This window comes from Coenobita brevimanus, chromosome 94 (assembly GCF_032717465.1).
Source record: "Coenobita brevimanus isolate Jiangsu-jjx chromosome 94, ASM3271746v2, whole genome shotgun sequence".
NCBI lineage: Eukaryota > Metazoa > Arthropoda > Malacostraca > Decapoda > Coenobitidae > Coenobita > Coenobita brevimanus.
This window is the reverse complement of record NC_137047.1, coordinates 23,750,936-23,823,024: the sequence shown is the minus strand read 5'-3', so window position 1 is coordinate 23,823,024 and position 72,089 is coordinate 23,750,936. Positions and strand designations below refer to the sequence as shown.

At 41.4% G+C, this 72,089-nt stretch overlaps 1 protein-coding gene across 1 annotated transcript; it reads right to left on the bottom strand.

Moving 5' to 3' along the window:
• Nucleotides 1–13,491: 13,491 nt before the first annotated feature.
• Nucleotides 13,492–61,126, bottom strand: LOC145412859 (glucose dehydrogenase [FAD, quinone]-like). Its single transcript, XM_080282659.1, has 14 exons — nt 60,970–61,126; nt 55,916–56,124; nt 54,954–55,045; nt 52,532–52,629; nt 45,905–46,036; nt 45,204–45,328; nt 44,873–44,926; nt 43,695–43,808; nt 38,990–39,146; nt 32,771–32,928; nt 31,737–31,914; nt 30,974–31,047; nt 19,578–19,729; nt 13,492–13,627 (listed from the first exon to the last, which is right to left on the bottom strand). The coding sequence occupies exons 1-14, from the start codon at nt 61,124–61,126 to the stop codon at nt 13,492–13,494; spliced, it is 1,836 nt and encodes a 611-aa protein (XP_080138785.1).
• Nucleotides 61,127–72,089: the final 10,963 nt, after the last annotated feature.

Genomic DNA, 72,089 nt, shown 5'->3' with positions numbered 1-72,089 from the left:
TCCTCACTCAAATCTACGAATTTATAGACTTCATTCTTCACGAACAAAATTTTGTACGTCACGAACTTATGTCAAACAGTAATGACTTGTCAGATGTCACTGGTACATGTTTGTTAGGTGTGGTATTAGTATGACTCCCATGAGATAGGCTTGCTACACAATATATTATTATCACTGTGGTTTAATAGAAGATATTATAGCGCTAGAACTGCACTTGTCCCCAGTGTTATAAGATGATATGCAATACACTGATCCAGAAGCAAATCGTGCATCAAACTACCATCTTCCACCGTGTTTCGCTGTAGGCAGGAATGGCACGAATATCACAGACCTCTGACACTGGGATGAGGGCGATGGCAGGAACAGGTGATGCAAGGGATTGGGTGGGGAGAGGACGAGGGAAGGTGCTCAAAAGTGAAAGTGGAGAGGTGGAAGAAACGGTTGATTTTATGCATGAGAGAGAGAGAGAGAGAGAGAGAGAGAGAGAGAGAGAGAGAGAGAGAGAGAGAGAGAGAGAGAATGAATTATACACACACACACACACACTCATATATCCATCTATATATATATATATATATATATATATATGTGTGTGTGTGTGTGTGTGTGTGTGTGTGTGTGTGTGTTGCAACTCATATCAAAGGAAACAGCAGAGTAATTATGGGAGAGTGGAAAAGGGGGTGCGTGAGAAGGAAAATTACCGTTGAGAGAGGGAGAGGGTGGGAGAAGAGAGAGTAGCAGAGGGAAGACATTTATGAGACAGGTGACAGGATAAGAACGATGGATAGATGTACAGTCGACATCAAAAGTCTTGTCGCCTCTCTTCCATTTCTTTCCACGGACTTAGAGAATTAGTTTGGTGAATCCGTAATAGTCGACACTGATAACAATGATCTTTGGCCTAATATATGTCATCAGGATCAGTTGTTGTGGATTCACTGGAAAGTCCCTGGAGCGAGATGCAAATGGGGTGGCAGAACTTTTGATGCGAGTGTAGAGTAAGTGTGAGAGGAGGTGAGGGAAGGATGAGAGAAGGCGCAAGAATGATGAGCAGCAACAACAGAAGTTAGAGAGAGCGAGAGAGAGAGAGAGAGAGAGAGAGAGAGAGAGAACCTTAATGTGAAAGGATACAAGTGTGAAGGACAGAGAGAGTAGAATCATAGCATATTTCAGTGGCATAGCAAGGGCAGTATATCTGGCATAGTCGTGTGTTTCCCTAATGTGGCTCTAACCTAAAACCAGTCCTGGACATGCGTGTAACCCCCTTTAGGCAGAGAGCGTTGTATTTATTCCTGCTGCTACAAGACGAATTTACACAGCTTAGGAAGAGTCCCAGGATGGTAAAGGGGTTGATGAGGTCTCCATCTAACCCCTCCAGATCGAACAGTCTCTCCTAAGGTGAATAAAATCGCCTGGAATACCAAGAATGATAAAATAAATGCGTCATCAGATTCAAATGTTTCAAATTGCCCATCATAAGGGTGCAGTTCTATTGGCTAATGTTCAGCCGGTCAAGGGAGTTCCGTGGTGGGGTAATTCTCACCTTGGGCTGTTGGATATTATGTTCCCACTGGCAATATAATCTCCCTACCCATTTGTTTTTTCGGTATTCGCGTAACTAAATGAAACCTAGGAACGTTGGACATGATAGTGGTCAATAGCGATGGTGCAGGAAGTAGGATTTTCAGATACAGTGATACGTAAAAGCAACACAAAGGAGAAAATAGGAAGAAAGTGGCAAGCTAAATCCTCCTGGGCGTCGGGTCGTGGCCAACTAGCTGGGCCGGCACCACACTCACGTGCACACACACACACACACACACACACACACACACACACACACACACACACACATGCACGCACTCACGCACGCACGTGCCGTACGCGCGCGCGCGCACACACACACACACACACACACACACACACACACACACACACACACACACACACACACACACACACACACACACACACACACACACACACACAAGGTCAGCAGGGTGAGGTGGGTAGGTGGCAATGAAAGAGAGGTGGTGCTGCTCGTGAAGGGAAAACAGGAACGTATAATTAAAAGCGAAAGTGTCAAGGTGTACACAGACCCCGATTTAATTTTTTCACTGATATTACTGAAACACGTAACAGTGATACAACATGCCTGGCCTTCTGCACCGCTGCTAACTGTACTTTGTAATGTGGGATACAGGTTGATGACATCTAGGAGTTACAGGTGCTTCACAGACGACCATTAGATAGAAGGGTGTTTGCTTATACTTTTGAGGATCTTTTTCTATATTAATACTGCCCTATAGCGAGTTCGTTTTCCTTTCCTCATTCCTTATGTCCGTCAGCTGTGGACCCGTTTCTGTTACACTGCCAGGATCAGATGGTATCAACTCGTGTGTCCTATTTCAGCTTCCCTCTGTGTCAAGTGGAGTTACTTCGTCCCGCATTTTCTTGTTCATGCTTTCTTTTCCTGTTCTGTACACTTCTGCTTTGTCTTCAGGGACATCGATCCCCAGTGTCGGGACTTGTATTGAAAGGTAAATACTTGACGGAAATGGGCCACTCCAGCGATGAGTCTTAAGTCATAGGGTAGGAATGAGTTCTTGAGTACAATAGTCGGCTTGCTTTTACTTGACAAATCTAGGCCACTCACACAACTTGAACACTAAATCGTGGTTGCATGAGATCCTGTGAACTTTTGTTGTACAGTAAAAATGATTTTTTTTTAGTAACTGGTGAAATCGACCCCTTAATTAGTAAAGTTGACCATGAACTGCCTAAAGGGATCAGGGATTTTCACCAGGTTAGGGAAAGTCCCGCTATAGTAAACATGTTGAAAATAAGCAAGACTTTGGTGAATGATGGTGATGATACAGAAATAAAGCTGAATACGGTTAGGAATCTTCGTCAGACAAAAGAAAAAAAGAGAGAAAGAAAGAAAGAAAACGCACTAGTAAGCATGTTGAAGATAAGGAAGACTGTGGTGAATGGCGGTGATGACAATGCAGGAAATAAAGTGGAGTGACTGAACTTGCGGTAACTCACATAGAGGACGTACTCTGAGGAGGCCGGAAGTAGAGCGAGGAAGTCTCCAGGAGCGCCAAAATTACTGTTCTGTATCACGACATTGCGTAGTTCTTCCAGCGTGTAATAAATGTCTCTGCAACGTACACTTCTTTACTGAGATTACCAACGAGTCTCACATATTTAACCACCGCTGGTAGGGGAGAGACAGGGAAAAAATAAGGGTAAAATCATCAGTGCAGTTTATGTCCTCTCTGCTGCCACGAATCCAAGGAGAAGAGGTTTCGATTCCACTTCATCCTTAGAAAAAATAAAAAAGCAGCAAACAGATATTCAAATACGTTTCAGTCCTTCATCCCGGGAACGCGTCTTTCATTTCATTCTCACTGCCTACAGACGATTTGATTCACTTTTCGAGGAGTTAGATCTAGCGTTCGTAGATTCATCCCTACTGGGTATCATACCTAACTTGGCAATACCGTCTGGAGGGTGTAAGGGTAAAATGGAGAAATACGTCATTGGACTGAAGGGTTTAAGGCAAGCTTGTTACTACTAAGGAACAAAACTGACTGCGAGAGCGGTAACTGATTACTACGAATGGAGGGAGTAACTGATAACCACATGGGGGGGGTGGAGGAGTAGATGATTATCATGATCAAGGAGTAACTGATTACCATTATGGAGTATCTGATTACCACGGGTATGAGTAATTAATCATTACCACGGGGGAATAACCAATTACCAAGAGGGGCTGAAGTAACTGATTACCACGAGGAGTAACTGAATATCACGGGGAGTAACTGACTGCCACGGGAAGGGAGTAACAGATTACCTCGTGGGAGTAGCTGATTGCCACGGAAGGAAGGAGTAACTGATTAGGCTACTACAGAGGAATAGATAACTGATTACTATGGGAAGTGACTGACACAAGGGGCTAAATGATTAACATGGGGTTAAGGAGTAACTTATTACCATGGAGGGAGTAACTGATCACAACGGGAGAGAATTGCTTACTACGAGCGAATAACTTGGAGAGTAACTAATTACCACAGATGAATAACTAATAACCATTGGGAGTAACTCTACCATGTGTTAGTGAACTGGTGAGTAACTGGTTTCCACGGGCATAACTGATTACCACGGAGAGGTGTAACTTATTACCACGGGGAGAAGTGACTTACCACCACGCGGGAGTAACTGGCTGCCACGGGTAAGTATCACGGGTGAGTAACTGATTACTACGCAAGAGTAACTAATTACGAGAGGAAGTAACTGGTTATGACAGGGAGTAACTAGTTACCACAGGGAAGTAATTGATTACCACAACGAAATAACTCTTTACCACGGGGTAGTATCACAGACCACTGGAAGCAATTTATTTACCACGAGGGAGTAACACACACCCCTGGAGAGTAACACAGAACAAAGGGGAGTCAGTGATTACCACGAGGAAGTAACACACACCACGGAAGAGTAACAGTGCACAGGGAAGTAAATGGTTGCTACGGGAGAGCAAACATCACAGCCCACGTGGGAGAGAGTAAGGCACAGCACGTGGATGCAACACAGGCACAGCGAGAATTGAAGTAACACTGACTGACCTTAGCTCGAGCGTGGCATATATATTCCAGGCCAGGGAAGGAGAGAGGGAGGAGTGAGGCAAGGAGAGAACTCAGTGGTGATCCCTGGAGGTAGACGGTGAGGCAGGTCGTGTGAAGGTGGGCAGAGGGAAGGAATATATATGAGGAGGCGAGGCAGGGTGAGGTGGAACTATGAGTAGGACAAGCAGGGTAAGCGATAACTAAGATGTAGGTAAAGAGGGGAAGCAGGGTGAGGCAAGACGTGTGAATAGGACAAGCAGGCTGATGCAGGACGTGTGAGGAGGTCAGGGAGGTTTAGTCAGGACGTGTAAGGAGGATAGGCAGGACGTGTGAATAGGAAAGGCAGGGTGAGAAAGGACGTGTGAAGAAGAAAGGCAGGATGAGAGAGGACGTGTGTGGAGGAGAGGCAGAGCGTATACTGAATGTAGACAGAGTGAGGCGCGGGAAAAGTAGGAAAAGTTAGGTAGGACTTGTGAGGACTGGGAGGAGAGGCAGAGTGGAGGCAGAGTGAGACACGAGGAAGGTAGGCAAGTGTGCAAGTGTGGGGATGCAGGTGCTGAAGGTATGAGGAATCCCCAGGAACTACCACAGTCTCTGCTTTGCCTGGGACGCACACCCACAGTTTATATACAGTAAAGCATAACCTTGATTTTTACCTCTGGATCTCGCCACGCTAACGTTGCTATGCTGGGGAAGAGCAAGGACGTTAACTCAAAGAACCAATGGACTTGCTCATATATCTCTTATCTTATTCTTGCTTCCCCTAGGCGATATTATCCAACTTGGTAAGGCTGTATCAAGGACGGGTTTAATACGGACTATACCTTACCCAGCAGTTTGAAGTCTTCCGGATACTGAATAAAATCGTCTGGCGTGTTGATAATAAAGCAAAAGCAGCGTCATCGGAGAGATAATGTTTAGAAAGGAAAGACTAATTACGAGCAGCGTTAGATAGAAAAAGGGGAGGGGGAGCAGTCATATACATTACTGGCTGACTTGTACTTTGGTTGGCATTATGAAAAAAAAAAAAAAGTTTGCACAGTGATATGGAAAACTCATACAGTTCTTAGTGGCCTTTAAAACTCACCCGGGATGGTGGATAATATTTTCCACAAGACTTACAAAAAAGTTTAAAGTTTATTATGGCGCGTCTCGTGTGCGCGCTCGAGATGGTTTGGTAATTAATAAACTGATGTCGTAAATTTCATAGGTGCTTGTAGAACGCAGATGATATATGACGACAATTAAATATATTAATAGAATATGTTCTTACCGTATGGATGCTAATTCATGAGGCAGGTAAGCTGTCACACCAATAATTCGTGCGGCACATTGCTGCTATTAAGATAAAAATGTATGAGTCATTTTCAGATTAATTGATTGTTAACATAAGTCTTATTGTACACACACACACACACACACACACACACACACACACACACACATTATATATATATATATATATACACACACACACACACACACACATATATATATATATATATATATATATATATATATATATATATATATATATTTTTTTTTTTTTTTTTTTACCCATTGGAGCCCAGTGTCCAGAGTACTCGACAGAACTGGGATTTTTCAAGTCTTTATAAAGTAGAGAACCCCGGGTAGGGACCTATGAGCTTTGCGATTATGAGCCAGTAGGCGGACGGCGGTACTCTTAGTACCCTCCCAGTGCAATGCCTCGCCCAGCACCCCTGGGATCCAATGGGATATATATATATATATATATATATATATATATATATATATATATATATATATATATATATAATTGGAAAGGAACTCTTCTAAAATCTGCTTCCTAGAGATTAGATGCAAGGCCGACTCCATGCCTTCTTTACGCCTGCGCAGCTGTTGACTTTATATAGAGATTTTATTCACCCCTGTGTGGAGTACAACCCTCATGTGTGGAGAGGTTCCCCACATACAACTCTTCTCAGCAAGGTGGAATCAAAGGCTTTGCGCTTCAACCTCTATCTCATCGCTACACTGTTGCATCTTTAACTCTTTTCTGTCGCTACTTCAGTGGACACTGCTCCCCTGACCTGTCTGATTGCATCCCTTCATTACGGTGGGCGCTTAGCACCCGTCTAGCTGCAAACTCTCATACTTTTTCTATTCAAGTCTCTAATGCAAGAGTTAGCTGTTACTCCCAGCCCTTCTTGTATGCAGCAGGTCAACGTCTCCAGTCTTTCAAATGCAGTGTGTCCAGGCGTCTCAGAATGAACGGATCTTGAAAATGGCTCTTGGTTATCTTGTTTTTATTTTTTCATGGAGGGAATAATCTGGTGGGGTCCTTGCTTTTGATTCCTTCTTCCATGCGTTAAATATATATATATATATATATATATATATATATATATATATATATATATATATATATATATATATATATATAATGTCATAAAATGCTACTAAAAAGAGCAAGGTCTGGGGAGTGATGGCTGATTATACTCTCACCCCCCCTTTTGAATTGACTTTTTTTTTTTTTTTTTTTTTTTTTTTTTAATTGTCTGACTCTGGGCATAGGCTTCGCAGCCTGCTCCCAAGGCCCAGTAGTCCTCCTACATACCACACACTTCGGTATGCCAAAGAGCCTTGCTGTTGATATTACAACCCCATATGATCACATGAAATTACTTTTCCTAATAATGATGATGATGGGCATGCATAATATCGTCTAGCAAAGGTCATAATAATATACAGAGATAGGGTTAATGGCTGATCGTTGTTGTGGCCCGGGGTGGCCCACTACTATAACTCATCACGCTGGTTGCGGTGTGGCGTGAGGTGTGGCGGTAGCGTCAGACATTACAGACAGTGACAACAGCACAATGCAACCTACTGCGAGCCCGTATAATATGAAGACCAAAGACCGATAATATGATCGTTTGCTGAACCTTCTGAGAACACAGCAAACGAAAGACAGCCTTCAGCAAGTGACCTACATCTGACCCTCCCATGGCTGCCACTCCCTTCACTGACCGACGATTGAGATAGACATAAAACCGGTACAGTGTGGAATGTCCTTAAAAGCATAACACAGGAACGATATATGGTGGAATGTTAGTGAACAGATCAACTTCCTCAAGAACAAGAGGGGATATCTCGAGGGCATACCATAAAAAGAGAAACCCGAAAGCTCCAGCAAGCACTTCACAGCGGGAGATCGCCAGTGAATAATCCCGTCTTGGTTAAATTTTAAGCACACTACTGCCACTTTGTAATTAATATGGAGAATTTGTCAACAATGCTACACGAACGCAATATTTTTAGTGGAGAGGACCTCATCGATGACACAATCCTGCACACCACATAGTCATGTATAACTATTGACCCAGTCTTTGCCGAAAGTGCCTTGCGTCAGCGACCTTTTTTTTTCTTTCTTTCTTTTTCCAGGAAACCAGAACACACACGCCACTTTCTTGGTGTGGTTGCAATGAAAAAAGGAGAAAAGAAGAAATCAGAATAGACTAAATCACAATGATTATATGCCTTTCGTCGGTGTCTTCCATAGCTACTTTGACGGATTTGGTGCTACCCAAAGGGCTGGGTAGCCCTTCGACTTTCTGATCTTCTTAGATCGAAAGGGGAACCTATGTTCTCCTGTCAATAACTCTCTCTGAAACATTACAGTCAACCCAGGGAGCACAAACCCCATTTGCTGTCAACTTTCATCCTCATCTTGGCCAATGGTGTTTACTCTCCCCGTTGTCCTCGCACAGGGCGTCCCAAACTCGTAACAGTTGACTAGAAAAGCAAAATAGAATCCATACTGCCTATTAAGAGTCCTCTTGAACCTGTTAATAAAGATAGTTACCTATACGCATTGCGTTGAGTATTTATACATATACCCGTTATATATATATATATATATATATATATATATATATATATATATATATTTATTTATTTATTTATTTATTTATAAATAACATGTAGGTTTAAGGAAGGGAAGAGGTTATGTAGATCAGATATTCATTCGTAGGTCTTTAGTGGAAAACATTCTAGAGAATGGAAAGAAGTTGTATGCAACCTTCATAGATTTGGAGGATGCATATGGCAGGGTGGATAGACAAGGAATGTGGAAAGTATTAAGGATATATAGAGTAAAGGGGAAGTTGTTGAATGCCGTGAACAGTATGTATGAGGGTGTTAGGGGTGCAGTGCGTGTAGATAGTGAAATGAGTTAATTTTTCTAACTGAATGTTGGATTGAAACAGGGATGTGTCTTGTCTCCATGGTTGTTCAATCTGTATATGGATGGGGTTATAAAAGAGATACCAGGTAGGGCAATGGATGTTGGAGCGACCCTAATAAGAAATGGCAGTGTTTGGAAACTCCCTGTACAGTACTGTTGTTTACATTTAATACTGTGTTGTTAAGTGAAAACGAAAGGAACTGGAAGATTTAGTGAATGAGTTTGGGAGTGTGTGTAAGAAACGGAATCTAAATGTGAATGTAGGGAAGAGTAAAGTTGTGGTTTTTGAGAGAAGTGAAGTCACTGGAAAAAAATATATATATATATATATATATATATATATATATATATATATATATGAAGGAAAACTGAACACTGATAAACGTCTTGGACGAAACTTTTTCAGGTGTAACCTCCGGGGGTCTAGCAGCTGACATTTTGAGTTTGGTGCAAATTGAAGCCGTCTGTGTGGGTATTTTGACTTTATTGGTGAAATGTGGGTGGAGGAGCGTAAAGTTTATTTGTCAGTGTGCATGTGCAATAACTGTGCAAAAGTATGTGTCAGAGAAACCAGATTGATGTCCCTTAAGGAGGTTTTCTTGCCACTTTCATGCTTCTGTGACGCCATCACAGGTGACTTCATGTTCCCAATACAGCAAATGCCTGTGGCGTTTGTATTGAACGGTCATGTTCGTACCCTTTCCACCTACTTTCTCACAAATCTCGGACGATCACTGAAAGACGTCCGCGAATTTTCGAGTCTGTCGCGTTCGCTGTTATTTGCGTACAGCAGATTATGGCCATGCCCATAAATACGGTTCTGTATTAAAAGATACAGTTAGGTATTCATATTTGTGTATTTTCGGTTGGCACAAAGTGTCTTTACAGTTCCAGTCATACAGTGTGACACGACTGACTAATGCAATAATTCTCTTTGATCAAATTTATACTGGTAGCCCTGCTTATGGGAAAATATGAGTATGACGCAGAGTCAATTTCTTTTAAGTACTTTTATGTTACAGTAGGTACTGCTGTCCCATTTTCAGCATTATTAGTTTTGTAAAACAACATGCATCATTTTCATGTTGATACTTTATAGGCAGGAAATGTTTGGGTGTAATTAGAGTTCCGTGAAGCGCAAATGTATGATATAAGTGTAACCGTTCACTAAACAGACGAGATGCCCATGCACCTGAAGTTACCAGACACGTCAGCCGTGTTCTGAAAGCATATACTTAATATTTTAATTCATATAACATAATTTTATAAATTCTCAGTTTAAGCGTCGTAGCCAAGTAAGCATTACAAATAGTGGTAGTAGTAATAGTACTGTTGTTGTTCATATTATTATTGTTATTATTCTCTTCTTGTACAGGAAAGTGCCACCCAGGGATACATCATACTTATTAGCATTTGATGTAAATCAGTGCTTAAAATACCAGCTCCGGTGTCATGTCTCGTTCGGTTAGGTTTGGGTGTTGTTCCCGTATATATATATATATATATATATATATATATATATATATATATATATATATATATATATATATATAGTATTTTCTTGATCACCGCTACCTGGGTATGCTTTATTGGCGTTAAAGTCGGAGTTATATTTTAAGTCAATCATTACAATTCCAGAGTAAGCAAGACAGTGACTGGCCACAAGACTTTTGAAGAAAATATTAAGAAATGCTCCTCGAATTCAGGCTTGCTAATCCCATGAGAGCTATACAGGTAGCGCTCATTTTGAAACTGATCGAACGCAGCAATAGAAATACGTTATTGATAATGTACCTGTCCTTTACTGGATTAGTTATACTTCCGTTACTAGCGCCCCCACCTACCGCTAGTACGTGTAGCAGGCTGGGACGCTCACCATCCACTTGATGTTGTGCAACCTTAGGGTGACTCGACACTGAGTAGCAAGCCAATTGGATTATCTTAATCCAGGAAACCATTTACTACGCTAGGTTGTAACCAGATAATCAAATGACGCCAGGTGATCTATTGAGATTTGGAGCTCCAACCATACTTATTCCAAGTGATTGTTGAGGCCCATTGCCCGCGTAATAACACTCAGAGGATCATGAAGTTGGCCACTTTCAACATAAATATCTGGACTGATTAACCTAACCCAGGGTCCTTACTCTCCTGACGGGGCAAAAAATACTTGGGTGATGGATGGATATATCTTCATCCCGTGGACGATGGAAAATCAAGAAGTTGTGAAAAGTGGCATGGTGGTGAGGCTGCAGCTGTAGCTAACGATGAGAGAGAGAGAGAGAGAGAGGGGGGGGAGGAGGCTGTTAGTGGTGACGGAGCTGTACAGGTTTCGTCAAAGCAAATAATACTGTACTTTGATACAGAATAAGAGGCACAAGAATGCAAAATTAAGAGGTAGCCAATTATTTCAAACTAAATGACCAGCTGCGGTCAGTAATCCCTTTGCATCGTCTTTAATCTGTGGTAGACTCTAATTAGATATTCCTCGATTACCCACTAATAATCAGGCGGGTTGGAAGGGTTGGAATCTCGCGTCATCAATTCGGAAGTCCGGATGTGTGTAAGGATTATGAACCACAGTTGTACATGAACTGTTGTGAAAAGGCGACAGCGTACCACACAGAAACTAAACTACCTCATGCAGTGTAGAGCAAGAGGACTACTTTTTTATTCCATTCTGTTAGCTTTGGTCCGAAGATGATCATAAGGTTATACAGTTTAGTGGAGAAACACAAAACATCGATCACAGACTCAAGGAACGTAGTGTAGGGACGTAGCCAGGATTCTGCTATAGGGAATATTTTATATTATTTGTGGATCTAAGCATGAACGACATTGGTTAAAAACTGGCAACATCTGAACGTGCATCTGTACATACAACAAAGGCTTACATTATAACAGGCAGCCTGGAGAACTCTTTGATTTTTTTTTTTTTAATGGGAAATGATAGATTTGGATTAACTTTGAACATAAGATATTAATGACAAGATTCTGTAAAGTATTTTGAGAATCTAGGTTCTCTTGGAATAGCACGTAGCAAAAAATAACAGTGATATCATTGATTTCCACTGCCGTGTCTCTTTTGGCAGACAGCTGCTCATTCGACACTGTACTAAAGAACTTTCGAGACATTTCAAGGAAACTAAAGATCCTCTCAGTAGAACAAATGACTGAAACAGGATGTTGGGATACAGAATGGTAACATGCTGAAAAGCAAATCTGGATGTAACGGGATCGATTAAATGACCTAAACGGTGCTGAAGAGAGTTGGATAACCCAGAACTGCGCTAGAGTTCAGTGGTGCCTAATCGATCGATCGATAGATATATAGGTAGATATACAGACAGATATGGGCTCCCTCAAAGAGCTTACATTTGATCTGTCGTTTCCCTTTCCCTTACCCCCCAGTTTGTAAAGGTATACTGAATATTTTCAGGTCACAGATAATTTATCATGGAGTCAGTAAAATAATGAATCTGACATTCTGCACATATACTCGTATATAATTAATATGTATGAGTAAGGTGTCAGCTTCATGGATAATTATCCATATACAGCCATCTATTGTGCATAATAAAAACGAGCATATTCATAATTATTACAGGCAGGAACTCAACACTGAAATGGATGACACTGTTTTTTCGGCCGTGCAGTTCATCATCCCAGCCATTTTTCTACCTTCACATGGGGTGGAGAAGTCCTCACTGCTCTTTAATGTCACGGAGGACATAAAGTGGATGGGAAACTCACTTATACAAACTCCCTGCCCCTTCCTCTTGTGCCATGGAAAATAAGAGCTACTTGCAACACAGATACTGGGCAGTTGGGTCATAGTATCACAGCACCAGTATAAAAAGGCGAGTTTCCAGTCATCCACTTTCACCTCTCGTAATGTTGTGTGACTTGCTGGTATTACGTGGGTCCAATTCCTTCCCTTCTATCCATCTGCATTGAAACTCAGTAACGTGGCAGATATCAGCAACACCGTGGAAGCATTTGCAATGGCTCCTCTGTCAGTCATGTTTTCCTATCTTTGTCATTATCCTCCACCCACAAAACATTTCCTCATCATCTCATTCTTCTTGTGGGTCTCCTTTCTTCCAGTCTATTAGCAAGCCGTACAAAATTTAGCTGTTTTCTTTGTTATGTATGAGCGATGACCTCACTCTCAGGGGAAACATTCATAAAGAATAACGCAAGTTGATATTAGTTGTGTTATCGAAATTTAAAGTTTATTTTAAAATGCACGTGTAACTTGAGATCTGGCTGTTCTCTGCATATATCTGTATTACATGAGATAAGTATTGATGACATAGTAAACACTTACTTTGATATTTCTTAAACACCCTTGAATAAATGATTATGAGGAGCTGTGGCATAAGAAAATAATAAGTATCTAATGGCACCGACTTTGGCAGGAATGAAATCATACAGTTTGATCTTGGAGAGGAGTAAATAAACGCTCTGCAGTCATTTGCTGGTTTTAATCATTAACAGGTATACGATTAAAGAAATAAGCTTGCGCAACGACTGGCATTTATACAGTATCAATGCCTGTATAAGATGCAAATGACCGGTGATGGTGACATAGATGACTGGTGATGGTTGGGGTGGTGTGTGGGGAGTGTGGCGCTATGACCTCCACTCCTCCTTAATCATGTGGGCACCCTTCTCCCCGATCATGATGGCCGGTGCGTTGGTGTTGCCGGCCGTCACCACCGGCATCACAGACGCGTCCACTACACGCACACCACCCACGCCACGCACCCTGATGGCAGAAAAAGGCTGGAGTCATTAATACATAAAACAGCACACATATTCGATTTATTCAGTTGTTCGCATCGGCGTCCACCACCAGCAACCCGGCCACAGCGCGCAACTTGCAGAGAGGAACCTGTCAATACAGCTGACAAACGAACTGTAGGCTACACACACACACACACACACACACACACACACACACACACACACATCTACCCTTTAATCAGTGCCTTTTTTTTTTTTCTTCTTCTTCTACACTATCGCTGGTGAATATCCACGGACTTACCTTTTCCTCTCAGACCTATGCAACCCACACATACTCCTTAACAACCCGATTTTTATTGCTTTCACTTACGTAAAAACTCTTGCCACATTATAGTCAGTTCACTTTGCAAGGCGTAAAATTCCATCTCCATTTTGAGTGTTTGCCTATAACAAAAGATTAGCACTGAAATATGTTGCTAGTCACGAAGAAGTGCGACAGAGAGAATGGTGATCCGTGCTGTTGTCTTATTCTACCACTGGCCACTGGGAAATAGGCTGGAACACAAACATATGCGAGTTCAAACATACTCTGATTCTGTCCTCTTGCAGGCACTGTACTCTGTTTTCTGCTGCATATCAAGGACTGAAAAGCACATGCCACTCTCTTCTCCAGCAGTTCTACTTCCCTATAACACTTTGTCATTTCTTTCGACAAAAATGCTTAGAATATTCAAATAGTTCAACCTTTCCGTGTTCAGCAGCGCAACTCACTAAGTCATATTTCTCAAGAGCCATAACTTCTCTTTTATTTACATCACTTTCATTCTCGAACTACTGACCCAGTCCGGAAATACTTTGTTCCCTATTACCAAGCACCAATGCATCAATTTGCACACATCAGAGTGGAAATATTGCACCCTGATTATTCATCCCCACCCTCCTTTTGTGTGTGTGTGTGTGTGTGTGTGTGTGTGTGTGTGTGTGTGTGTGTGTGTGTGTGTGTGTGTGTGTGTGTGTGTGTGTTTTGCGCAAGAGCCCATGTTTTCAGCCTGTGGGTGAGAACGCCCAAACTCTGCTGGCCAAACTCTGACAAAGAAAAGAATCATGCAATGGTGTGCCTTGGGGATACGTAAAAAAAAAAAAAAAATTGTCTTGGTTAGCAGTTTAACGTAGAACGGAGAGAACTGTATTATATTCCATCTAACGCCAAATGATTGTATTAATATCAGGGAAACAAACAGCTGTCAGGCACAACTAAAAAAGATACCAATGGCTAGGCCTGTGAAATGAAGTCAGGATTCCGGGGTCTTGAATGATGTGTGGGTGATTGTCTTGCCTATTTAAGTCGTCAACATTCTTATTTTCTTTGTCTCTGGATTCTACCTAACACGGTCTTTAGACAGAAATAAGGTCATGATGATGATGATTTTTATTATTATAATGATGATAACGATCGTGTTAAGGGACCCCACGTGACAGAAGGATATAAAGAAATCCTCCAAACAGATGTCGTTTTTGTAAAGCAAAAACACACAATATGAAAAATCTAAAACTATTGAATATGGTAAAAAATTCGTATATCATTGTGAATTTTTCTGCTTTACATTTGTTGTCACATTAATATAATTTTGATCATAATGACGTATATTTATTCCATCACTGTTATTCCCAGACGATTTAATTCATATTATACGTGAAAGTGCAAACAATAGCTAAAATGAACCTACCCATTTCGAAAATCTCTCAGCCAATCAAGAAAAAATAAATAAAAAGTAGAGTGAGCGGGGATAAGGTGGATAAAATCGCCAAGAGGTTGCCTGGGGAAAATAAAAAATACACCGTCGAACTGCATGGAATAAAAACAAGCTTTATGTCTCACCTTCGAAACGGGCAAAAAGAAAGGGAGGAATTTCTTGTTTGTGATGTGTAGGTAATTACTTATGACCTTGAGAGAGAGAGAGAGAAAGAGAGAGAGTGGGTTACAAGAAATGAGATTGGTTTCTTGTTTGCACCCACATTGTTTTTATGACCTACATCATCATTGGCAAAAACAGACAATTTTAGGTTTTGGTAATGTTAAAAGTGGTCCTTGTCCTTGAGAGAGAGAGAGAGAGAGAGAGAGAGAGAGAGAGAGAGAGAGAGAGAGATTCCTTGTTTGGACTTAGTGTCCCACATCCTCACTGCCAAAAACAGACATTTATGGATGTTAATATGATGTAAAAATTGTAAGTTGTCCTTGAGAGAGAGAGAGAGAGAGAGAGAGAGAGAGAGAGAGAGAGAGAAGAGTGAGAGAGAGAATTCAACATTGCAAAAGAAAAAAGATGAGACTTTTTTTTTTTTTCTGTACCCTGCGTCCTCTATCATCATAGGCAAAAACTGACAAAATTACAGGTCATTAAAAGGTGTAAAAACTACTGATAGCTGCTCTCGTGCTGGCGGGAGAGAGAGATCTATCCCCACGCAGTCTCTCTCTCTCTCTCTCTCTCTCTCTCTCTCTCTCTCTCTCTCTCTCTCTCTCTCTCTCTCTCTCTCTCTCTCTCTCTCTCTCTCTCTCTTTCTCTCTCTCAAGGACAATAGCCAGTTTTTAATTCATCATCACCAATATCACGACTTCTGTTCCCTCTCCACCCTGTCCTGGGTGGGAAAAGAAGTCGTGATGATTGTAATGATGATGATTTAAAATTGGTTATTGTCCTTGAGAGAGAGAGAGAGAGAGAGAGAGAGAGAGAGAGAGCACATTTTTACAATGTGAATAATCCACTAAACCAGGGGTTCTTAAGTAGTGGTATTCACACACCTTGGGGGTGTGGGACTCGTTCTTTGAATGAGTAAGGAATAGATAGATAGATAGATAGATATACTGTTTTTTTATCGGCTATTATTCTTAGTAGAAAATCTTTTTCATTTGTTTTAAATTTGTTTACGCCCTTCAACAGCGAGAGTTAAAGCTACTCTTTTATAAACTGAAGCAGATGAATCAGTTATGTTGTAGAATAGTTGTAGTGTGCTTGTATATCTGTCATTTTCGGTTTTTCACAAATCGATAAATAGGATGAACTCCAACTGGTCTTGTTTCCCGCTCTGTGCCAAGCCATCCTTATGTACACTGAAATCACGCTCTTGACATCTTTTTAAGCCATACCGGCACCTGATGGGACCAGTGGTGTGATGATGTCGACCGTCATGCGAAGAGGGTATAGGGACATATGGGTAATCCACTGAGGGTTTGGACAGGGAAAGAAGTTAAGAACCCCTGCCCTAAACAGACTGTATATTTTGTCATTCCTATGCCTGTTGTCTCCAGTCACGCATGGTCTGTGTTTTAACTACTTGAGTTAACTTTTGTCCTCTAGGATTTCTACCAGATGAATAAAATCGTCTGGTGATAGCCTAAATACATTTCGTACGTGTACTAATAGCAGAAAAAGAGTTACTCAGGATTGTTTATGAAGCCTTTGATTGATAAAATTAGTCTGTGTTGAACAAAATCGTCTGATCGTTAAGATAGTTAATAAAGCCTTTGATCGATAGACGGGATCTCAATTGAACAAAATCGTCTTGTGCTTGAGATAATTGTTGAAAGCTTTTAATGCTAGAATTTATCTAAGCTGAAGAAAATCGTCTGATGTTCAAGACAGTTGTTAAAACTTTTGATTGATAGAGGTGATCTCAGCGACACAAAATAGTCTGGCGATCAAGGTAGTTTCTTAAGCCTATAATTGCTAGCCTTGATCTCAGCTGAACAAAATCGTCTGGTTCTGAAAATAGCCGTTGGAGGCTTAGATTCCCATAATTGATCTCAGATGAACAAAACCATCTACTGTAGTGTTCATTATATTTGTTCAAACATTTCATCGCTAAAATTGATTTCAGCTGAACAAAATCGTAAAATACCAAAAAAAAAAAAAAAAATATGTTAATATCTTTGACTGCTAGAGTTGATGTCAGCGGAACAAAATCGTCCGATGCACAAGACATTTTAAGGCATTTGGTTACTAGAAATGTTTTCAGCTGGGGGAAAAAAAAGTCTGATGTTAGCCTGAATAAAATACACCAATGCACCAACCGCGGCTGCACGTGGCGTCCACCAACAAGGATTGAATAAAGTGAGTGTGGAAGTTCTGACAGGAAACAGCAGGGTGAGTGGGAGGGGACGGGAAGGGGTAAAAGTATCAAGTGGATAATATTTCATTATGGTTTTTTAGCGAGTCTCTTGAAAATTTGAAAAATATTTGGAATGCTCTGTCAGTAATATTATAGGCTAATACAAGTATTAGTTGCGTGTTATGTCCATTGTAAATGAGGGAAGAGCAGGTTTCCAGGAGGAAACTCAAGTGTAATAACATAGGTTTTTATGACAACACCAGCCATCGTCGCGGTTGCTACCTGATAATCATTAATTGGTGCGGGAAGCTGGCGCCACTCAGCTCAGATGTTGATCCATCCTTTGTGGGCTGGTAGATAAATGGAATGCCCATTCCTAAGGTAACACCTTGGGGAGATAGCTGTGGTAGTCTGGATGATGCAATGACTTAAGCAATGGAAATGAACACAGCAGCTAAGCGCCTCTTGGCATGCCCTCCACTTTACGTGTACTGTACCCATACCCATTACTTTAGAATTACTCCTAATCCCACCTTCAGAATGTTTCTAGTCCATTATATCAGGATAAGTTATACACATATCCAAGGAGACCAAGAGGAGTGAAATTCAACCATTACATCTTTGTATGGAAACACATATTTAACATCACTGTGATATTTGCCATCGCTTACACAAGCTTCAAGATGCTAGAGCATAACAAGACTACAAACAAATAATCTGTGTTATGCTATCCTCTTGTCGCTCAAAAACTTGTCAGGCTGACATAAAGCTCGAGTTTTTTTCACAAGCACAAAATGTTACTTGAAAAACCTGAAAATAAAAAATAAAATAATGCATCTGAGAAACAGTGAGAGGTAAAAACCAGTTTCCGAAGCTGATCTAGCTAAACTTGCTGGCATCTTTTATTTCCACGCCTTATTTTAATCGCAAATTCATTGAGAATAGTACCTGAGTCCCTCAGTTCGACGATGTGTTGTGCTTTATTCTTGTTACTACCAGACAGTATATTTAGCTTAAGGATGATTTTGGAATTTGGGGACTTAGATACAGCCAACATTTACCACTTCACTACCAGAGATTCCTCCCAAAGTTGAATAGAATCGTCTGGAGGTGGCCAGGATAAAAAATAAAAGACGTTCTCTGACTGACTGGGTTAATGTCCTCAGTTTTCCGTGCCCTGTATGCCTTCAGACTGACGCTAACATGTTTCCGTATCATTTCCATGGCCGTATTCTCGCTTGCGGAGAAGACACAGCAATTCCTTTTTCCTTTGCGATTTATTTCCCATATTACATCTTCCCGTCTCACGTATGCAGTGCGTACCTGTTCAATATCGACACAGTAGGCGCCAGTAAGAGGATTATTAAAGTGAAATGTACAGTATAAATCGCTGAGGAAGAGGCGTTACGAAATTTCCAAAGCCATTTACGAGTAGAAACACGATCATCAGTTCCATCCATTTTTTCCTGTTCATATCACCCCTGTACAGTAGACCGACGCCTGGAGAGGGACGCCTTCATTTGGTGGCACCGATATGCCTGGGCGGTGGAGCTGCCCTATTGTACAAACGTCCCTCGACTACCTCCCTATCCCCTGAAAATAGGGTGATGGACTGCGGAAGAAGGACAGTTTTTCAGACTGTTCACGTTCAGGTGGACCAGGGGCTGCAGTTACTATTATCACACAACATACAGCTTAACTTCTGTAGGTTCTGCCACATAAAATAAATGCATTAGTCCACTCTGTTCCAGTCCTTCTCAGTCCACATTTTACCATTTCACTCTGATGACGTGTTTTTTAATGTAGGGACAGAAAGATAAACAGTTACTAAATTATTTCACGAACTCTTAATCCACAAACTGTCTCACCTGAGCCTGTGGTTGACAACACCGTACAGGTCTGTGTCTGGCGCCATCTTACAGGTGCCGACATAATGAAGGTAGGTGGTGGCCATGTGTCTGACGTAGCACGCCCAGTACCTGTCACTGCCCACACCCTCACGCTCACACTCAGGTAGCGGCTGTTGGGGGACAAGATGGGGAGAAAAATCATTATTATCATCATCATCGTCGTCGTCGTCATTCTTACCTTTTCCCCCACCTAGAAACGAGGATAGGTAGGCAGAAAACAAAACAACAGAAAGACACAAGGGAGAATTGTTCCCAGCATGTCCAGTCAAACGGATCACACAGTCACCCACACATCATTCAGGACCCCGGAATTCTAATTCTACCGTGTCTGCATATATTCTGATGGGTAATTTTCTTTTACAGATGATGCTTATCGTATAAACCTGCCAGATCTGATCAGTCCGTCGACTGTTACGTTATATAGTGGGTCCCACACCCATGTCAGGTGCCCATCCGTGCGTAATTTATCCAGCCAACTCGATACCTTGTCAGTGTCCTAGCCTCATCTACTTCCAAACCTTATTTTTTCACATACAGTATTTATTTGGCATATCTCTTAACAGTCTTGGTCTGCCAGACCTTCTCCCACCATCAAACTCATTCGCAGCAAGGGTATTCAAAAATCACATACATTGCCCAAGGTTTTAGAATTCCGGGACAATGTGGGTGACTTTTGACCTTGAGCTTTGCACAGAAGTGCTTTGTCATACCTGTACTGGTACTGTACGTCACGATTATCGAGCGAAATGAGATGTCTTCCGCGTGTGTCTTTATCTGATTTCATTCATGATATATCCTTAACTTGGGATTTTAATTTTATTATGATTTTCTTCTTTGACTTTTTTCGGCCAAAATTTTGATGACCTATTCTTCTTTTGGTCCGGGATCATTAATTCCAGTTTTGATGTAATTCCATCCAATAGTTATTCACATTTATTCATGACCTTGACCCTATTTACATTGGATTTAATCATTTACTTCCCTGATGGCCTCAGTCATGATGCCCAGTTTGTTGCAGTTCCATCCAGTAATTATCCATAAAGTTGCTGAAAGGCGGACAGAAAAAAAAAACTGAGCCAAACACGTAGCCTCTTTGACGTAGGCAATAAGGCAACAAAATTTTACCTACTCCCGACGCTAAGAATATTGTGTAACCTAGTCTGTACAAAGTTTATCTGACCTCAGTGTTCCTTCCTGACCAAAACCTCTTCACTTTCTAACTAATCACCCTATCATGAGAGAGAGAGAGAGAGAGAGAGAGAGAGAGAGAGAGAGAGAGAGAGAGAGAGAGAGAGAGAGAGAGAGAGAGAGAGACAGACAGACAGAGAAACTTGACTGAAATACAAGTCCATGATGGGACTGGATATGGCTGTGATATTTGTTTTATTATAATATTAGAAAAAAAATCCTTCCAATCAGATATCACTTACATTATATTATTTCTGTCTCCTGACGATTTTATTCAGCTTTCGGATAGACTTCTCAAACTGGAGGGGTTAGATACCGCCTTAATTAACCCCCCCACATCACACACCACCAGGCAAGTCTCCAGTAGTGAATGAAATGGTCTGACAGTAATAGGAATGAAGTACAAAAATGCCTCATCGTTTTTAAGTGGCCTACCCCTTCAGTCTTTAGTTCATTCTTTGTACCTCAGATGAGTTTATTAAGATTAGGAGAGTTTTCGATCTGCGATTAGATACAGTCTGCATTACCTAGTTCTGTACAAGAGATTTTTCCTAAGATGAAGAAATCGTCCCGAGGTAGAAAGAATATCATCATCATCATCATCCAGAGGTCTTTTCATCATCATCATCATCCAGAGCTCTTTTCATCATCATCATCATCATCCAGAGCTCTTTTCATCATCATCATCATCATCCAGAGCTCTTTTCATCATCATCATTATCTAGACAACTTTTCCCGCCGAGCGATAGGGAGAGGTAGAGTCCAGACAGCAAGAAAGAAAATCAATGAACTGAACTAAAAAAAAAGAAAAAAAAGTCATTGGATTTCATGTGGTTAAAACATTCTCTTCCCTCCCCCAATCATCTCTCCACCTCCAGGCTCTCCCGCCGAACCGTGTCAGAGAAACCGAGAAGAATAAGCAGGGTAGAAATCTTACATTTAAAAGTACAGCAAGAAAAGATGGGTGGAGGAGAAATCTCAGCTGCATTCTTGCCAGTTTCAAACCAGGGATTCTTGTCCTCATATCTCTCCCTCCACACCAGTGTTGTGCAGGTGAGCTTCCCGCTGGAACATGACCTCGAAGGGAGTGGGAATGTGGTGGTAGAATAAGAGTTGAAGAGGTTAATGTGGAGAGAGATGAAGATTGTCGGTGATGAAAGATGTAGGAACTGTCCACGATGATTTTTGGAAGATTTTTACTTTTGTTCTTGCTCAAGTTGTTTCTTACGTTGGCGAAGTCGTAGGTGAAGGCGGCTGATCTTTGGAGTGTGATGCTTTTCCCTGTTCTTCGTCTCAAAAAAAGTAGCTGACCAATATTTAACCATGAATCCTCCTATGGAATATTAGTCTGTCCTTGGTGTATCACGGATGCCAACAGAGAAGTACAGACGGGCATAAAAATGATTAATTTGAAGCACCTGGCATCGGAAAAATCGCTTACCTCTTCCCGGACCCTGCCCTAGTCCCACCATTCCCAGCTCAACGCATTAGAAAGCACCCAAGACAGCACAACGAAGTGTTTAGAGAATCGGAGAGTGACAGACATATCCAGCCTCTGTGCTTCAACATTTCTGGTGCCAATCCCAACCTCGGTAGCCATGATTGAAAATAGGAAATGTACAGGGTTGTCTGGATATTACGCCCCATTGCAGGCGAAATCTCATGTATTGCGAGGACGGGTCAGTCAGTAAGACTAGTGTCTATAGCCTGCATCAGTTTCTGCTTCCCGTAACCGTTTCCGTCCTTTGTTGCGTTTAGTTTCTACTTTCATCGATTGCATAGATAGATGATCATTAATTTCATGGGACGGCAAAAACGTGCGTCACACCCACACCAGTGGACTGAGCCGTCCCCTGGGTGCACAAGATAGGAGGACGCGGTATAAACGGGCGGACGTCTTTATAGTTTTATTTATATAGAAGAGCAAAGTGGTCTGTGTAAAATCAGGCAGATGCAAAGACAAAACCAAGGATTCCAGCATGAAGACTACCATACCCTATCTGCCCACCATAACCATCACCACCAGTCCCCACCTGCGGAACATGCTAGGAAAAACTTTGATGTATGAAGAGAACAGAATTCTGCATGGAAATTGTACGAAAAATGACGAGTGAAAGAGAAACTCCGCGGGAGGAAATGCAAGAAACGCCTTATGATTTTGAACATCTTTCTTGTTGCAGTTGTATCGTCTATGCCGGAGAAAACTGAAATATTGGTGAGAACAAACATGTAAATATTTCTTAACTGCCGCTACACGTAAACATTCTCAGCGGGAGAGTCAAAGCTTGATATTTGTCCATGAAGTCTTTTGCAGTTTATTCGTATTCCAGACGAGTTTCCTTAACTTGGGAAAGGCCTCCGTACCAGTGGGATTCATGCTGGATATATTTACTCTCTCCAGTGTGATGAAAAGTCTCTCCTTCAGTTTGGTGAAAAGTTTCTCTTAAGCTGAATTAATGCCACTGAAAGTATCAAGAATATGATACGAGTAGCAAGACGTCATCGGCGTGAAGCGCTACCACCGGAAGGATTTAGAACTGGGTGAGTGTGATGTAGCTTTCCTTAGTCTCTTGAGCATTAGAAATCTGACCTGTCGAATAAATTTGTTTGATGATAGCAAGAATAAAATGTGAAAAAATAAGTCACCGGACAGAAAGGCTTTGTCTGTGTCAGGCATAATGCAGGTACCAACGGTAATGTTATGTTCAGAACTTGACCCAGTGAACCTGGTGTTTGATCCAGTTTTTATCGCAACCAACACAGTGTATAATTTGCGTCAAAATAATCTGATTCCTACCTCAGTGGAACAAGGACCTAAATCTTTACACTGTAAAAATTGCTCGAGGTCTTTTGCCGGTATGAACTTAGAGCTTGGAGAAGGAAAAGCTTTGCTTCCTTAGATCGGAGGTGCTAGACCATTTTCAGAAATGATTTATTATCCACGCCGAAGGCGTAGCTGTTATGACTGACTCGGTTTCACTGTGTGTGTGTGTGTGTGTGTGTGTGTGTGTGTGTGTGTGTGTGTGTGTGTGTGTGTGTGTGTGTGCATATATATATATATATATATATATATATATATATATATATATATATATATATATATATATATATAAAAAATATATTGCTATTTCAATAATGCCAGCTCTAGATGGGATCAAAACTGACGCATAGATTTTTGTGTACCTAGGAAGAGCTGACTGAATTTAGGTACAGAGTAATTATAGGTCAGAGTCACGGATCAAGGTCAGTATTCAGACCCGGCATCACTTTGTTGTGTGAGCATCCTCTCTAGTATTTGTGGTGAAGAAAGAGAGAGAGAGAGAGAGAGAGAAAGAGAGAGAGAGAATATACTACTAGAAAAGTATGCCATGTATGTGCGTCGTAGTGGCACTGGACCCTAACGGTTGTCTAAGTGGGTAGCATCAGTTAGAAAGTGTCCATCGAGTCTTAGCAGAAAATTTGGTAGGGATATTCACAACAGGTTTTCATATATAAAGTTGTCCTCTGAAATTAACTCCTTTTTTTTTTCTTTTTTACGACTACGACTGCAGCTTTACTAGAGGGATTAGTAGTCTGTAATGAAAAATACCTTACAACAACAGCAGACAACAACAACAACAACTAGAAAGCACTTAGCGAGCGCATACCTTCTCCTGTGCCATTGCCATTAAAAAGGATCCGGATCCGGATCCGTGGAGATATTGTGTCGAATATATAGGATCCGGATCCGCCCCCAAATTAAATCAATTGTTCTTTGACCCATGGTCCATACTTCCACAAAATTTTTTTGCAATTGAGAACCTTTAGAGATATTATACAAAGGATCCTGATCCGGATCCGCCCCAAAATATAATCAATTCTTTCTTGGCCCATGGCCCACCCCTCCACCAGAGTGCATTGACATTCATGGAGAATTTTTGGAGATATCGTCTGGACAGACAGACAGACAAACATAGGTGAATACATACCCTCCTCCAACGTCGTTGGCGGAGGTGATAACTACTACTACTACTATTACTCTGCCATCATTACTACTTCCACGACTGCTACTACAACCACTACCGCTATTATCACAATCAGTTCCACTTCCACCATTGCTACTACTACTACTACTACTACTACTACTACTACTACTACTACTACTACTTCTACAACTGCTACTACTACTACGACTACTGCTACTACCACCACCAACTCCACTACCACCACTACTAAAAATAAAGTACTTCCTGTTCTCCCCGCAGTTATCCGTTGCCACGTCGTTAAGCTCTGCTATAACCTTTCTCTTCCTCCTCAGCCCAGCAGACACACTGAACAGCAGCAAGGCAAGAATGTGGTTAGAGAAGCGGTCTGTTGTCTGAAAGGACGGAAGTTCGATCCCTGAATGGGGCAGGATGTTGTTTTAGATTTTCCTCCCTTTGGGAGGACCAGGCCAAATATGGTCCCGCCACCCTGGGGCAGGAAACAGTGTAATTACTTAAACTACGTTTAAGCAGACTCTACTGCTCTTCCACTTAATTCACTGACGTCATAAAAAAAAAAAAACGCTAAACCCGTAACACTGCTTGTATGTCTGAATGAGACGGTGGGTATTACCTACGAAGTGGTGACATATGAAACTGTGTGATGAGCAGGAGGACTGATGTTCCCCAGGGAACAGGTTGTTGAGTCTGAGCCCTTGATCGGCCCCTAAAAAATAAAAAATAAAAAAATAAAAAAATAGCTACATCCGTTCCGTTCGTCACAATGACATACTTTTGAGTACGACGTGCTTGATTTCTTCTGTGTGTGTGTGTGTGTGTGTGTCTGTGTGTGTGTGTGAGATACTCTGCTCTCGCACAGCTGTCAGACGTTACGTGCTTGTCTAGAAAGCTTAAGCAAACGTCACTCACTCAAAGTCAGAAATATCTGACATGAAGGAGAAGTTGATCAAGAAAAAATATATATATATATATATATATATATATATCTCACCCAGTATTCAAGATAAGCAAGTCTCCGTATATTATCATCACGAATCATTTTTTATTGTATTTTTCACTCTATTTTCTTATTTTTCACTCTAGTTAGGAATTGTTTTGTGGTTGTATGAGTGAGAGAGAAAAGGATGGGCAAACTTTCCAGTGCCCGACTTCATTATTTCTAAATTTGGCCGGTGGTCCTCTGGCTTTCCCGGCCGCACCTCCTCTGACCCCATTATCTTCGCGTCCCTACCTGCCTCTCCCACACGCACACACACTCGCGCATATGTACGCAAACACACACACGAACACACGCAAACACGCACACTCCATTCTCTCTCTCTCTCTCTCTCTCTCTCTCTCTCTCTCTCTCTCACACACACACACACACACACACACACACACACACACACACACACACACACACACACACACACACACACACACACACACACACACACACACACACACACACACACACACACACACACATACACACACACACACATTGTAACCAGTTTTCGTCTCTTGCCTTCAAGACGGGTAATTTGCCAGTATGAGAACAGTCGATTAGTCGTGCAATAAATATTCTAAAAACTGAGGTTAAGATTAATAACGACTCACTGAAGCAACATATTAAAGTAGGTTCATTGGCTGTCATCACTTGCTACCCACGAGAGATCAGCGATAATATGAAGCGACCGAGTAACCTTTTGCCCAAGGGACAGTGGAGAAAAGACACTGCCCTACTTACACCCAAAGTATTTTCCTTTCTTGTTTCTCTTTTATTTTCTTCTGTTTTCTTTAAGTGTTCTGGTTCTAACAGGCGGTCGTTGACACGGCATCAGGTGTCTGTTGTTTGATCGGGGGCATGATAATTACAATACTGTACATCTACCTGGGGCTGGTATCTCGAGAAACTCTCACATTTTTAATTCAGGCCTGTAAGATTACTTTGTAGGCCAGAAAGTTAAACGAAAAATAATTGCAAGGATAAATGAGCGAGGAGTCACCATACGCAGTACATATACAGTCCGTATCTATCTATCTATCTATCTATAATATATATATATATATATATATATATATATATATATATATATATATATATATATATTCCTGTTTTCCCGTATATACATTCCTGTTTTGCCCAACAAGGGGCATATGAGCCCGGGGCTAGCCAAATTGGTTCTGATATTTAAGATGAGAGTGCCTCACTCATCCCTGAGTGGCATTATGTGAGCAATAAACCCCAACCATCCCTTGGATATAAACCTGCACTGGCTCAATCCGACTGGAGCGCTTTTATTACCCACTAAACCACCAGGCGCCATAATTTGGTTGTATGGTTACCACCCTGCGTAGTAAATGGTTTCCTGGTGTACAGGAAACCTTTTGGCCTGTCACTCAATGTAGAGTCACCTGTAGGTAGAAGGAAGAGGAAATAATGAAGGAAAGAAAGAAGAGAATGGAAGGAAGGAAGGAAGCAAGAAAGAGAGGAAAGGGCAGTCACCCGAGAGCAGCTCAACATCGAGTGAGTGGATGGTGAACGCCCCCACCTACCACTTATATATATATATATATATATATATATATATATATATATATATATATATATATATATATATATATAATCAGTTGAGGCACGTGTTCTGTTTGACTGAATGTTACTACACGTAGGCTACGGTACGGAGCGAGTTCGATCCCAACATGTCTTTTAGCTTGTTTGTGCTGTGGCTCTTTTCACAAGAGTTTCAAATATAAGCAAACACATGTGTTTTTATGTGAGGAACAAATTTTAGGAAATAAGCATTTACCTGCAAATCTTGCCTCTCAAGATGTTTTTATTTCATTCTTGTTACCTCTAGATGTTTTTTTTTCCCCTTAGGAAAGATCTTTCGAGCTGAACGGGGTAGCTTTAAAAAGAAATTAACACTGCAGTATACTCAGTCCACTTTAACTTTGTCCAACTTCGGCATCTCTCCGCCGTACAGGCTGAACTGTAATAACAGAGTAAAACATAAATATGGTGTCATAATATGTCAGTTTAAACTTGGCCCAAAACTGACATCAGCACCTTGAAACCTGAACTGTAATCTGATATTAACAGACTGTACAATATGAGACTAATCATGCAAGTGTTACGATGAGTGAAAGTCGTAATACCGTCTTATTCTGCAACTGAGCCACTGAATAACGATAATCTCCTGCTGCTTAATTCTGTGTGGCTCCAGTGACTCACACAGCTACATAAAATTGTCTAGCATTAGCAAAGTAGAAAAACAGAGTGCTTCTGACCAAGAGAGGGCTGCTGGTGACACTCGGGTTCGTGTATTCACTCTTAGCTGAATAAGGTTGTCTAAAGCCATCTGAAGCAGAATACTAGAACTGTCCCGATCATGAGAAGGTTAAGGTTGAGAAACTATAAAAGTTAGCGGGGATGGAGGCGTGTGATCCCCTTCTCTTTGTGTTAGCGTGGGAAGTAGTGACCTTACTGACCAACATTTGTGTCGCAAGCAGCCTCGTACCACCCACGGTACAGGAAGGTGGGAGAGGAGGTATAGTTGACTTTCTTGTCCTGATGAGCCCTTTCAGCCCGAGGATGAATCTTTTCCTCATATTCTTGCAACCTGCAGACGATTTTTCAGGTATGGCTCTAGTGCTGAAGCGGCTGATGAGGGTTTTATCAAACTCATCCAGCTCGAAAAGTCTCCCCTAGGTTGAATAAAATCATCTGCTAGCATTAAGAACAATACTAGTGATAATACGTCATCGGAAAAAGTGGATAATGCCCGAAAAGATGACCAGTGCCCCAATGAAAAGCCTTGTATCTCCATTTTGAAGTGGGAAGCTGAACAAGAATGAGTTTGACGGTGGAGGACGATTATGATGAAGGTCGAGAATGCAGGTCACAGTTCAGGGCAAATGTGTGCAGATTTTGTTGGCTGTCATTACCTCTTTACATCATTAGTGACGCAATAAATGATGCCGTCTTGACAGCATGGGAGGAAGGATCAGGAAGTGGCTGACAGTTTCATTGTGGGGTTTTCCCGGTGGATTATTCGCACCGATGGTAGTACAATCACGGATTCGATTTACTTCCCAAATTTTTGTGTGAAGTTCATTGAAAACTAGCGAACCATAGCCAAGTTTTAACCTCTTCAATCCGATGACGTATATATTTATTTCCTTTATTTATTTATGTTCATTGTTTTAGTCTTCCCATTTCCTGACGACTATTTTTTTTTTTTTTTTACTGGAAGTGCTGGATACATCCCTCTTTAACCCAGACACATTAGGCCAACCTCCTTAGCCATGTAAAATATTTAGAGGCGCAAGAGTAAAATATATAAAGACGTCACCGTATTGAAGGGGTTACTGGACTACGTTATGTTTCTTTACCTTCACTGGCCCAGATGTTCGTCCTTTCACCGCTCATTTCTAGTAGTTCAAGGGCAGGTAATGCTACGGCTTTGCATCCTTTCCATAGCACCGCTTCGAGGCTGACATCATGTACTATTGCTATACAAGTGAGTACTGAGGATGGAGAGATGCCAGTTTTAGTCCAAGTGAAAGTGAAAAGAGTAGAATGCTTTTCCCGGATGGTTCATTTCCCCCCCAGTTTGTTCACCAAACCTTAGGGAAATTCTTCATCTTTTGAGCCAATGAACGTCTCTGTCATTTTATCCTTACCATGGCCTTACGATTTTATTCAACTCAAAGAATTATCAGCTGGAGAGGATATATATACCCTTAATCTACCGTTTGATTTTTTAAAGTTGAATAAAATCGTCTGGTAGCTGCAAGAATAAGCCAAAAAAAAAAAAAAAGGACGTCATAGGATTGAAGATAATAATACGGCTGTCAGACCCCTGGCAAAACACTGGTTATGTTAGGCTGACTTTCACTCTGAGTAATGGTTTCATAGGAGGCAACGCGCGCACACACACACACACACACACACACACACACACACACACACACACACACACACACACACACACACACTCTCTCTCTCTCTCTCTCTCTCTCTCTCTCTCTCTCTCTCTCTCTCTCTCTCTCTCCACTTCCATTCTTCCTAAGCAAAATCCTCGAGGTAACCAGAATAATGCACAGTAAAGCACAGTAAAATTAAATAAACTAAGAAAAGGCATCTAATTATCTTCAATGCCACACACACTCACACCAGGAACTATAAATGTAAGATAGATGATAACTACCTGGCCAGAAATACTTTTAAGTCCCGTTGTGCATACTTTAGTGGCGGAAGAGGAACTATTAGTCTTGTCAGTTATTTTTCGATGAGCCAGTCTTTCAGGTCTGTCTTCATCGTATCTATACTCCCCTCACGTAAGGTCACTATATTCATCATTACCACCATCACCAGTGTTACATCGGAAGCAGTGGCAGTGTTAACAGCACCTCAGATACGAACGTTGCCGGAGTCATGTTCACTGTCTTGTGCGAAAACTTACCACTGACATCACTCTGTATCGTATCCGTAACGTATTTATAGCGTACTTTTTCTGTTTACAATCTTAGGCACCTATGACTCACTCCCCAGCTAAGTAGGAATATTTATCGCTATCTGGAACAGAGTACTAAAGATATCCCGATCACGGAATGGTTGATGTTGATGGTATTAACTCTTAGGTTCCTGTAACTCAGTTTAGTGTAAGCACCTGTCGTTAACTTGAATAGAGTACCAAAGTTTTCCGACTAAGTGAGGGTAAACATCAGCACTGTTACCAAGCAGCAGCATCGGTGTGTTAGTTGGCGTCAATGTCAGTACAAAAATAGCACGAGGTTTTTTAGCTACCTAGTCGAAGAAATTTGCGAAGAGATCACAGTTTATGGTATTTTATCATATTAATAATGTGTGCGTTTAATTCCTCCGCCACGATGACGTACTTTCTACTTTATCCATCCTGCCTTCAGATAACTGCATGCAGCTTATGAGAAACTTTTCGAGTTGGAGAGGTTAACTTTAGCTTTCAGTATCCCCTCAGCTGTTACAGTAGAATATTCGCTGTATACTCGTATATGAACATGAGTCTTCCCGGCTAGCGTTGAGGTGTCTCTTTATCGTTTCCATAATCTGTGTTGTTATTATCAGCACTGTTACATTTAAATCTGTGGTCGAGTTAGAGTATGCATTGTTAGTTTCATTGTCAGTACGAACATAAACTTAATCTTGTCCCTTACCTTGTCGAAGAACCTGGCCTTGAGGTCCCTGGTGATGGCGGAAGTGTTGCCGAGGGCCAGCGTCAGTCGGATGCCTGTCGGGGAGAAGAGGGTCGGTCACTCATAACTTTGGCCACCTTGTATACCAGTACCTTTAGTCATCCTAAACACAAACAGTTTGTCTTACCAAGCAGAAGAATTTGGATAATAAGAAACGCAACAGAATAGTTTTATATTCTTGGCGCACAAAAACAAGAGACACACAATTAGCTCTCCCTCACTTGAATAAATGGTCACAGGTCATCCGCAGTTAAATTCCAAAGTGTATCTCAACCACAGAAAGATATAATAAAGCTGCACCTTGATTTTGACACAAATAAGGAAGTGACTAGTGTTATTAACCTTTGCAAGACGATGATGACATTTCTGTTTTATTCCTGTTGCTGTCAGATGATTTTATTCAGCTTAGGCTATACGCCTGTAGCGAAGGGGTTAAAAATAAACTTCCTTGCTGTCATCCCTTCATCTTCCTGTATTGTGGGTGGCTGAGCAGACCTCGTAGCAATGCTTTCTGAGGGATTTATTGCGGATATTATACCATGATCGTTCATTCATAGTATTTTTATATTCCAGTATTGACATAATTTGACTCAGTAACGTGCAAGACTTTGAAAAGATGTAATATGCAAAATAAATAGCTGAGGAAGAGGTGCCACGAAGTTTCCATGCCACCCAGAAAACGATGTATTTCTCTCCCCCCCCCCTCCACATCGTCCCCACTCACTATCAACGAGGGTGGCCACGTCGTCGGGGTGGGCCAGGTAGTTAGGGTCAATCACGGGGTCGTCTCGCGGGTCAGAGGAGCGGAGGGTAACTGAACCACGACTTTTGGGCTTCAGCAACACCGGCCTGATGCTGAACCCGTCACTGCCGAGAATGTCACCTAAGTACCTCTTGATTTTCTGGAAAAAAAAAATAAATAGAAGTTTAATAAGAGTTTCTTTTTACATGGTACTTATTAAATGTCTCTGGTTCTGAAAGTAGGAATATTCTTGAGTTAGCGCCGAAACTGATGTGTCTGTGTGTGTGTGTGAAGATCTAGTAATCTGTTTCAGTGATCCCTGAAAATTTTCAGAACATTGCAATGTAATTATTTATTATAATAAAACTGACATTAAATGAGGTCAGTATACAGTATTAAGCTACATGTGAATCTCGTACCTTGCACAGTTACCTGCAAAAGATTATTTCTACCTTTTTTTTTTAATTTGCGGTACCACCTGTATTGACACTGTTTCTATTGCACAGTAATTGGTAATCAACAATAAAACCACTGTCAGAATTCTGGCGCGCCGGTACTTAACGTTTATATACCCTATGCAGTTAAAGCATAAAACTTTTATTAACGGACGTGGAAAGGAACCACGTGTGGGAAAATATAGTTTACAGGTCTGTACAATATGGTGGAGACCTACCGTATTTGCTTAGTTTCTTTCTTTCAAGCATTTCTCAGCTTAGTGTCAGTTCGCTTAAGAGCAAATATCACGAGACACCTTTTCCTTTTTTTTAAATTAGGCTTTTAAAAGTGGTTTATGGGGTCAAAGGTCAAACCATACAGACACAGATTTCGGGATCCTGTGTTCTTGCATGTTCATTAATCATCATGGCAATTTGCACACAAGTATACCGACGTGCCTTAGATGTGTGGAGATATCTTGCATGCCATTGGGAGTGTTAGCAATTTTCAGTTAAGAAGTACATAATGCTGTTGGGGTTATGGGACTGGTGGGTATTCAGACCGTATTGCTGCAGACTGACCAATGAATCAAATCCGAATGTGGCGGGGCTGACGGTGCCGAGGTCAAAGGCAAGGGTGAAGCTGAAGAAGGCGAGCTGCACATTGGGCCAGCGCGGGTCTCCGTCCCCAGCCCTCACCCACGCGTTGTACAGGTCGGCTCCAGGACGGGCGAGCAGGCCTGGGGAGGGAATTACAAACTTAAGATCGATTCCCCGTTGTAATTTAGATTTTTTTCTTTTTTTAAGGAAAAACAGGAAACAAGAAAAGATCTTGTACTCTGGCTTTCTTTTCTTTCCTGCAAAAACAGATATTATGACCCACGAAATCCACCAACGTAGCCATGATCTCATTTTATAGAACGAACAGGAGACATGGGAAGCCTATGCACTCTACTTTCCTTGTCTGTCTTGCACGCGCAACTATAGTTACGAAGATGAATTGATCGCAAGTTTAACACTAAATCCCGACTCTGGTCACGCCACACCACAGGACAGGAAAAGACAGTTTGGTGATAAGAAAGGTTATCATTGGGAACGTTACTCAGTATGTTCGCTGGTTTTCTAGTACCTTTCCCTTAGCAGTTTTTATATACATATCACACGTTACTGTGTTCTTGTATGCCTTTGGATTATCGACTCTGCATAGAACGCATACAAGGGACAAGATCTCAGAGAAAACAACACCTGCACCCTACGGTCGATTAACGGGCCTACGTCTAACCTTTCCCTGTGACCTCCACCTTCAACCAATTGTTCTTCAAATCAACCCACTTCATCCTTGTCCGCCCTCAGTCGCTCCACCATGTTTGAACCAAATCAGATTAAAACTGAAGTGACATTTCCCTGTATTCTTGATGTTTGATCTATTGTGTGTAAAGATCGAATCACTTCATTCTTGTTTGACCATCAGTCTTTCCAGCAAGTTTTGTCCAAATCGGATAAAAACTCAGCTATACTCTCTCTCTCTCTCTCTCTCTCTCTCTCTCTCTCTCTCTCTCTCTCTCTCTCTCTCTCAACCACTTAATTTAATGACACAAATCACTTTTCAACTTGAATCCGAAATAATCTGTTAAAAAACTAGTAATATGTAAACCCAGCATAAAAACTGCCGGCATTAACAATGTACTTTTTCATTTGAATCAAACATTTAAAAAATCAGTGGAATCATTTGACTTACAAATACAACTAAATTAATACCCACTGTTGTGTAGACATTATCATTACCACAGTGACTGTACTGTACGGCATCTCAAATCCTAAGTGCTTGGACCCAGAGGCTGTGTGGAAAATAGAAAATTCTGGAGTGTAGAATCATAATGTTATTAACAAGAAAGTCGTGTAATAAGTTGTCTGTAGCACAATTAACAGTAACTACAATGAAGTATCTTGCATTAACAAATAATTTTCTGTTCTTGCACATGTCCATAAAAAAAATTAAATATTCGTGGAATGTGAGTAGTTGAGGTGATATCACCACCCCCTGTCGCATGTAAAAATATTTTGGAAAGTGGAAGTATTTGGAAATTAGATGTTTGGATTTGGGAGTTCGTACTATGGTGATCAAATGAGTCATGCAGTGAGAGAGTTGATTTTCGGACCGCCGCTCAGACTCTTGGCCAAAGTGTGTTTCCCCCTTGTCCCTGTTCAGCCAGCAGCACGAATGGGGATTTGAAACACTGGCTGTTGCGGTCGTATTCAGGGGGAAGATTGTGTCAGCAAAACGTGATAATCAGTCTTGATGACGTTCATGTAGTTACTATATATTTATCTCATTTTGTGAGTAACTTGAAAATTAAGCGCGGGAGTAAACTGAATGAAAGAAGAGAAGTTCTATCCTACTTGGTTCAAATAAGTAATATCTGTAAATTTCAGATTTTTTAAGTTGCCTTGCAAAATGCTTAATTTTTCATAGCCTCCTGTGGACCCTCTGAATTCTTGCCTTAGACCCCGTGAAGTCCATGCAATTCAGTTTGAGATTTATAGCGCTGATCTTCCCTTCATCAGTTTCAGTGTGGGTGGAAATATGGACCTTGTTACTGACACCGAAAGCATGACGGTGTGGACAAGCCACCAGTTTTTGACGACAATTTTTGAAGCATGTGATGAATTTGGAACACTTGTCTTTTGTATCGTTGCCAACAACACTGTGTAATGTGGGATGAAGGCTGATCATCTCTAACAATTCCGAGGTCGCATCTTCTCACCCTGGTTTGATATTACGGTCCTAAATGCTTACATGACCGGAGTGTAAGCTCAGTAGTTTGAGGGAGTACTCTGGTGTAATAATGAGCCGCTGCATTGCTTTCTCTCTCGTCTGTGGAGGGTTTGTATAACATTCCTCTCTTGCAATAGTATCGACAAACCCCTGCCAGCAGTGTGTTCTCCTTTCCACATTTCTCATTCCTTCACGGATGTTAAAGGGTATCCTCCCGTCTTTTGCTAATTTGGTGAGTGTTGCATACTGCTGTCACAAAGTAACACCTTCCAATGCCACGGCGGGCAGGGAGGACCCGGCCAACTTTTGCTCGTGGTGATATAGATATGCCTATTGGCCGGTTTCTTATCATCTATATCAAGAGTTGCAGTGTGTGTTTTTCTTGATCAGCTACTTTTTCGTTTGGAGGAAAATGGGGTCATCCGTCTCGTCAAGTCTACTTACAGGAATCGCAATTAAATCTCAGTCTTTTTTGGATATCTATAAAGTCTTCTACACAATAAACTAGATTTTCAACTTGTTCCTTGACCATTTTTGTTCTTTTTGATCTTTGATAATGCACTTTCACTTTCTGAGGTATATTTGTCAGATCGGTGTCAGTAAGTGGCGGTTGGTCAAGCCACATATTCACATGCATTTCCTTTGCGGTTTTAGAGTGCCTCAGGAATTGGTTTTAGGTTCTTGTCTTTTTATAGCTCTAATTCAAGCTTTGCATTGCTGTTGGAGGTTTTTGGCGTAATCTGTCATTTCTGTATGTACTGAACCTGTGATACACAGCTTTTTGTGAATACAGTAAGTTAACTCCTTAAGACGAGGAAGTGCTCTCTAATTTTTGCTGTAGCTAGACGGTTTTATTAAGCCATGCGCGTACGCCTTGTAGTGCATGGATTAATGGGGTTTGTTTCAAGCCCATTCATTACGAGAGGTCCTTCTTGAACAAAATAATATCTTATGGCTGCAGCAAAAATATGATGGAAACACCGTCATCGTACTGGAGAGGTTCAAGAGTTTACTTGGACTCAGGACTGACTGTTAAAGTATACTCGGTGTAACAGCTGCAGTATCCGTATTCGAAATTTGTACTGTATAAAATAGCAGTAGGTGTCCAGTACCCTGGCCCATTAAATTTTTGACTGCCCCAGCTCGTTGTGGGTCGGCCTATCAAACTTTTTTTTTTTTTTTTTTTTTTTTAAATACAGAAACTCAGTCTATGTTGAACGGGGTTACCTAGGTTATTTTTAATATTTCACCATGGACTTTTACTCCTACACTCAGTTCATAATTTAATAGCACCGGCTTTTTTTATGCGAAGATTGAGTACAAAATCAGCCTCATGACTTTTAACCCTTACAATCCGGTGACGTATTTTTTCTCTCTTCCTTTTTTTTTTTTTTTCTCTCTCTCTCACTTTTTTTCACCCTTAGAAAATTTAAGGCAATTTTTTAGGGACTTTTCATTCTGGAGGGTTTAGATATGGTCTTCATTAACCCCTTCGCTGCTAGACATCTCCCCTAAGCTGAATAAAATCGTCTGGAGGTAGCAAGAATAAACCCACATAAGACGTCCTCTGGGTGAAGGGGTTAAGAATTGGCGAGCATGGATTTGTGGCCGAATTGGAACGTCCTCTCTCTCTCTCTCTCTCTCTCTCTCTCTCTCTCTCTTTCACACACACACACACACACACACACACACACACACAGGAGACAAAGTTACGATCAATTTATGTTGCAGGAAGAACAGTAAACGCGGGAATACTTTATACCTCACTTCCTTGTCATTCCTGCAAAAAACGAATCTTATTTACACGATAATTTTACATATATTTAAGATTTTTTTTTTTTTTTTTTTGTATGACGAACAAGAGACATGCGGAGATTCTGTGCTCTTTATTTATTGTTCATCCTGCAGATACAAAGCTTCGTTCAACAATTATTTTACCCTCCTATTTAAAGGTTTGTTTTAGTAGGAAGAACAAGAGACCATTTATTACCCTTGTGTTTAAGAGTTGTTTTGACAGGAAGAACAAGAGCTATGGAAAGTCTCTCTATCCCCTTTCCTTGTCCCTCCTACGAAAGCAAATCATTGTAACGACAGGAAATTGATTATTCGAGAGAGAGAGAGAGAGAGAGAGAGAGAGAATCCGGACCCAAAGCAGTGCGGAAATGTTTCTATGCTGACTGTTAAGTTTTTTTGAATTATAGTTTTCCTATCTACTGACGATTTTATTCACCGTAGGATAAACCCGATATGGAAGCTTTATGTACAATATATAGCCTCTGTTAGCCACTTTACCTACAGACGTCTTCCTTAAGTTGGAGAGAATCGAAGAACAGCTTAACAAATAAACAGAAAAACAAGACACGCTATCGGACTGAAAGACGAAGGTGTGGACAGATCCCCATTTTTTCCTTAATCATTATCGAAACATGTGATATATAATAAAAGGACTGACTTATCGGTCGTGTTGCGTGATGTTCTGTAAGGTGGAATGCAGCCTAACCATCTCCTGTCATTCACGGGTGTACTGAAGCTGACAGATAAATTAGGGGTTTGTTTACGCCTTCACTCTCAGTTTTCCTGGCCTGTTACTTAAACGTCACTCAGAACGTGTAGTCTGTTGAGTGTATCCATAAAGCAGTGAATATCTGTGGAGTGTTTTAGCCCTTTCGCTATGGTTGGTTCGCGAGTATATTATTCAAGCCAACACCATAAGACTTTTTATAACTGAGAAAAATCCTAACATTTAGAGGCTCTGTAATCTGTTTCATGTCACCGTTTTTCTGATACTGAAACTGTACAACTAGGAATCAACTTAGGTTAACGCCAGACGATTTTGTTCACACGACTGAAATCGTAGCTGTGACAGGGATAAGGAACAGTTTAACCCCATAAACTAGAGAACGCCATATTTGTATATTTGATTTTTGCATATACTAAACGACTGTATTCAACTCAGGATGTCTTTTATACGCCTTTTACTTCAGTTTGGCCTAAAAATCTCATATTTCCATCTTAAATGCTGAATTATAAGAAGATTTTGACATTAGATTATGACGCTAGTCACAAAGAAGTGCTATGAGAAGCATAAAGAGCGGCAGCATTGACTCTTTCTGCCACAGAGCTACGTGAAGCAAGTTGCAAAAGGACGAAAATTTGGGCCAAGTTAGAGTAACAAACAGTATACTAGTAAATGGATTGAGGAGAGTTTTGTCTAGCCATCTGGTTGGGTTAGTATCTCCTTAGGTGAGTAAAATCGCTTGGAGGCAGCAGAAAAAAGTATACTGTTATGGGATTCAGTGTTATGACTCTTCTTTTCTACAAACTTATGACCTTGATGATAGTACGGTGATCAAGATTACATGGTTTATCAAGTGCCAGTTTTTGTATATATTATGAATGCAGTACTACAGTTCAAACTGCCTGAGTCATAGTGTTTCAGGAGCTAATGAGTTTTTAAAAACGAGCTTTTCAGAAACCGAACAACGACAACATCATCATCATCATAATTATCATCATCATCGTCAGCGTCATCATATGTCGTCGTCTTAGTCGTCGTCGTCATTCTTTTTTATCACAATCCTCTTCAGGCCAAGCATGTTTTATTCCATACTATTTTTGACACCATTACCGCCAAACGATCATCTTCAGATTAAGAGAAACTTTTCGAACTTGAGCCACTACTTTTCGCTTTAATCAACGCCTTCACTACTATGGTGCTCTCCCAAGTTTAATAAAATCGTCTGGAGATAGCAAGAAAAAAATAATTATTCGTTACAGCTGCCAATTTAGTTATATTAAAGGCAGATATATTACTGATGTTTAACTTTTTAAAGGAATGTTTACCGAATTAAAACATTCCAGCAATTTAAGCTTTTTTTTTTTGTATTTTTTTAAATTTATTAATTTATTTTTTGTTTAGTAACTTCACGCCTTTTGAAAGCAAGTTTAGCAACCTTTGTGAAGTTAGTGTGGTGATTCTAGTCATCGTATTGAAGGGGTTAAGCAAAACGTATCAGTGCACAGACCCTTCCTGGAGTGGATGTACTGCGCCGCGACTGCCGGGGTGAAGGGGTTGATCACGGAGGGGATGCCCTTGGAGGATAAGGTCCAGCTGAGGCCGTTCAAACCAACATGGTCCTGAAGGTTCTGACCCACACCAGGCAGGTCGGCCACTACTTTCACCTGTTAGCATAATATACCCTCATCACAATTAACACACTCTCAAAGGCACCATCACTAATGCAGTCGCAAAGGCACCATCACTTACAGTCACTTTCACACTAATCACACAGTTTCCAATATACAGTATACTCACACAGACTTCATATGCCCACACAACAATCGTCATTATACTAGCATAGTTACCTTCACTCACAGTCACACTCACTATCACCATCACTCACAGTCACACCCAGTCACCATCATATACTAACATGTTCACCATTACTCACACAGTCACCATTACTAACATAATCATCATATATTGGCACAGTCATCATCACTCACACTTTCACCATCAGACTTATATAGTCATTATTACTCAGCGCACGTGGAGTGACATGTGGAGGTGTATGATGTGTAGGAGGACTACTAGGCCTTGGGAGCAGACTGTGAAGCCTATGCCCAGTCGGACACATAAAAAAAAAATACTCAGTCATTATAAGTAATCGTCATCACACATAGTCACCCCATTATCACTCATCAAAGCCACTTACATTATCGCACATAATCACCGTCACTCACACACCCACTGACATATATTCCTATAGCCATTATTACGTACAGTCATCATCATTCACACAATCACCAATATACCCACATAGTCACAATCATGCACACAAAATCACCGTCATTCACACAAGTTTCACATGCTCACACAGTCACCATTGTATACCCACATGGTCAGTATCACTCACAGTCACCACCATGTGCTTCTTGAGTAACTATATAACTCATACAGCCACCATCATTCACACAGTCACCATCGATCACATTCATCATAATTATACTCATACAATCACCATGACTTGCACAATCACCATCATACTTATACGAACATCATATACCCACGCAGTCATCATATACTTACACGGTCGCCATCACAATCACCTTATCTACTCACACAGTCACTATCACTCACGCTCATAACCCCTTCAGCTGGATTACGTCGCTTTCGTTTTATTCTGGCGACCAAATTGACGATTTTGCGCCTCTTAGGAAAAACCTCTAGTACTGAAGGAGTTAATGAAGACGATATGGAAACCTCTTCAGTCAGGAAAATCTCTCCTATGCTTAATAGAGGCGTCTGAGGGTAACAAGAGAAGACTAGAAAAGGACGTATTAACAACACTATATATAGTCTAGAGATAGCAGGAATAAATGTACAAAGACGTCTAGATTTACAGCGAGGCCAGATTATCTTAACCTCCGATAACTTGAATCATGTCACTGGATAAAAAACTAATGACGATGAATCAGTGTGTGTGTGTGTGTGTGTGTGTGTGTGTGTGTGTGTGTGTGTGTGTGTGTGTGTGTGTGTGTGTGTGTGTGTGTGTGTGTTCTTACCTAATTGTATCTTTACAGGAATGAGTCAAGCTCGTACTGTCCCGTGTATTAAACCATTTTTATCTTACATATCCTTAGATTTATTAATTGTTTTGGCACACACCATTTCATTTGGTAGCGCATTCCACTGATCAATTACCCTATTTGGGAAACTAAATTTCCTTACTTCTTTATCATCTCTCTTTTTAATTAGTTTTTTGCAGTGTCCTCTTGCTAATGCTTCCCCATAGGATATATGCTTATTTATGTCTATTTTCTCCTTCTCTGATATGCATTTATATAGCATAATCATGTTTCCTCTTTTCCTTCTCTCCTGTAGTGTTGTCAGATTCAGTTTTTCAATTCTTTCTTCGTAGCTTAGATCCCTTAAGTTTGGTACCCATCTTGTAGCGGCCCTTTAAACTTTTTCAGCCTTATCTATGTGTTTCTTGAGATGAGAACTCCAGACTACTGATGCATACTCCAGGGTTGGTCTGATGAATGATGTTATTATCTTTCTTAGCATGTCTTCATTTATGCATGTGAATGCCAATCTCATATTTGCAAGCAGTGTACAGTATACATGTTCCGTACCTTCTCACTGATGTGATCAGCCGGAGATAGTCTGCTATTGAAAATCACACCTAGGTCCTTCCCTCTTTCTGTTATGTGTAGGGTTTTACTTCCTAACATATAATACCAATCTGGTCTTTTTCCAGTTTCACCAAACTTGATTACATGACACTTGTCCACATTGAATTCCGTTTCCCATTTATTACTCCATTCATGAAGTTTATTTAATTCTTCTTGTAGCTCTCTACAAGAGTCTGTGTTAGTAATTCTCCTTTGTATTTTTGCAACACCAGCAAACATATTTAGATAGCTTTCGCTTCCAGTGTTACTGTCTGTGTCATTTATGTACACTAAAAACATATTTGGTGCCAGCACTGAGCCCTGGGGAACTCTGCTAGTCACTTCCCTTCGTGGTGAGTAATTTCCCCTTAATACTGTTCTCAATTCTCTTTTTCTGAAAAAATCTTGCATCCAACATTACAGTCTGCCTCGGATTCCTCGTTGATGGTACAATTTCCATAAAAGTCTTTGGTGTGGTACTCTGTCAAATGCTTTCTTGAATCTAGATAGATACTGTCCACCCACCTTTCTCTTTTCTGTAATGGTTCTGTAACTCTGTCATAATAGCGTAATAGATTAGTGACACATGATTTTCCCTTTCCGAAACCAAACTGCCTTTCAGTTTACATATTGTGTTGTTCTAGATGGTTTACCCTAATTTTTCTTATCAGCTTTTCCAGTACCTTACAACACTGGTTAGTGATACTGGTTGGTAGTTGAGTGGATTTTATCTATTCCCTTTCTTGAATAGGCAAACAATGTTTGCTTTCTTCCAAATATCAGGTAGTTTACCTTGACCCAAGGATTCCTTGAATATTAAAGATATTGGTCTGCTTAACTCCTTTGTACATTCATGTAGCACCCAACATGAAATTTCGTCAGGACCATTGCTTCTCCTTTGTCTGGTTTACTTAGCTCCTTCTGTATTTCTTTTTCTGATATTTCTATATATGATAATGTGTGTGGGCATGCATGTTCCATATAATCTCTTTCAAAATTATTTTCTTCTGTAAAACCTGATTGCAAATTTTTATTTAGTGCTTCACAAATATATTTCTCTTGTGTATAGGTGATCCCTTCGTCAGTAATGGATTGTATTTTATCTTTTACGTTGGTTTTGCTTCGGACGTAGCTACAAAATAGCGTCGGTTGATCACTACTTTTATTTATAACGACTTCCTCAAACTGTCTTTGGGCTTCTCTTCTTATTCTTGTGTAATCGTTTCTTGTCTGTTTATAGCTATTATATGCCCTCTTACTATTGTGTCTTCTGTATCTGTTCCATAGCAAGTCTCATTTTTCTTTTGATTTTTTACATTCTGTATTAAACCATTTCTTTATTTTCATTTCTGCCTCTTTGTGCTGTGGGATGTAATTACGGATCCCTGTTTCATAGTTCCCAGAATTTTTCATATATAACATTTAATTCTTGTCCTCTAAGCCCTTTTTCCCAATCTGTTTCTAAGAAGTACTTTAGGTCATGATAGTTGCCATTTTTGTAGTTTAGGCTCTTTCTGTAACTTTCATTGTTGTTAACTATACATATGCAATCCTGAAGTTGCAGTTTAATACTGCACGGTCGCTTTTGCCGAATGGAGGGTGGTATATTATATTGTTAATATCATTTTCTTGCGTAGTAAAAATAAGATCTAATACTGATGATACATCAAGCCCTCTTTTTCTTGTAGTTTCCTTTACATGCTCTGTTAAGAAAAACTGCACAAGATCCAGGAGCTTTTGGTCCCAACAGCTTTCCTGGCTTTTTATATCTAGAGTGTTCCAATTTATATTTGTATTGAAATCTCCAGTTAATATAATTCTTTGAGATTTCTCCTCCATTCTATGTAGTAATGTTCTTAAACTCTGAATTGTACTCTCTGCCAGGTCTTCATATTCGCCTTTTTCCCAAGTTTTTGATCAGGGTGGCATGTATAAATTTGCCACAATTACTTTTCCTTCAGATATATTAATCTCTGCTGCAATCAGTTCTGCTTGTGAGGGTATATGTAGTTCTATTTCTTTGATTTGTAGATATCTCTTTGTTAATATTATAATTCCTCCTCCTTTTTTTTAAGTTCCAATCTCCTTTCCATATATTGTATTCCTCTAGCTTTAGGGTATCGTTTGATATCCTTGGTGTTAATTTTGTTTCAGTTAGGCAGATAATATGTGGTTCATTTTCTTTGATATAATCATTCATCTCTAATAATTTAGATACCATTCCATCTACAATTGAGTACATCAACTTATTCATCATGTTTACATACTTGTACCATTTTCGTACCTGCAATCCAATTACTTTGTAAAAATGTATTCTCTACCTCTGATCTATCCTCGTTCTTTGTTTTTCCCTCCTTCCTCTTCTCTTTTAGTAATCCCAGTTCCTCTTGAGTTTGGCGTCTTTTTATCCCTACGTCTTTAAATTCCTCTTTCCATAAGTTTGTTTTCATTTTTTTAGTATCTCCTCCACAGTGTTTACACTCTGGAAGGTTACTTTCAGTGTGTGTGTGTGTGTGTGTGTGTGTGTGTGTGTGTGTGTGTGTGTGTACTAACCTTGTGGTAGTGGAGATGGTTCCTGGGTCCGACTCCTGACACCATGAGTAGGTGGGGAGACTTGATGGCCCCCGCAGACACCACCACCTCCCTCCTCACTCCCACCTTCACCACCTTCAACAACAACAACAAATAAAGATATATATAATTGTTGTGCAAATGGATGGGAATGTTTGTGATATGACTATGCAAAGGAAAGGGGGACACAGTGAAAGGGAATACTTATGAGAAGGTTAGGCAAAAACATAAGGAAAAAATTGAGAGGGTGCAAATGGATGGGAATGTGTGTGATATGACTAGGCAGGGAGAGGGTGATACAGTGAACACGAATGGGATGGGATGGGATAAGTGACGTACAGCTTAGAATACTTATGGGAGGGTTAGGAGAACATGCACAGTAAGGATAGAACTGAGAGAGTGGACGTGGTTGGGAATGAGTATGTAATATGAATGGACAGGAAAGGGGTGACACAATGAACACGAATGAGAACTAGGACGGGATTGGATGGGACGGGCTGATTGAAGTACAACAGGAAATATTTGTGTGAGAGGTGAGACTTTCTGCGTCACAAGCTGTTTAATACTGGGTCAGTAGGATAACAGTTAAAGACTGAAATGCGCGCATAACCTTGTGAGCATAATTTAGACGCGCATGTTAGTGTACCTTAATATAAACTTAATTCGCTGGCACGCACCAAAGCGTAGATGTTGCTCTTTATATTAGTGTGATAATGATCTGCAGGGCCATAGTACCTTACACTGCTGTTATGCTGCATATATATATATATATATATCTATCTATATATATATATATATATATATATATATATAGGAATTTTTAATTTGAGGAAGTGAATTCCCCGAGCTAGACGTTATTATATCATATAGTCCCGCTAGGTGACGGGAGAGCGCTACCTCTCCCAGTAGGGAAGCTAGCCGGGTGAGGGACGAACTTTCGACCCTGTGGTCTCGAATCAGGCGCTTTACCACTGAGCCACCCTGCCCCCTGCATAATGATAAATAGCACCATTTATCATACGGAACTTAGCTGACAACCGCTCAAAATCTGATCCATGAATTTTACACTTAAGTATATATCCCTCTTACGGGATAAACCATATGGAAAAATATTAATTTATTGACAGTTTACGGTATGGTGAGTGAGGGAAACGACTAACCTTTCCGTTGTATTCAAACTGGACTCCGACAGCTCGCTTCTGGTGAAACAGGATCTGCGATCGGGGATAAAAAAAAAAAAAAAAAACTCATATATCTACTGCTTTTTCTTCAGCCTTGATTTTTTCTGGAAAAAAAAAATGATGACCTGCAAGTTCCACCATAATGCAGGTGATAAAAACATACAGCAAAACATTGATCAATATAAAGTTCAGTTATGAGCTATTTTTCCCCGTCTTATTCTGTTGTATTATCATCTTTGTAATTCCATCGTCATGCTAACGACGAAGATGTAGGTCACCATAGCACCCCTCGTTTCCCACTGTGACCCACCCTGTGAGCGGTGGCGCTGTGTAGGATGTGCAGGTTGGGTCTGGTGGCAGCCGGACGTACGTAGCACTCTACCGTGGAGCACCGCACACCACCACGAATGTTGAATGTTGATCTCATCGGGAACCCTGGTACACAAGTTGATAGTCCATATATATATATATATATATATATATATATATATATATATATATATATATATTTTTTATCAAAGTAGTAAAATGATTTATGAGTTTATGTTAGGAATAAGCATGAACAGTGGACAATGGTTGTTTCAGAGAATGTGTGCCAATAAAATCCTGTCTTCATGTTTAATATAGGGTATTACTTTTATGGCACGCCAAAACCAAGACATTCAGTAGTCCAGCCGCTTAATGTATAAAATAGGGTGGGACACATCTGAAATGACATTATCAGTAAATGAAGATACAGTCTGTAAAAGCAGAGTATTATTTTACAATTTTTTTTTGCTTTATCCACTTTAACCTGCCCTAAGAATGCCGTCTCTCCATCTTGAAGGAAGAGTTGTGACAATAGATAAGTGTCAGTTACGAGTATATGCGACGACAAGGATGAAGATCCATACTGATGTTTTATTCAGCAACTGAATTGAGTTTTGCTACATGGCTGAGAAGTGAAAATCTCAGCCAAATTAAATTAGACAAACTACATGGCAGAACAGAACAACAAATTTTAAAGCGTACCTGACTGTTGGAAGGCCATAACGTCGACCACAGGGAAGCCCAGCTGCTGCCCGGCGCGAAGGAAGTGTTCCGCTAGGGGTGTGGGTGGCAGCGGGGTGAGGGTGAGGGGGCCGCCACGCCCGTAGTAACCCTCTGCTTGTTCGGGCACAACAACACCCATTAATGTCTTCTGCCAAGGTTATTTTCTCGCCGACAAAATTTTTTCCTATGCTGTGTATTTGATATAAATTTATACCCTAATAATCTTTTTATGATATGTAGGCTATCTTATCCTAATCGACACAGTTTGCATCAACAACGTAGTGATGTTAAGGTGTAATATACAAATCACTTGGGAAGAAACTGAAGGTTTTCTAAGAAACTGAAGGTTTTCTTTATGCCATGGAACCCATTTTCAACGCTGTGTGGTAACCATACTGCTAACCCACACGTGTTCCCTACGTGTTAGCAAGTGAGTTGGCGGACAGTTATTTCCCCTCCTCGTAAAACAACTAACTCAAAGACAAACGGCCACCCCTTGCGGGATTACGATGTCTGGCTCTAGGTTGACTTAGGAAGACATGCTAGCAAGAATAAGCCTACAAGTATACGGTCTATTATGCTGCAAGAGTGCAAGTAGATTATATCCCACCTCATGTAGGCTACATAGGTCTTACTTACCTAGTCTTCATAACTGGAAGTAAATTTCATTTGTTGTTTACAATTTAAGAATAAGAATCTGGGTGGGGGGGGGTAGGCATTTCGATTATAGTCACCCCTATAATGGTTACATCTTCTCTCGTGCGAAAATTGAAGAAAACGCAACTTTCAGGTGCAACTTCGCCAATATTCAGTATCACCTGCATCGTCGTATTGATCATCATATTCATCATAAACTTACAGCTGTTTTATCAATAGTGTAAGTAGGATCCATAAGCAGGAAAATGGAAAATACAAAAGTAAGTTAAGTGCACCGTTGCCAGACTGCCTAGAGAAAAAGTGACATGTACAATAGCCTACATCCTTTCCCTGAGCCCATCATTCAAACCATCGAAATTCTCGGCTCCACTTCTCAGGCGAAACCATCAACACCGATGTGATTCACATGGTGCAGCACATGGGGGTTGAAATATTCTGTCAGCTGCTAAAAAAAAAAAAAATGCAATAATCATGTCCACCTCCATACAGAATTCCTTCAGCCCCCCCTTTTTCCCCCGTTAGTTCTTCAGCATCCTCACTGCGAATACATCGATGTCTCACACGTGCACTTGTATCGGGCTGTCTTCTTGGACTTTGATGCCTCCTCCTATCCTTAAACTTACTTAGGCCTACGAATACATGTAAGCTACCCTTTTCATCACCCATAACGATATTTTTAAAATATATGGTAATGCCATTAAAGCATACATTCTTGTACCCTTCGATTAAGACACTTCCTTGCCCCACTCTTTTCAGTAATTTTCTGTGCAATATGGGGACTAAAGGTATATTCCTTTTCCCTTTCCGTCCTCTCACTTTTTATTACTCTTCTTTCCACTTCAGGTAGCTGTACTCTGTTTGACAAATCTAGTGGTTTCCTGCAACCCTGGAAACCATTTATAACGCTGGGTGGCAACCATATAACCAGATCACGGGGTGAATTAGATCCATGTTAACTGGATGGAGAGACGAAAATGCGACATCCACTCAGCAACCAATCTCCACACTTTCTCGCGCTTTGTTGAGGTTAGGCGCTGTCGTCCGCAAGGGAACATCAGTTCACTGCACGAGACGGCCCTGCAGGGGTGTTTGCTTGCCTGTGGTTGATGGGTCTGCTGGGCCAGACAAACTAGGATTGATTAACAACAACAACACATATACAGTTTACTCCAGAATAGCTCTATCATTCTTGCTCTAGTCTTTCAGACACACGTCAAACCAATGTCTCACACTGTTAACACCTTCAGCCCGTTGATGTATTATTAGACGCGAGAGCATCTCTCCAGGAAGTTCTGTCTGACTGTCGCTTACTAATAATTTTCCGAAGCGAGGTGCTTCAGTCCAGAAGACTTTAGCGACTTCAAAGCCACACCACACCACACCACACCACCCATCACTAACCACACAACATCCTCCTCCTACACCACAACACACCACACCACCCATCACTAACCACACAACATCCTCCTCCTACACCACACAACCCATCACGAACATCACACATCCTCCTCCTACACCACACCACACCACACCACCCATCACTAACATCACACAACATCCTCCTCCTACACCACACCACACATCACTAACATCACACAACATCCTTCTCCTACACCACACCACACCACTCATCACTAACATCACACAACATCCTTCTCCTACACCACACCACACCACCCATCACTAACATCACACAACATCCTCCTCCAACACCACACCACCCATCACTAACATCACACAACATCCTCCTCCTACACCACACCACACCACACCACCCATCACTAACATCACACAACATCCTCCTCCTACACCACACCACACCACACTACCCATCACTAACATCACACAACATCCTCCTCCTACACCACACAACCCATCACGAACATCACACATCCTCCTCCTACACCACACCACACCACCCATCACTAACATCACACAACATCCTCCTCCTACACCACACCACACCACACCACCCATCACTAACATCACACAACATCCTCCTCCTACACCACACCACACCACACCACACATCACTAACATCACACAACATCCTTCTCCTACACCACACCACACCACCCATCACTAACATCACACAACATCCTCCTCCTACACCACTCCACATCACACCACACCACCCATCTCTAACATCACACCACACCACCCATCTCTAACATCACACAACATCCTCCTCCTACACCACACCACACCACCCATCACTAACATCACACAACATCCTCCTACACCACACCACACCACACCACCCATCTCTAACATCACACAACATCCTCCTCCTACACCACACCACACCACCCATCGCTAACATCACACATCCTCCTCCTACACCACACCACACCACACCACCCATCACTAACATCACACATCCTCCTCCTACACCACACCACACCACACCACACCACCCATCACTAACATCACACAACATCCTCCTCCTGCACCACACCACACCACACCACACCACCCATCACTAACATCACACATCCTCCTCCTACACCACACCACACCACACCACACCACACCACCCATCACTAACATCACACAACATCCTCCTCCTACACCACACCACCCATCATTAACATCACACATCCTCCTCCTACACCACACCACCCATCTCTAACATCACACAACATCTTCCTCCTACACCACACCACACCACACCACACCACCCATCTCTAACATCACACAACATCTTCCTCCTACACCACACCACACCACACGACCCATCACTAACATCACACAACATCCTTCTCCTACACCACACCACACCACACCACACCACCCATCACTAACATCACACAACATCCTCCTCCTACACCACACCACACCACACCACCCATCACTTACATCACACAACATCCTCCTCCTACAGCACACCACACCACACTACCCATCACTAACATCACACAACATCCTCCTACACCACACCACACCACACCACCCATCACTAACATCACACAACATCCTCCTCCTACACCACACCACCCATCACTAACATCACACAACATCCTCCTACACCACACCACACCACACCACACCACACCACCAATCACTAACACCACACCACACCACACCACCCATCACTAACATCACACAACATCCTCCTACACCACACCACACCACACCACACCACACCACCAATCACTAACACCACACCACACCACACCACCCATCACTAACATCACACAACATCCTCCTACACCACACCACACCACACCACACCACACCACGCCACACCACCCATCACTAACACCACACCACACCACACCACCCATCACTAACATCACACAACATCCTCCTACACCACACCACACCACCCATCACTAACATCACACAACATCCTCCTACAGCACACCACACCACCCATCACTAACATCACACAACATCCTTCTCCTACACCACACCACACCACACCACCCATCACTAACATCACACAACATCCTCCTTCTACACCACACCACACCACACCACCCATCACTAACATCACACAACATCCTCCTACACCACACCACACCACCCATCACTAACATCACACAACATCCTCCTCCTACACCACACCACACCACACCACCCATCACTAACATCACACAACATCCTCCTCCTACACCACACCACACCACCCATCTCTAACATCACACAACATCCTCCTCCTACACCACACCACACCACACCACACCACACCACCCATCACTAACATCACACAACATCCTCCTCCTACACCACACCACACCACACCACTCATCACTAACATCACACAACATCCTCCTCCAACACCACACCACACCACACCACCCATCACTAACACCACATAACATCCTTCTCCAACACCACACCACACCACACCACACCACCCATCTTTAACATCACACAACATCCTTCTCCAACACCACACCACACCACACCACCCATCTTCAACATCACACAACATCCTTCTCCAACACCACACCACACCACACCACCCATCTTTATCATCACACAACATCCTCCTCCAACACCACACCAGGGCATTAACCAAAGGACTTGCCTAGTTGTAAAGGAATTATTGAAGGATGCATCTAACCGCTTTACTTAAAATAAAATAAAAAAATAATAAAAAAACATAAGCTGAAAAATTCCGTCTGAAAGCAGCAAAGATATAATAATACTGTACGTAATTGTAGTGAAGGTGGACGTCACTCACTAGGTACAAATTAACACAGCTTTACGCAACCCTCTAGATGACTCTGTACTTGGTTTCCGTCTCTGTGCGTGTACGGTACCAGCCACCTTCCTTCCTTTCTTCCTTTCATCCTTTCTTTGATCCATCCTTCCTTCCGTCGTTCCTTCCTTCCTTGCACCACTCTCTTCCATTTCCTTTCCACACTTCCCCCCCTTTTGTATCATTTCATCCACTGTTCCTCTACGTCAAGACTTTCTCCAACCCTCTCTCTTACCAACCCTTACTTTCTTGTTTAAATTCCCTCCCAAATAGGTCTCTCTTAAACCTCCACAAAACTTTAAGTCATTCTCCAAAGGCGTCATTCACAGTTAACAGGCATTTCTCTTCATTTCTTACAGTCACACACCTTTGTCTTACCCCAGCATTGTTACTGAGTCAACAAAAAGTAAATGATTCTCTCTCTCTCTCTCTCTCTCTCTCTCTCTCTCTCTCTCTCTCTCTCTCTCTCTCTCTCTCTCTCTCAAAATCATGTGAACTCTGGGTCTTACAATTTTATATAAATGTGGAAAGAACCTGAGTATGAAATAAGTAATAATCATCCGCGACTTGTCTGTATGAAATCTGAGCCAATGTTCTTTCTCCCCCAACCTTGACTGACGGAATTAGAGCACAAAGAGAAAAATATCTGCAGACAACTTCCCACGTCCCTCTCCATTTTCATTAAAGTGTTGAAAGTGTTATAGCCCGGGGGGAGGGGGTACGTACCGTATTTATAAACTTTCCTAAGCTTAAGTTGTTTATAAGACTGCCTGTATATACGTTTGCCTTCATACATCCACCATACAACTTCACATCCAAACTGGAATGGATATTAACGTTATAAAATGAGAAAAATATAACGATCTTTTAGTGGTAGGTAGTGGCGACCATCATCCACTCACTTGATGTAGTGCTGCCTACTTCTTCCTTAGCCTTTATCATTCTTTTTCTGTGCCAGCCCTCCTCTCTTCCTATTTCTTCCATCTTTCCTGTCACTTCTTATTGCTTTTCTTTCCTTTACAGGTGGCTTTACATTGAGTGACAAGCCAAATGGTTTCCTGTAAGCCAAGAAACCATTTACAACGCTGGGTGGTAACCATATAACCAAACCATATGTGCTCCCTACGTGTCAGCAAGTGGGTTGGTGGGGGGTTATTGCCCCTCCCAGTAAAACAAATAACTCAAAAGTCAGGTGGCCGCCCTTTGCGGGATTGTGGCGTCTGGTGATAGATAGATAGACAGATACTTCACTGTTATGGAGACTTGTATATCGTTGAACTTGCTTGGGATTTTTTTATAAGTATAACCCCTGACCTCTTGCACAGCACACAAAAATTTGAGCTAAGTCACTTTCAGGTTTTTGTATACCTGAGTTCAGATGGGGAATCTGGGTTGGATGTGGCAAATGTTGGAAATAACGATTGGGCTTGACTTAAGAAAATTATAACTGGAACTAAAAAGGCTATCTTTCATCTCAGCTAATAAAAAATGCTGTAATTTACATGTGATCTGATCGAGAAGTAAAATCATAAATAGCTGTGCGTCCTTTCGCCAGACCCTGATAGAGGCAGGAGTCGGCCTATCACCTTTGTATTGAAACAAAGTTTGCACCACATTATAAGCTTTGGATTGCTATGAGGATGAATGTACTCCCCCCCCCCCTTTTTTTTTTAACTGTAAATCATAATGTGGCTACCTAATGAAAATATAAGTACGTAGCGTGTATGTGTGTGTAGTACCGTAGTTTTGGGGCAGTGGTCCTTGGAAGTCCTCGGCCTTGATGAAGTACCGCATCACCGAATCGTAGTCCCAGCCAGGGTTGCCCAGTGCCGCCCACCTGCCGAGGGAGTCAGGCACGTAGGTCACGGTCTCTACTCTATTCTAGTTAGCAAAAGTGTCTTCGTAGCGCCTCTTCTTTCTCGATTTATTTTCCAGCTTACATCATACTTTTTTCTTGCATGGTATGTACATGTGTTAAATCCCGAAACAATTTGCATCACTAACATACCGATAAAGGGATTATTAAGGAGTAGTGTCCTAAATAAATCGCTAAGAAAGAGGAGTAACGAAGCTTAATGTATCACCTAGAATACAGCCCTCAGTCCAGGCTACACAGTGAAGCTTACCAGATTGAAAGACTATCGCCTCCATCTCTCCGCGGCCCATCCAACCTTCAGGAAGCAAATGATCAAGCGGTAAATACGGGCTTGAGTGGTGTTGGGTCACAGCTACGTCCGTCCACAGTTAGGTTACGTCATTTAGCTTCAGTTCAGGAGGCTTATCTTTTCACTTTTGGAGATCCATGAACTACACTACATCCATAGATTTTCCTAATGGGATGAGGTACGCACCCCAGATCCAACCTTACGTGACTCCTGACCGGTATAACTCATGTGACCTTACACTGTTCAAACCCAATTTAATCGTCAGGTCGATTATTTCATCACAGTATGTCCCTTCTAACCACTAAGCCGCCGTTCAGAGAGGCAGCTGGGGGTATTTCAAGCATGTAATGACAGTGTTTGTGTAGACCAGCCGTAGCGTCAAACGTCTTTAGTTTTATTTTACTTTGGTACCACTAAAAGTCAGATTAGGAAAGCACCCTAGTAGTGGTGAGGTTAAAGATAGCTACCCGTATATCGTCTGGAGACAGCAAAGTTATACTAAAAATTACGTAGTCGGCCTGAAGGGGTTAAACGTTCCAGCTTACCGCCGCCTAGCCGAGCGTCCCTAGACGTCGTGTATGAAGTCCGAGTTTTACTTTAAGGCATGACCTAAATCTATAAAGACTAAGGCATGACCTAAATCTATAAATCGATAGGTATTGACCTACATAAACCTAGTGGACCTCAATTGGTTATTGCTGAACCTGACAAAGACGGTCTACATAAATGCGATGACCAGAATTTATTCCATAATGAACCTGACATGGCCTTCATATGCTATACAGTCATAAGCTGTTCAGTTCCTTTCACAGACGGAATGATGCTAACTCAGATTTTACAGTAGGCAAATTCTTTGTCTTTTTCCTTATTTTATGTCACGATTACAAACATCTGTTGGCTAAGGGAAAAGATATTCTCATTTTATATTGGTTGGATTACAGAAGATGTTGTTTTTATTAATTATATCCTTTACTTCGGTATATTCATGTGAAAACTTAACTTCCAAAATTGTAATATGAACCGTGAAAAAGTTAGCCTGACTCTTGACATTTCAACTGCCTTCATAACCATATACTGATGTTTGCAAAAGTTTGACCTCAGGTTTGATATTTAACATATTATTCCCAAAGTTTCTGTAAATCTCCCCCCCCCTTTTTTTTTGGGGGGGGGGAGACCGTGAAAGGGGAAAGGGTCGGAGGGCAAGTGAGTCATATCTATTTCTTAACAGATAGTCGGATTTTCCAACTACCTGTGCACGTCAAGTTTCAGTAACGTTTGCTTAGTCGGTTAGCAGACTTGATAATGGAAAGAAAGAAAGAAAACTGACTGATCTGCTGCATTTATATAGAAGAGACAAGACTCCTTCCCGCGGGATAGGAAAGAGGGGATGGAAAAATAATCCCACATGTCTCATACGTCAGTTAGTTTTTTAGTGCTGATCTAACTGTTTACCTGAAATTCTCATCAATATTCCATTCAGCGACAACTAGAGAATTTTACCCTATTTAAAAGTAATCCCTTCAATCTGGAAGACTAAAGAAATCACACTTTAAAGTATCATGCTCTTCTACTGATCTAAAAATTATTCAGCACCTGACAAATGTTTCTGCTTAATTAGTGCTTTGAGTCCCAGAAAGATTCAGTAGAAAGTCAAGTTAATACTCATATAAACAGTGGGCGGCAGTCTTTTTTTTTTTTTTTTTTTTTTTTTTTTTTTTTTTTTTCCCTGTAAACCTCCCTTCCTTCCCCTTCAGTGGACATAACATATGACTGCCAGTGACTACATCGTGACAGATCATTCCAGTTACTACTTAATTTTTCGCGAACGCCACTGAAGAACCACACACACACAAAAATAAATGAATAAATAAATAAAAATTCCCTCCTTTCATCTCCTACTTAGTATTGTGAGCTGAGGATAGGCAGCTTATGAAAATCCCCATCTAACAGGCCTGGATACGCCTGTGACTTTGAAACATCTATTCTACATGCTTACTCGTCGAAGTCCTTCTTGGTGCCGCGAGAGTATACCATAGTGTTGACCGTGGACCCCCCGCCCAGACTGTGACCCAGTATGACGTCAGCTGCCTGAAGAAAAGAGAAGAAAAGAAAGATGATGAGCGTGGACGAAGAGAGGAGGAAAACAGTCAAATAATAATGAAAAAAGGATGAAGCGAGGAAGAAAACGATGGAAGAAAGGAATCAACCGCTTACAGTATCCTAGTTCCAACCTTGTATCTCATAGTTACTTGGAGTGCTGGGCCCGGGTTCACAAACTATATTAACATCATTTCTCTGTTATAATCAAGATTTGTATGTACAGGAAGGACAAGGAAAGGAGGGTGTAGTATCTTCCCATGCCTATTGTTCTTCCTGCCAGAACAAATGTTGGTTGCGTCGTGAAATTGGTCGTTTGTGTGTGTGTGTGTGTGTGTGTGTGTGTGTGTGTGTGTGTGTGTGTGTGTGTGTGTGTGTGTGTGTGTCTGTGTGTGTAAGTCTGGGTCCTGATGTCAAATTCAAAGCTTCTTGATGATATCTTTAGCTAAATGAATAATGAAAAAAAAAAAAAGAGCAAGTCTTGGTTCCATCACCCTCCACCTTCATCACGTAAGACTATTGCACCGTCGGTTTGGTGGATGGTGGAATAGCTGTCTCGGCGCAAATACAAGAATGATAGGTTTTTAGTCTAGTGCTTCCACCTTTTTCATGTGCTATAAGGAGCATGCATGGCTAGTATGGTTGTTCATGGATAAACAATGGAAAAGAAAATAAGTTGTTTGCAAGTGCCAGAACTAAGTACTGTAGGAGCAGTCCCCATGGCCAAAGATGACAAAGTTCTTGCACAGTGTCTGGCCAAACTTAATCATATCCTTATTCTGTCTACTTTAACTTAGACTACTAATGCCATCTGAGGCTGAGGATTGTGATGTAGCGCAAATACACCCCGTACACACTAACCTGGTTGATATAATACTTGAGAGCATTGTGCTGTGATGTAGTCTTGTATCGCTTCACGCCGGGATAGCCAGGCACAAAGGGCAGGATGCTGAGGCCAGGGATGTAGGTGTCGGCTGGTGGGGGTGGTCCTGACTCCAACAGCAAGATATTCCAGTCAGGCACCTCAGACAGCCGGGCAGCCACCGTAGCACCAGCAGACCCTCCCCCAACTGTCGACAAAGCGTTCAGGAAAGTGTGGAATAGTCGTCGTCATCGCTGTCATCCTTGTCGTCGTCATCGCTGTCATCCTTGTCGTCGTCATCGCTGTCATCCTTGTCGTCGTCATCGCTGTCATCCTTGTCGTCGTCATCGCTGTCATCCTTGTCGTCGTCATCGCTGTCATCCTTGTCGTCGTCATCGCTGTCATCCTTGTCGTCGTCATCGCTGTCATCCTTGTCGTCGTCATCGCTGTCATCCTTGTCGTCGTCATCGCTGTCATCCTTGTCGTCGTCATCGCTGTCATCCTTGTCGTCGTCATCGCTGTCATCCTTGTCGTCGTCATCGCTGTCATCCTTGTCGTCGTCATCGCTGTCATCCTTGTCGTCGTCATCGCTGTCATCCTTGTCGTCGTCATCGCTGTCATCCTTGTCGTCGTCATCGCTGTCATCCTTGTCGTCGTCATCGCTGTCATCCTTGTCGTCGTCATCGCTGTCATCCTTGTCGTCGTCATCGCTGTCATCCTTGTCGTCGTCATCGCTGTCATCCTTGTCGTCGTCATCGCTGTCATCCTTGTCGTCGTCATCGCTGTCATCCTTGTCGTCGTCATCGCTGTCATCCTTGTCGTCGTCATCGCTGTCATCCTTGTCGTCGTCATCGCTGTCATCCTTGTCGTCGTCATCGCTGTCATCCTTGTCGTCGTCATCGCTGTCATCCTTGTCGTCGTCATCGCTGTCATCCTTGTCGTCGTCATCGCTGTCATCCTTGTCGTCGTCATCGCTGTCATCCTTGTCGTCGTCATCGCTGTCATCCTTGTCGTCGTCATCGCTGTCATCCTTGTCGTCGTCATCGCTGTCATCCTTGTCGTCGTCATCGTTGTCATCATCGTCGTCGTCATCGTCATTGTTAACGTAACTGTTGTCCTGCCCACCAACCCTTCTACCACTGCAGAGAAAGCGTTCGGAAGAAGGATTAATATTAAAGGCTATAAACTGTAGGAGGGTCACTAAAGTAGAAGTTCAGTGTTTGCAAAGTCCGAGTCTTCCCCTACAACATTGCCTACGGTAGTCAGTTTACATCCGGGTCTTTAATTATACTGCTGGGTGAACATAAACAAGGAGGTAACAAACCGAATCTACCAATCTGACAGGCCGTAAAATTGAACTTGGGTGCGAGGTGAATGTGCCAACCAATGCACCTCCTGCTTCCCCCCCCCCTCCTCTACGTTCAAGAAAGTAAGAAAAAATCACCGTCATTATCATCATCGTCATTACCGTCGTCCTAACCGTATTCCCAGCAAACAGGGAGTGCATGATCCAGAGGCCGTATTTATAAAGGATGTTTAGCCTATTTCTACGATAAACGAGTCTCCTTAGCAGTCAGTTATTATCAGGAATAATTTTTCTTTGTCTTCTTTTTCACTTTTATATTCATTTTTGTTTGATTGTGAAGCGATTGTTAGTTGTAAGAGTGAAAGCCAGAGTCCAAACAAACAATCTAACACACAACTTAGGCTCGGCAAGATTCATGAATGTGGCCTCAGAAACAAGACTTATTAAACCACAGAATCAGGTGAACTATCATCACAGTCCTTGGCGAAAACGGACCACATTTTCAAGCCTTCAGAAATCTAGGCTTCACATCACATCTGATTAGTACCCTGTAGCAGAATTTGTGGGACAGAACGATTCCCTCAATGGCCAAATTAAAGGGTTACTACTACTACTACTACTATTATTATTATTATTATTATTGGTCACCCCTTACGGGAATAAGACGTCTGGCAAGAGATAGAATAGATAGATAGATTAGTAGTAGTAGTAGTTGTAGTAGTAGCAGCAGCAGCAGTAGTAGTAGTAGTAGTGGTAGTAGTAGTAGTAATAGTAGTAGTAGTAGTAGTAGTGGTAGTAGTAGTAGTAGTAGTATCGTCACCATCATCATCATCATCATCATTAATACTGTTTGTTATTGTTGTTATGAAAGCTATATCTAACTCCTCCTGTCAAAAGTGTCTCATAATCCGAATAAACTCGTCTTGAGTTAGCATGAATAAATAATAATTTGCTACTATTTTGTTTGGCGAGTTTAAATAGATATGCCCATCGACTGCACAGGGGTCACTATGGCTTTTAGATTTGAGGAGGGGAGATACTGTAACATCCACCTCCCCTCCAGAGTTACTAAATCTTGCACAAATGTTCATCCATGGGTACCAATGTGATATCAGAATTGCAAGATCAAAAGTCACCATCATCATCATCATCATCATTAATACTGTTTGTTATTGTTGTTATGAAAGCTATATCTAACTCCTCCTGTCAAAAGTGTCTCATAATCCGAATAAACTCGTCTTGAGTTAGCATGAATAAATAATAATTTGCTACTATTTTGTTTGGCGAGTTTAAATAGATATGCCCATCGACTGCACAGGGGTCACTATGGCTTTTAGATTTGAGGAGGGGAGATACTGTAACATCCACCTCCCCTCCAGAGTTACTAAATCTTGCACAAATGTTCATCCATGGGTACCAATGTGATATCAGAATTGCAAGATCAAAAGTCCTAGATAGTTGCAAGAGACATAGAAGTCCAAAAACTTTTATTTATATTGCATAAATCGGCAGAACTTTACTAAAATACTGATAAAATCGATGATGAACAACAAAATATGGCGCTAGATAGATATACTGTAAGTAATTATGAATCTGGTGCCAAACTCACTCAATAAGAATTTTTGAATTCATGTCCTCATATGAAGATGTGAGACCCGAATCATAAGCTTTCTTGGGCTTAATGTGTATAGAACATAGTTTATTTGCACTACTAGTAAAGTGATATATACGACAAAACTAAATTAGTCATGATAATATTTAATTGTAATGGGGATTTGTTCATCGTCAAGAAATAGTCAAAATCCTTTATAAACGGTTAGCCAAGTTGAAGCGGCAGAGTCAGTGAGGTAATCTAAAGTGAAAGTCATATAGATTATTTTAATGACGTAGATGGACTTGAGTAAATTATATGAAGCTTCTGGTAGTCGTGTTTATTATATGCTCGCACAAATGAACAAGCCAGTGGTGGTTGAAAAAATGAAAACATAAAAAGCAATGCGTCAGTTTGTGCCAGTATCACTGGTCAGACTGGTTAACCCGGAATTTAAAGAAGGGAAAAAAAAAAAAAAAAAGGACAAGTTATTTTAGACTAACTTTTTTTTTTTATTATTTACCTGACGAAGATCCCCTACCTGCTTTATCCCTGTTGATGACTAGCCTAAGTGCATTCAAACTGGAGGATTGATTTGACAAGTAATCAAGGAGACTCATCTACGTCGTAACTAAGGCTCATCGGATTTCATGCAGACATGACTTCATATTCAGATTGTAGGAATGGCATAAACAAACAGACTGTAGCAACCAAGGAGACTCACTGGTACCTCATGAGTAAGCTTCATCGGAATTCATACAACCACGACCTTAAGAAGTAAGTTGTGTGACCGGATTCCACTCGGTAAAAATAAAGTAACAAAAGTGAGGCTGGTTCTTGGAGGCGTATTCTGGTGGGTAAAGGAGGATCCCAAACACGTCTCTCCTTGCCAGTTGATTTCTGAAAATGGCGTGTTAATTATCTCTTTTATGCATTTTTTTATAGTTATGGTAATATCTAAATAAAATGAATATGATACCTGAGAGGAGTATGGCGTCGTACGCAAAATAAATCGATAAGGACAGGTGCTGAAGAGCATCCTAAGCCAACTATGTCCGTATTCTGGGTATTTAACTCCCTCACAAAGGTGACGTACTTTACATTTCAATAAGATTACTACCAGACGATTTTATTCACCGTATGAAAGTCACTTTGGACCCTAAGAGTTAGAAGCAGCCTTCATTAAACCCTTCACAACTTCGATGCTTAACTGAATAATAATATCTAGACGTAGCAAGAATAAAGGTAAAAAATTGCACTGCCAAGCTGAAGAGGTTAAGGAGGCTTTCTATAGGACTCTGCCTTGACGCTGTATTTTGCTTACATCATTAAAAAGTATTACCGGAAAATATTTACGTACCCAATACAGAAATAAACTGATAAGGAAGTGATGTAAGGAAACCACCAAAGCTAGCGAAGAATACGACTCCTTGACTGGACTTGCCAATAACAGACTCCTAATGTTGCCGGAGTGTTTTCGAGAACTGGTAGGCATGAACCCCCTGAATCAGTGTAACACACTAATGAATTTATTCTTACTGCTACCAGATGATTTACTTCAACTCAGGGAAAGCCTCTTGACTGTAAGGGTTCACGACGTATATATCTTATTCCTCCTATTTGAAAAATCTGTCCTAAGCGAAATAAATTGCGAAGCGACGGAAGGAATATAGTAAAAAAGACGGCCCTTGACTAAGTGGATTCTTTCCCGTCAAGTTTGTTCTGACAGAAAATGAAATCATACTGTTGGCGGAGTGGTTTCAAGAGCAGTTCATGGTGTGCGGGGGCCTGTCGTACCACCGCCAACGTGAACACCATCGCCAACATCACCAATACCTCCTTGTTGTTTTGCTTTGTGTACACAAGAAAGCTGACAAACCATTTCATATCCGCTGAAGTGTTTGGAAACTGACCGTCATAAGTAAGTGACGTGCGTACGCCTTTGCAACCACAGGCTTTTTAATACAAAGGAGTACAAAGGAAAGCAAACAGCAACAGATCTAATGGTCCTTTCAGGGCTGTTTGTTAAAAAGAAGAGTATGCTTATTATATATAATTCTATGAGCTGAAGATAAGGATAACAAAGCAGGAAGGCCTCCCCCACCTACTAAACCCTCGGTCATTAGTGTCATGGTCTTTTCCTTTATCGTACTCACCAACAATGAAGTCATACTGCTGCCTGAGTGGTCCCGATGGCTGGTAAAGGTGTGCAGGGGCCTGACGCAGCACCGCAGACAAGAGTAGCCTCACTATTGGAAGGGTGGCCACCGTGACCAGTGTGATGGTCCCGTCCCGAATCACGTTTAACGACATCTCACCTCAGTCAGGCTATAGAGAAAAGGCATCACAGACGCTGTAAAAATTAAGGATCATTGATGAAAATAATGCATGACGTTGTATGAACTGTTATAATGGTACAGTCGGCTCAGTGTATTCGCTTAGATTTGCAATATTTTTGCTTATATATTGTATTATTTAAGCTTTTCAAGTATTATTCTGCGTAGCCATGAGATCATTTGACCTACCCTATACCTGGGAATGACTGCCAATATCATAAATCAACCTATTCCTATACCTACCCTATGCCTGTGCCATAACGTAACATAAAACCTGTTGCGACAGAGACGCCTTGTGGAGTTGTGGTCGTATTAAATGTCAAGGAGTCAAGAGATATTTTATATTAATGGGTGACGGGACGTAAAGCAAAGAGAAAAACAAAAAGTTCACTAAATTTCCTGATAAATGTTCTTTGCCAGTTTTGTTTTAATAATACGAAATGGAGGGATGGAGTTGAGAGGTATATGAGAGAGGGGGGTGTGAGGTGGGAGGTGGGCAGTGGAACGGCGAGGGACAGGGCGACATGGAGGCGATTTGTTTGTGGCCACCCCTTACGGGATTAGGGCGTCTGGTAATAGATGGATAGATAGTTTTAATAATCATACTCGTACTGCAATAAGAGGCAAACCTTTCTCAACAATAACGTCTGTTATTATTATTACTGCTACAGGACTGATGATTTTCTTTCTCCATTCATAGCCACCTGGGAGTGAAGGTGCTCATAAAGGCATTATTTAACATCTCCATTTCAAGTCTCGCGTCAGCAGATTAAAATGGTCCGAAGACAGCACGACTAGACAGAAAAAAAGAAAAAAAAAGTCATCGTATTGAGGAGGATAAATATATCATTTGTTTCAGTCACCTCGTAAAACAGAGATGCCATCTGCAGGCATCTTCCTCCTATCCCCATCGTCGATCATGGGTACTTTTATCTGACTGTACGGTTTTTACTCAAACTTGGCCAAGATTTTCGTCCTTTTGCAGTCTATTTCACATAGCTCAGGGGCAGTAAAAGACAATACTGTACTACAATTATACATCGTTTTCACAACACTTCTTCATGACTAGCATCATATTGTTAACCTCAGGTTACAAATCAGTATTCAAGATAGAAAGATGGCAGTTATAGGCAAAGTTAGAGCAAAAAGGATATAACAGACAGTCTGTCTATAGCCACACTTATTCTGGAGGGGGCGGCCACAAACAAATCCCCGCCTCAATACAGTTTTATTCTACTGCCAAAGGAAGAAGAGCTATAACGATTAGCCTTTTTTAATACTCACCATCTTAGTTCAGTCATGAAGAAGCGCTTAGTACAATTTTGATCTCCACACTATGATTCCAAACTCATCCCAGTTAGGCAGTCCATGTGTGTGTGTGTGTGTGTGTGTGTGTGTGTGTGTGTGTGTGTGTGTGTGTGTGTGTGTGTGTGTGTGTGTGTGTGTGTGTGTGTGTGTCCTTGTACGTGCCACGCTTTATATGTCACCACTTTGGCGCTAATGTTCGTTGTCCACATTGAATTCATGCTAGATCTCCTCTGATTTAGGACTGGTGTAATGTTATTAACAGGGTTGCTTTATCACATGTCAGTATATCTTGTGGTAGATTAGTTAAGGCTGTATGTAAATAATTCAAATAATTGGGCTATCCCAAGCCCCAGCCTGGAATCGAACTTGTATTCTTTAAAACAGCAGGTCACTTCTCCGACCACTTGGCCACCACCTGCTCTGATCATACCGGAAATAAGCTAGTGACTTGTTTGACGGCAGACGTGGGGATGTTTAAAACTGATTGGCTACACCTGGACGGCCTTGAACTGTCGTGTGCTCGGCCTAGGCTCTCAACACCTCTTCCCTTGTATGTGTTTTCATCTCATGGTCGTGTCAGCTGTAGTGTTTTATTTGGGATGACACCAGACGATATGAGCTTGAGATTCTGAGCACTATCTTTATCAGTAATTTAATGATCACTTAGACGCTAGGTCATTCACTTCGGCTTGGGCCATATTTTCATTCATTTTAGCTAGCTCAGTGGCAGAAAATGACAATGCTACGGCTTTCCATCCTTTTCCTATCACTCCTTCTTGACTAGCATTCTGTTCTTGTATTAGTCTGTTTTTGTAACTCAGCATTCAAGATGGAAGAATGGCAATTTTAGGGCAAGGTAAAGTGAACAGAGTATTGTATGATATCTGTGGTAACATTAGGCGGTTATACTTAGTTGAAGATGAGTCATGAGGGTCTGAGTGTTGTCACCAGTATGTCGTTCATTGAAACTGTGTCCAAATTAGAAATAGATAAATAACATCCAAGAGAATATGCAAGATAAATCGCTATGTTGAAAGTGCTAACCGTCAGATCATATTTCCCTCCATTGTAGAGGCATGGGAAGGAAATCCGTAGCAGAAATGGTATTCTTAAAATATTTTTCCCTCCATGAGCTGCCCGAAGGAAACGATTTTCTCACGAACACCATAAATTATTGGAACGTTGAGGAAATCTTTGGCCCGGCTCTTCAAAAATTCCTTCGCATTTTTTTTTTTTTTTTTTTTTTTCGGTCTTTGTGTTCTATAGTGCCATTTATATAACCAGTCAGTAAAAGGCTTTTATAACGTCATTTTTTAAGAACAAACGACATTGATATGTCAATATATAATCGCTATATGTAGGTTTTAAAAGTACTCCCTGGTCGATATGTAACGTAGGATAGCGTAAACAAGCATATCGAAGGTACTGCTGTCTGTACTGCATCCAGTGAATTCATCCCAAATCTTCTCAACAAGAATCCTTAAATTGTAAGTATGCATACTTATGTTGCTGCCTGATATAATCAGATCTGAGTCTGAGGAGTATTATTGAATCAGTGGAGTGTAGAAGACTAGCAAAATTGGTTTATAAAGTTAGGAATTGTGTTAGGTTTTCTAGGTTATCATTTTAGGTTTTCTACTGCTCACTTGTAGACAAGTGTTAGTTGACTTACACTTTCTTCGACACTGGGAAGCATAAGCCCTACGAAAGACCTGCCCCAGAGAATTTCACCAAGTATCGTTATGGTAACCCAATTGGTTATCATGTTTATGCTGTTACTATTTCAAAAGCCTCCTATGTCCGCGAGTTCTGAGGCTGGGTATACTAACTACTACAGTCTCTCTCTCTCTCTCTCTCTCTCTCTCTCTCTCTCTCTCTCTCTCTCAGTTCATATTTTACTCTGCAGGGAGAGTTTGAGATCGGAAATATACGCGCTACGTTGCTTGTCGTCCCTGCATAAATGAATGTTTAAATAAATAATAAAATAAAAGTCAAAAGGAGTCCTCATACGTCTCGTCATAGCTAAGAATTTTAAAGCAGGAACAAGGAACATGGAATTTCCCATATAATTTTCGTCTTTCCTACACAAACAAGTGAGAGTTCCGAGACAGCAACTTACCCGCCCAGGAAATGACATTGGATTGCATTTAAGCCAAGAAAGGAACACAGTAAAACCCTTGTGTGATTTAATCGTATTCGGTAAACTCCACCCGACGTAAACCGTTTGCGACATCTCCTGTAATATATATCTCAAAACACTACCTTGCATTTTTCTCCACCACCCTTAATATCCCACAACACTACCTTTCACTTTTCTCCCAGCTTAGATCATTAATGCATCTTCAGTGTTTTTACTTGTCTTTTTGTATTTACGCATTTTCTCCCAACACATTACCTGATCAGTGAAGCCTTTCCTTCTCCCAAAGCTCCTCTACGCATACAGCTTCGGTTTTGTATCTACTATATCCTCTGAATTTTCTGTCAGCATAATACTTGATCGGTGTTGCCTTTCCACTTCCCGATCCATCACTTCTGTTCACTTCCTCCATCATTGTTTCTTTATCACCTTCTTAAATATGACACTTATACGTTCTGGGATTTGCACGACAGACTTACCCGTTAATAAATATTCACTCGCCTTTGTTGCCTTCCTGTTGTATAAAGATAATAGTATTGTTTAATGTTTAATGTTATTTTCATTATGTTGATATACGCTAGGCATGCTGTTGTGATAGTTGTCCCACTTTCGCACTTTTTCGTGTTTGTTTGTTTTTTCTATGATGTAAATCTTGCTTCACACCAACTTTATTTCTGGTAGGAAAAAGGATGTTGATGATAATGATGGTGATGATGATGATGGTGAAGGTGATGATGATGATTAGTCTCCACCTGTTACATAACTGGAGACTGTGCAAGGAATCTGAAGGGCCCAGGTTATGTGTCGTGGCTTAGGCCGTTGCTGATTGATAAAAATCCAAATCCTTTACGTGAAGTGGAAGGGCATGTCAGAAAGTCATGTCACTATTATGAGTGAACGAGGTAAGTTGGTCGTGTCCACAGGAAATTTCAATACGACCTGCGCAACGAATCTGATTGCCCAGGTTATGCGTCCTGGTACGGGCCATTGCTGATAGAAAAAATTTAAATCTCCCCAGTGGGGTCAAGGTCATTGTAAGAAACATTAGGACAGTTACAGAGTTCTAGTTATTTTATTATTATTATTATTATTATTATTATTTTATTGTTATTATTGTTGATGTCATTATTATTACTATTATTGTTATTGTTATTATTATTATTATTATTATTATTATTATTATTATTATTATTATTCAGGTACGGTACATTGCCATACTCGTAATCACACATCTAAATCATAATATGTCACAGTTGCCCACCCATCGTCCCTGTAGCTCCAGCTCCTGTTGTCCTCTACTTTCCTCTTTTCCGTTTGTTGAATCAATCCTGTAAATCTTAACCCTCTGATGGTCGCGTATACGCTGTTATCATACTATAAAAACCACTAGCACCCCCAGGGGTGCTGAAATCAATTTTAGAGGGTGCTGGAAAATGTTGCCCTTTTTTTTTTTTTTTTTTTTTTTTCTGTCTTCTTTTTTTTTTTTTTTTTTTTTTTTTTTTTTTTTGAGAATGTATAAAACAGACTTTTAGGCAGTACTTCACTTTACTTTAACCCTGCAGTAGTGTAGCAACTGTAGTCCCAGTAACTAGATGTAAAGGGGTGCCGGCTGGACTGAGACCTTATTACAGGGGGTGCTGAGGTCGGAAAAGGTTAAGAAACACTGCACTAGAGGATATTATGCAGCTGAGAGTGAATCATAGGAACGTGGCGTGTCCTATCGTCTACAGTAATACTCTCAAGGTCACTTAACCCTTATTTTGGCTAACACCAGGCTATTTTATGCAGATGAACATAAACATAGTAGCTTTAGAACATTCATTTCTTATAAGCTCTTGAGTGAATCTTCGCTGTCCTCTTTTCATCACTCATATTTTACAAATTCTCTCACCGTGTGTGCCTTCTGTGACTGATTCTGTAGTCCTTCCATTTCTCAGTCATCTAGCAGTCAGCCTTCATCACCAACCTGAATCCTTCAGTGATTGGGGTGGTCGAGCTTGTGCCTACCAGTTCTGCCCACTTTGATCCAGTCCAACCTTGGGGGTAGCTGTTTTAGGGGGTACAGCAGTATGTCCTTTCATGTGATTCACATGTTCGCACCCTGTTCATTTTCCCTCATTGACATGTTGACTTTTTCACGTACAAACACAACCGCTACAACACACTTTCCAGTCACCTCTCACTGTACACTCCAGAACTTTTCTACGCTTATTCCCATACATGAAGCACTGGGTTGGGGCGGGTCACTTCTCAAATGACAGAAAGTGGTGTTCCTCGGCTCTGCCGCCCAAATTTCCTTCAGGACCAGTAAAACACTTTAATGTGTATTGCAAAAGCTTCCTGCCAGTTTGAGGCCCGTGCAAACTGGCCATTACAGTGTATACATCCCCAGCCAATAAATTGATTTCCGTTATAGTGGCGGATCAAGACGGGGGGGGGGGGACGGAGTTCAAAGAGTTTGGATCCCCTCACTTTTAAAAATATGCCTTTTGTTTTTTGGAATTATTGTGTAAGCCCAAAGTATAAACAACGCATGTTTTCCAGTTCTTATTCATATGAATGTGACATTATTCATGAAGATTCTCTATAGCTGTGGTTGTAAAATGAAACTGTGTAATTTTACAGATCTTTATTGAAATACTTTGAATTTTAGGTGCATGATTGTTCTCATTGCTTATAAAAAGTTCCCCCCATTTCTCGAACTTCTCGTACTTGACCTTCATCCGTTGCCTTTATCATTACTTTCCGATACGCTTTCCGAATACCAGCATCTAGTTGCCTGATTTACTCTCTACTCTAGCATTTTGTAATTCATATTTTCTTCTGTTCTTCACATTCTGAGTTCAACGTCAGTTTTTTCGTCCTGTTTGGGCACTAGTTTAACTGAGTTCCATTTTATGCACTTTATGTATGTCAGTATGAATGTACGTATTTGCTATTCTTAAATTTTCGTAAAATACCATCAATAATTTCATACTCTTCTGTGTCGTGCCATTCATGCATCTCTCAGGAAATGTTGTGGCATTTGCATTCTTTCATATTTTCCTTCGGATAATACAACTCGCCAGTTGACCGTATCATACCTATATATACTGTTCATCATTAAATAGTTTCTCTTTGTCGTTGACTCCGAATATTTCCTGTTGTAATATTTGTGTTTATACCTTGAACCCTTTCCCAAAATACGTGACGTGATCTTTCGTTTCCGCGTTTAAAAATATACGATAACTCAGCTTTAATTCAGCTTCCTTTACCCATCTGTTTTCTTTATTATTTTTTCCTACAATATAAGTTCATATTTGCCAACACTGCATAATAACAGTACCAATCATTATTAGTACAGTTGTTCGCAATATTCTCTGTGTAACTGTTGTTCTTTGTCCTTAACTTGGCTTCACTTGTTCACCACGCAACTCTTGGCACGAATATCAAGCAGAGCAGGAATTGGATTGATTAAGTTCAAGGTTACGCGGAAGCAGAGGGAGAGAGAGAGAGAGAGAGGTATTTCGCTGTAGTGGATATGAGTGTGTGTGTGTGTGTGTGTGTGTGTGTGTGTGTGTGTGTGTGTGTGTGTGTGTGTGTGTGTGTGTGTGTGTGTGTGTGTGTTTCAAGTTCACAAACTAAAACTGAACTTAACTCCATCAATACTACGACAATTTTTATTTTCACTACCACAAAATAGAATAAAATCGTTTGTCGACAGCAATAATAATAATGCTCAAAATACGTCATCTTATTGCCGGGACTAACCACTTCGTGACGTCTTTTTTTCCCCCTCCACAGCTTGGGCGAGAAGTGGGACAAGGCGCACCCGTTTCCCGGGATGACGAGGTGGGAGACGACAGAGGGGGTCATATGTGAAAGCATTCCCAAACAAGTGGGAGCGCTTGTCGGGCCATGGTATTGTTGCGGGAATCTTTTTAGGGTAAGTACAGCATTATTTGCGTGTGCTGTGAATTCTTAAATTTCATAGTCCCTTGCGAATTTTTGGTATGTGTTGTTAGGCAAACCAAGTAGCGCCCAGGAAAGGTAAGTGTGGAATCTGGATGGGCAGTGACCCAGTATGTTAAGATAGTGGGTGAATAACCAATCACTGGCTCTGAGGCCTAAGTTACGGAGATCAGCACCGCGGCTAAGCACCCCATGGCTTCTGCCCCCATCTTTGCCTTTCCTTTAAATATCTGTGAGTGATTGTGGTTTGAAGTAAAAGTGTAAGGGTGTATGTCAAGGGCGTAGGCTATCTGGGATTACAGAAGGGGAGTTTCCTGTAAGATAACCTCCTTGATCCAGAATGTTGAGAGAGGGACAGAGACAGACAGACAGACAGAGTGGGGGGGGGGGCAGTATTATAATACTGCAGAGACCATCTGAAAATGGTGTTAAATATTTGGAGTGATCTGGTAATAAGCATACAGTATGTTATTAACTGTATGGTGCGTCCATTGAGCAGAAAGAGAGGGAAGGAGGTTTCCAGTAATTCGTCGATCTCATAACCTGCAAAGTGACATGAAGCCACTGAAGGGGATACGGAAATAAACGTGGTGAACAACGGAATGGGTGGAAGGGACTGAAAACTTGATGGACGGTGGGTATGCCAGGAATGGAAGTGTGGGGGAGGGGGAGGAATCGGCGTGGAATACAAACAGTGGGATGACCTAGGCTTTATGGTTGAGGGGGTAGGGGAGGACCATGAGAGTAAACGTAGTTAAGTGAGTGTTATAAGCTTACGAGTAATAGTTTGAGCGCAGCGAATGTTTATTTCAGAGCTTCCTTCAGCAGCAAGAAAATAAGCTCTCATTGCCTTCATTTAACTGGTCCCGCAACGCCAAAACTGGATTAGTTCCTGTGTGTGTGTGTGTGTGTGTGTGTGTGTGTGTGTGTGTGTGTGTGTGTGTGTGTACGGTACATGTGCCTGAGCGCTGATGTGCATGGACTTGAATGTGTAATGATCAGTACGTTTTGGCGGTGATGTGCTTGGATGTTGGTGAAGAATGATGTAGGTATGTAAAGTTGTTGAATTAACTTTCTACAGCTGCATGTTTTCCTGAACTGACGTATTGTCTGTAGTCTGCCAAATGAAGCGCAAAGCACGTATTTACATCTTAAAAAGTTGAACTCTGCACTCTTTAACACCTTTGCTGCTCCGTTTAAAAATAGTCGGATTCAAATGCGAAGTTCTTAAATCTCAGCTGAAATGTTAAAGGATTTTTTGTTTTTTTAATGGATCGATTTAGGTGTAGTGTAAGTTAAAGTGCGTGTCTCTGAATGTGGGAGTGTTTGGGTGTGGTAATCTGGACGTAGGTATTTTTAGCTGTGGGTGCTGTGGGGAGTGAAAGTGTTTAGATGTAGCTGTTTGGTAGTGGGTGTGCCTGAGCAAGAGTGTGTTCAGCATCACTATATCTAGCACAAACAAGTACCTGTCTGTGTGCTGGAGAGTCATTGGTTTCCTTTTGGCATTACTGGATACTTCACTGTGGTAACTTCAGTGCTTACATTCACAGTGACTACCAAACACGGAGTTCTCACAAGCTAATGGAACATGGAAAAAAGCACATGTTATTCTCATGTACCTTGTATTGTGTGATGCAGGTAAAAAGTGAAAATCTCATCACAGCTGAAACATTAACTGCCTTGCAACAGTTATAAACACACACACACACACACACACACACACACACACACACACACACACACACACACACACACACACACACACACACACACACACACACACACACACACACACACACATATATCACGGGGCCTCAGAACAAGAGGGGAAAATGACGAAGCAAGAGAGAGAGAGAGAGGATGAATATGGAAGTGGGGGTGGGAGGAGGGTGAGGCAGGGTATTGGGGGGACGAGGAGGGAGAGAGGAAGGGAGGCACGGAGGGGCGCAGTGGCTGGAAAGAAAGTAGGTGAAGGTCGTGCTGTGGATCCGTGCCATGGGTGGGAAACTGAGAGAAGTTAAGTTAGGTAAGGGTAAGTTATATTAAGTTAGGCAGGATGCTGGGGACGCAGGGTGGTATGAAAGCCAGGGGGTGAAGGTCATTTTATAACTGTGTGTGAGTTTTTAATGGCTATGAGACTGACACAGGTTATGTTATGCTATGTTATTTGGGGGAAAATATAGGGAACATGGTATGGCAGGAAAGATTGTAGCTGAAGGTCATGTTGCAGCTGTATTTGACGGCTGGGGGATTGACAGGTTATGTTATGACGTGCAATGTTATGTTACGTTATACTTTGTCAGGCTAGATGGGGAGACGTTGTGGTAGGCAGAAAAGTAGGTAAAGGTAATGTTGTGGATCTGTGTGAGTGCTTGCTGGCCTGAGGGTGGGTTGGCAGAGGTTACGTGGGACGGGAAAACCGGATTATGATGACAGGGAAATGAGAGAGAGAGAGAGAGAGAGAGAGAGAGAGAGAGAGAGAGAGAGGGAGGGAGGGAGGGGGGGCAGAGGGTGGTATACATATGAAATGAAGGAGACTCAAGAAATTCTGAATGCGACTGCGGGGAGGAGGTGCGCAGGTGGAGTGAGAATGAGAGAGTGTTTGTAGGAAAGGTATGGCAGAGAGAGAGAGAGAGAGAGAGAGAGAGAGAGAGAGAGAGAGAGAGTTGATGATAATGATGAAAGAAAGAAAGAAGAAAGAGAGAAGGAAAAAAAGAAAATGGATGTTTTATGGGCGTACAGAGATAATTTTTGTGTAGACAGGTACGCACTCAGAAGGTCACAGGTACAGTACATAGTCCACATTTACAGGCACATGCAACCGAGCTGGTGTGTCAAGACTGTGGGTTAACTCTGGGGATATTTTTGTTCTTGCGCAGGTCATACAGGAATTCAGAGCGAGGTGGCCTATTTTCAGCAGAAGACTTAGTTTGTGCTGAGTCAGTTTACACACACACACACACACACACACACACACACACACACAGAGTTTCGTCTTCCATATATAAACTGGATGGTTGTATCATGGCAATAATTTTCTAAACATACTATATATTTCAGGTGTGTTGTAACATCCCGTATAAGTACACTTGAATCGGTACTAAGAATATACTGTGAGATATCTAGGTAATAAAATGTTCTTACGGTACATGGGGGATTAATAAATGGTACGGTATTATAGCCTCACCTGTCTTAGTGTTAGAGTACAATGGATTTGAACCCAACTTTTGTGTCGTCACTTTGCCCGATGAACCCAAGAATGAGTTCGTAGCCTTCACGCAAGGTCATTCACTGGACCCCACGAGTAGGTGTGTGTATGTGTGTGTGTGTGTGTGTGTGTGTGTGTGTGAGAGAGAGAGAGAGAGAGCTGAGGTATGCGTGGTAGAGGAAGGGTGGAGTGGGTAAGGGAGGGAAGAATACAACGATTAGGAAGCATTGAATTAAACACAGTGACCTCATTAATGACGGTGATGTCTTCGAGTTTTTCCTTGTACCTCCGGACGATTCCCTTCAGCCCTAGAAATACCTCCCCAGTGACAGGGCT

What these genes read in the sequence shown, in the direction of transcription:
- LOC145412859 (XM_080282659.1), bottom strand. Translation starts at nt 61,126, where the DNA reads ATGTCGTTAAACGTGATTCGGGACGGGACCATCACACTGGTCACGGTG. An exon ending in ACCAAGAAGGACTTCGACGA is followed by an intron (nt 52,630 to 54,953) that starts GTAAGCATGTAG and finishes CTCCCTCGGCAG; the next exon opens with GTGGGCGGCACTGGGCAACC. An exon ending in AGTTTGAATACAACGGAAAG is followed by an intron (nt 43,809 to 44,872) that starts GTTAGTCGTTTC and finishes TTGTTGTTGAAG; the next exon opens with GTGGTGAAGGTGGGAGTGAG.